At 36.1% G+C, this 67,624-nt stretch overlaps 1 protein-coding gene across 1 annotated transcript; it reads right to left on the reverse strand.

The window, feature by feature from the left end:
* Positions 1-11,820: 11,820 nt before the first annotated feature.
* LOC134758403 (titin-like) lies at positions 11,821-48,016 on the reverse strand. The gene is made up of 2 exons (XM_063705705.1): positions 47,910-48,016; positions 11,821-12,768 (listed from the first exon to the last, which is right to left on the reverse strand). The coding sequence occupies exons 1-2, from the start codon at positions 48,014-48,016 to the stop codon at positions 11,931-11,933; spliced, it is 945 nt and encodes a 314-aa protein (XP_063561775.1). The 3' UTR covers positions 11,821-11,930.
* Between the last annotated feature and the right edge of the window lie 19,608 nt (positions 48,017-67,624).

Raw genomic sequence — 67,624 nt, forward strand, 5'->3', positions numbered from 1 at the left:
CTCCATTGATCAAAGAACCAATGTGATAGTTATTTCAGTTGTGAAGTATATTATCACAATTATGTATTCAGGGATCAGACAGTGAGCACCAGGGACACATCAGATTCACTACATTATACACTTGGGTCCTTTATCACCTTGTCCCTAAATGCCACAACTCCAATTAGACACGGGACATGAGGTCATCTTAAGTCCACAGTATCAATGTCAGGTCAGATTCTGTATCAAATGCTCTTGAAAATCTGATTATTTCCTTTTCCCTAAGTTATAGTTATTCTAGTAAATGGCTACAGGTCTTTTTGAGGGAAAAATTTTGGGAAATAACTGCTGTATTGCTGTATATACTGTTGTGTTATTTCAAGGCCATTCCTCAAGATGACTTAATCTCTTCTTTAATTGAGCACTAGGCTTGAGAACTGGCTAGGAGCTGAAAGTGTTTGAAGAATTGCAATTGCACATTGTAGTGGAATATATATATATATTCCAATTATACAAGTCCAGCAGGTGCCCTAAGAGAAAATGTTATATTAGTTATTGTCACAAATTCTTGCTAGTCAAAGAACTCTGGTAATAGTACCACAGTGGCAAACAGGGTTCTTTGACCAGCAAAGCAGCGTTCTTTGACTAACAATTATAATCAGCAATTATGCCCCCATAATTGCCAGTTCTAGCAATTATGTCTACTGTGCTCCTAATAATTAAGTGCTACCACTTGAGCTCTGCTATTTCCGTATCTTATTTTCTCCATTGACATGAGAGCATACAGTTAGTTACACAGTACAGATGATAGCAATTTCTGAACTTCTCAGAGGTGCTAGTGCACCCTGACTATATAGAGTATCCCTATTGCCTTAATATAAATAATGTCCCCTGCGTCTTCTAGGGAGCATAGGCAAGTAGTAGTTTTTCTGTTTGCATGCAATAAATCCATTTTAACATTCTACCGACCCTTTATTCTAACAGTCTATCTTTTTCCATCTTCTGACCCTTCCCACAATACTTTGCCAAAGGATCTCCAACATTTCTACCTTATTTCCTTTAGGCCTTTTAAAAAAATAGAATTTGTACACACAAAGATAAATTATACTCTTTAATCATACAAGTGTCACTACTTGTATCATTGCCCTTGGGCATATATCTCAATCTTTTGTGCTTTTCCTGTAAAATTTAGATAATAATTGCACCTACTATGATGTTTGTTAAGGTTCAAAACATGCAAAGCATTTAGAACAATGACTGAAACATAATATGTATTCAAATAATATGCTCTGCAATTATTATTATTAAAAATAATTATAACACTGACAGACTCTTGATCTAAATATTTCTTAGTAGCTTACAGCCTCACACCTCATTATTATTTCACTGCCCCTTATTTTTCAGTAATAAAATATGTCAACATGAAGCGTCTTTCTAACTCCATGTTTCCACACTCATGGCATTTTATTTATGTGGCCTGTTCAGTTCACCTGTTCAAACTCTACCACCACCTCTTCTCTTCAGTTACTACTTCAGGATAATGGCAATAGTGCAAAAGCAGTGGTGCTTACACTAAAATTAAACATTCTACTTTTAAGTGACCTGAAAATGAGCTGGTATCAATAAAGGTTTATCTTAAGCTACAAACACTTACCAATGACTAAATCAAATCTTTCTTTAATGGCATACATAGAACCAAAAATTTCTTGATTAAAATATTTGTAAGTTTTATCCATGCCTCAAAATATTGATTCACTAATATTGATCATACAAGGTATCTACTGTATTATTTATTCTATAAGCTACAATGGTAGTTAAGATTCAAAACTTGCAAAGCACTTAAAACAGTGCCTGGAATAGAATATATATTCAAGTAATGTGAACTGCTATTATTAACATTATTATTAAAAATAACTATAATACCGATGAACTCTTGATCTAAATATTTCTTATATAAATTGTTCATAGTTTATAGAGTAGGTCAATAATACAACAGATATTTTCCTTAACTCTTTCCAAGGTAATAGTCATGCTTCTGAGTTTAAGTTGCTCATGGCTAAAGATGAAAAATGCTTTAAAAATATTTCATAGGCTTCAAAGATAAGTGCTTTGAAGAAGAAAGTACCAACTTGACTGTGTAAATACTAATATAACTGTTTGAAGATAGTTTGTTAATTGCCTAATAGCCAAACACCTTGAAAAAAATCAATTTTACCTTTAAATCATTTGCCACTTTTAAAGCATGCACACAAACACACCTGTACAAAGACATTCACCAGTATAAACACCATAGACAACAATAAAATTATAAACTTCTTGAGAGTATTTGTTCATCTTCTATCACTCTTGCCTAGTGGTAGGCTTGTAGCTACTTGTAATTACCCAAGAAATGTGAAAGTTACTCAGCAAATATTCACCAAATAATGAATGGTCAGGAGATTGAAAGAAGAAAGAATGAGGGTACATTACTAAAAAGGATAATAAATTTGTGTTTTGGATCTCTGTTTTTATTCCACTGAAGTTATAGTACTGTTTTTCACTTGCTAATTCATTTCCTTCTTCTAAACGATGTCAAGACTTGGAATTTGCTAATGTTTTTAGGTAAAAAAGAGACTTTAAGACTATGTAGGAGATACCAGAGAGGTAAAATCACTTGCTCACATTCACACAACAAATAAGTATTCTTTAAGCAAGGAGTAGAATCCTAGATTTCTTCTCCTTCATTTCTCCATTTTTAAAGGAGTTTCTTATATATTTGGGGACATGAGAACAAATATTTAAACATATTAGGGAACACTATAAAGCCATAGATAATAAAATATCAAGGAATAGATTACAATGTATATGCATAAAAAGATCTCAAAAAAGGGATACGAAATCAGAGTAAGGGGACTGGAAGAGGGCTCCATGGAAGAGGTGATAATTAGAATGGACCTGTTAGGAAGGTTTAGAGGAATGATAACAAATGTTTAGAGAATGGATTGACCTTGGAAAAAAATGCAAGGTCTGAAATTGCAAGGACATATTAAAGACATAGTTAAGAGACTAACCTTGGATAAAGAAGAAGGATGTCAACTTTTGATAATAGCCTAGTCCTAGAAAGACAAGCAAATACTAATTAGTTTATTCTTTTTTTATTTTAATTTTCTGCAGAATGGTATATTCAAATGTTTATATGTGTATATATATATATATGTATATATATATATATATGTATGTATGTATAAATTTTCCTCCCACATATGTCTCAATCTGCCTGGTACTTCCTTCTTCACCAGGAACAAAATCTTTTTGTTTCTGATATATTCCTCCAGAATGTTCTCATGTAAATAAAGAAAGCACAAATAATTGTTCTTGTTTCTCCTTCCTTTTATACACAAAAGATGAATATTATATATAATTCTGCACCTTCCTATTGATGGTGACAGGAAGCAGCCAAATGCTTAGGCAGATAGGGACTAGTCCCCAGTGAAACCCCACCTCCAAGCCAAAGATAGCTTCAAGCCTGAAAGCCAAGCTACAAGTTAGATCCTCGGCCTGGATTGAGAACTTGTCTTCCTGTTTGGCACACTTTACCCACCCTTCATCTGTTTTACATATACCTACCCTTTCCTAATTGGTGTACTACACCGTCATGCCCGCCTTTTGAGTGGTGTCTTTGCTTTAACCTTTTTTTGCATGCTCACAAACCAATCAGCACACACTCCCCACTCTTGAGTCCATAAAAGACTTCAGATCCAGCCACACGACGGAACTTTTCTGCCTTCGGGTAGGGGGACCACCCCGCATTCCCTCTCCACTGAAAGCTGTTTCATCGCTCAATAAAATTATTTTCCGCCTTCCTCACCTTTCGATGTCCAGCATATCCTTATTCTTTTTGGGCTCAGTACAAGAGCTCGGGAACTGCCAAATGTGGGTACAAGCTATAACACAGGCGAGCTGGGGCACGGTAGCATGGCCAAGTCGGATCCGGGTGGGGTGTTATTGGCTGGAAGTGCCCGACTTGGAAAGGGATGGAGAAAAGAAATCCCACATCACTGTCATTTACTTAATAGTACTTTGGAGAACTTTCCATATCCTTTCCTTCTATTTCTTCTATATAGTCAACGGTGTTTTCATTCTTAGTGTTTACCTTTGTGGTATAAAATGTCTTTACATTTCTTTTACATGATTTATTAGCTTTAAATGATATCATTTGGATCCTGGAAATTCAACAAATTTATCTTGCCTACCACCTTGATCTTCCCTCTCCCAATTCTTGCTACTTTTATTCTTTGCATAGTGTCTTTGTATAAAACATGTATATCATACTAATACCTTAGCTTTTAGTTGTATGGTCAAATATATTAAATGCTCATTCCAGTCCTTTGGTTTATTTCTGCAATTATTTGTTGGTAAGCTGAAATTTACTCTCTAGAATTTTCCTCAGAAGAGATCAGGAAAAAAATCTTTTCTGCATTCTTGCATGTTCAAAGTCTTTGAAATCTTTTTGCTTAAAAGCTACCTGACTAGATATAAATCCCTAGATCATAATTTCTTTACTTGTTTATTTTATATATGTTGCTCTAATATAATCTCCACATTTCTCCCTAACTTCTTAGATAATCTTACTGCTTGGCTGCTAAGTGCTTTTGATTATTATGCTCTTGGTCTATTTCCTTTGATACACAGTATGCCTTTTCAATTTGTAAATTCAAGCTGTTCTTTTATTTTAGTAGAGTTTCCAAATATGGGCCTTTAAATATGTCTTGTTCAGGAAATCAGATAGTATCTTCTTAATCTTCTTTGCTTATCATCTATATCTATTTCCCCTTTAGTCCTTTATTTTCAGTTTTTTAAAATTCATTTACTCATTTCCATTCTCTACAGCCTATGCAGTATTTCAACTGTGTCAGTGCTTCCTCACGCTCTTTTGAATATTATTATTTCTGCTACCATTGCATATTCTTCTACTTCTTTCATGAGTTCTGCCTGCCCACCTGCTCGTATTTTGACTAATCCTGTTTTCACATCTCTTTCCTGAATTCTCCCTATTTTAAATTTCTTTTTAGAGGAAATGGCATAATTTTAATTTTGAAACAAATAATGCTTTTCATCTCCTCCCTAGCTGTATTTTTCTGGTAAGTATTCATCTGTTGGTACATTTGAGGTACATTAAACGTCTCTGAGATTCTTCTCTATAATTCCTCTTGCATTTTTTTTGCCTGAACTCAGTTGTTTCGGTAGCCCCCATATGTAATTTGCAGTTTGTAGGCTACATATATATGTTTAGTTTTCTTTAAAATGTAGTTTTCTGATTTTCTTTCTTTCTTCTAGTTGATTATTTTTATGAATTCCAGAAGGAGAAGAGGAAAGAAACTGTCTCATACAGTCATGTTCTTGCTTGTTGTCTCAAATTTTGATTTCTCTCTTATTATTTCTGAGTTCTGACATGAAAATGAAATGGCTGTCCAGTTGAGCTTATTAGAATGGAAAGTAAATTATAATAGAAGTATAAATTCAGTATTATGAAAAACTATGGGAATAATGTATTCATTATGCTATATAATCTTAGAGTAGGAGACTGTCTATGTAGAGGATATTTTAAGTGCTGTTTTTCATATTGTAAGCAGAACAGTTAGGCTAGAGAATAACGGAACAATGTAGATATCTCAGAAGTTCAAATTTTTAGTAAATTTTTCTTAGTAAGAATGGTGAAAATGATTAATTGCTAGTTCCGATTCACAAAGCAGCCCAGAGGACCAAAATAGCCAATTTTATTATTTCGATGATTGTTTACACGGATGAAACCTCTGTGTGAATTCCAGTTGTTGACCATATGTGCAGTGATCTTTATAAACAAAATACTTTTCTTCATGGCTACTTAAAAATATGTAAAACATACGCAACCAAGATCTTTTTTGTCAGTGGGAAGGACTATCAACACCAGTTATCTTTCAGTGTTTTTCTTTTAAAAAGTGAGATTATGGCATTAAGTACAGGAGGGGCAAAAGCCATGAAATTTGCTACTCCATGAAGCTCCTGACTTGTTTGTGCACAATAGACATCTGCTACATGGTTGGAATACCAGTCAACCACAGAGTCACTATTTTTTAATTAGCAAGAGATCCAACTACTGGAGTTGGAAAATATTTGGTAGATCCAAATATAAGAATGCTCAAAGTTCAACCAGAAAAAGAAAAGGACTCTGTAATTTCATACGGCATCACTTTCTCTCTTTCTTTTACATTTTATTATACCTGCCTTGATGTTGAGATCCTTCTTACACATGGTTTTAATTTAAATTAAATAGATTAACCCAAATAGCCAAGTAGTTACATTCCTTTGTTTCCTTAGCCTGTCTCTATTTAGTGAGAAAATAAAGCTTAAAAAGGATGGTTAAAGAGAACTTCGGAGGAAAAAGGATACCAGATATCATAGTTTTTTCAAAAGCCATACTGTTTGTTTCAATTGGCTTCAATTAATTAATGTAACTTTCCTAAGAGAAAATCTGCTAAATATCCTGAAATCAAGTGAAAACCACATGTGTGAAAGAGGTAAATCACACTAAATGACACTGGAATGTGGGAGAGTGGGAAGTTCTCATTTAGAAAGCCTGAAAGATCATGAAAAAACATGGAGAAATTATTACAAAATTGCATGTTTACGAAGGGAGTTTTCCTGGAGAAAGAGGAAGAGTATTAAATAGTCTTATTTATAGGAGACATATGCCTAGGACAGTTTGTGGTTATTTTTCTTAATGTAATTCATCTGATATGACAGTTGCAAACAGCACTTTTGTATTAAGCCACGGTTATTTATTTCGTTACTATTAAGTTTGGGGGAACAAGCATGAAAAGGAGACCTTTTCTCCTTATCAACTTAACACATACATCATACATAAACATCTAATTATTACCTGTTTTAAAGAACTGATACTGGGCAGTACATTGGAGGGAGAAAAATATTTCTTATTTTTATACGGAAGGCTGAAGCTGAAAATCTTGTATATAGTAGTCTGTTACACTAAAAATATACAAAGTTTGCAATTATCTGCCTTATAGCCCCAGCATCCCGCAAGCTTCTCTTTAAATATGTATAATATCACCAAGAAAAAAGTATAAATTTTAAAAAATAATAAACACCAATTAAGATGATAAATGCTTGGACCTAGCTGAGGTCTTCACTAACTACTGGGCAGATGGAACCAGGATAAGAATGTATATATGTATGCACATATGTGTCTTGATCTCATGGCACCTCTGGATATTGTCACATGTAGTAGAGAATTAGAGAAGATAGAAAGACTCTGTATCTCTAGCACAGCCTACTCCCAATTGGATAAAAGGCCTAGGGTAACCTTTCCTTACTAAGTAGGTGCTACTTACTGAGGAGGTCAGAATCCCAGTTTCTGCAGTCAACTATCCCTATCTCCAGCCTCTTCTGTAATGATTTTACATTCATACAGAAGTAGTAACCCCAAGCAAACAATTGGACAGAAAGGAAATGACATAGCAATGGGGTTGTGTAAACTTGACAGTCTTATAGTGAGAAGGTAAGAAGATTATTAGTTGTCAAATTGCTGGGAATATTATTTTTTTCATTTTTCCAAAAATCAGAATAGCAGAGAAACAGTTTGTGAGAAGACAGCATGTCTATATGGCAGACTTCTTTTCCCTAAACTAGAGATTACATTAGAATTCTGAACGTTGATCTGTTCTTTTGTTGTTGATCTGAGAAGGTTGCCTTTCAACTAAGTGAAAACAGGATTTAGTACATTCCAGGTATCATCCTAAGCTCTTTATATAAATTAACTCATTTAATTTTTCTAGAAAATGTATGAAGGAGGTACTGTTATAACCTAAACTTTACAAATGAGGAAAATGGAACATAGAAAAGTCAAGTTCACAGTGTTAGTATATGATAAAATTGGGATTTGAACCCAGGCAGTCTGGCTCCAGTGTCTGAACTCCCAATTATCACTCGGTAGAGAAAGACAGCAGAGCCCAGTGTGTCCTGCCCCAGACCCTACCTCAGATATTCACCACTTCAAACTTTGTACAGATAAAAATATCATCAGAATCAATTTTAAAATATGACAGAACACTAGAAAAAATGTTTTGATGAACTGGGGAAATAAGCTACCTCTAAAAACTGTCTCCAGTGAAATCCAGAAATAATGTCAAGAAATTATAGAATCTTTAATATTGTGTCAGAAGAGACCAGAAAACCTAAAACATAGTAGTAGAAGAGACAAAAAAGAGAAAAGATAGTAGAGTTGGGTGAAAGGGTGGTAGGAGATTAAAAAGAAGTTCAAGAAAAACTAACAATGCCAGATTGAAAATTCACCATGTACTACTGTATATTGAAAGTATATACATTTTAACCAATAATTAGTAGGAAAAATTTGAGTGAGTTTGCAAAGAAGGGAGTTGAAAGTCAATACTTCTGGAGAAAATATTTAGACCAAATGAAAAAAAAAAGCAATAGATCAAAGATACATATTAGAGATTGTTTTCTAGGACATAAAAATATGAATACTAAAATGGCTCTATAAGTTCCCAACAAAATAAATTAAAAGAGATTTATGTTACCTTCTTAAAATAAAGGTAAAATGTATCTGTCTTTTCTGTGATCTGAAATAAGTACTCAGTGGAATTATCAGTTTCTCATAGGTTTGATAGAGCTCATCCATAAAACATCTGGGCCCTGAACCTATATGATGGTAGTTTTTTTGACAGTATTTTCCATTTATTTTAATGGTTTGGGAAGCCTACCCATATTCAATGTTGGTCATTTACATACTCTAGAGAAACATTAAAGTAGTCTAAATTTTCAAATTTTATAGCTTAGTTATATATTTTAATATCTTTTTGAAGTAGTTTCTCCATATATGTGGTTATATAGCCTGTATTTGCATTTGCTAGCTATTCCAGAGTCTTGTTTATGTCATATAACTTTTCACAAAAACAGCTCAAATATAAGGAGCAATTCCACTGTATTTCTGTTTTCTTGTCAGTTAGCTTCTCCTCTTATTTTTATTGTTTTCTTATGTGCTTCTTAAGCTTGGCTTTTGTTGGGTGTGGTGCATTTACTAATTTCTTTAGCTGAATATTCAATTTGTTTTCATTCTTTCTTTGTTAATACAAAGAGCATTTAAGGCTACAGTGTTTTTTCCTTTTGGCTGCATTCCATAACTTGCAGGGCAGTTACAGTATCTAAATAGTCTATAATTGCACTTTACATTTTTTCAGTGATACAAGAGTCACTTAAGAGAGTACTATTAAATTTCTGAATGAATAAGTATTACAGTTGCTTGTTTTTCTTTTTATTCTTGCTAGTATTACCTGATTTTATTTCATTTCAAAGGGGAATATAACTTGTACAATTGATATTTCCAGATTTTTGAAAGATATTCTTTCTGGCCGAATGTATCATCAATTCTAGGAGTACCGTAAGAATTGAAGAAAGTGTTTTCTTTGTGGGTGTCAGTGTATAATATATGAGGCAATTAAATAAATTTTATTTATTGTATTATTAATTTTCCATGTATCCTGTGTATCAAATATCCTTGGCTACAGCTGAACAAAATTAGTTTCATTTTCTGATTTCTCTAATCTTTTGCAACCTGGTTGAGAATGAACAAAGTGAGCATTCTGGACATGCAGCTTCATAAATTAAAAATCAATTTGTTGGGAGAATGTATACAAGAATATGTAATCTATAAATGTTTATATTCAAACACATATATACATGCGTGTATATGTCTATGAACATGTATATATATGTTCATGTTTTGAACAATCATATCATAGGCTTATTAAAATTTTCTTTAATCTAATTGGATAGAATCAAATATATATTGAAAAATGTATCAACATCCTGTCATATTAGGGCTTTCAATGCAAATTTTACTCTGATATTAGTATTGCATCCTGTGATTTACTTTTTTCTGTTTTCTTAATATATTTATTACTATTAATATATTAATATATCAATTTATTTTTAACTGTTTAGGTTACGTTATCTGTTTGAAAGTACATTTGAATAAATTTTCTCATTTATTTTTCTCTCTTAATAAGGGATTTTGTTCCATTTATATTTCTTTCTAAGACTATTTCCAAAAAACATTTTTAATAAATAATAATGTTAATAGTGATGACAAATTAAAATGTTTCCCATGGACAAATAACTAAATACATACTACATACTACAGTAAATTCTTAGAAATTCAAATTTTATGTTAAAATATTAAAAGATCTAATGAATTTTGAATAAAGAAATATGTTTAAATCTTACCAATTCAGCTGACAATCTGAGTTTTTATGATGAGGTACTTTGGGATAGAAAGTTACTTGTAATTAATTATGCTTTAAAATAATACTCAGCTGATACCAACTAAATTTTTTTAACTCTGAATTTTTGCATCACGTTAAACTTACAAATCTTGCTATAATACTTATTGATTTTATTAAACAATAAGTCACAATCATTTTTTAAAAACTTAATATTATACTAAATCAAATTGAACAGAATAAACTCTTAAATCATCAGTTACAAACTTAATTAAACTCCATATACATTTTAAACTGCATTTAAAAATTTTATTATATTCAAAATTATTTTAAATTTTCTAGATATTTCAAACAATGAATTTATAGTACCAACATAGTCATAATTTTAAAGGTAAACTAAACATAAATTAAAAATAAATTAACCAAGTTAATTTATCTTAATTATTCTAATATAGTTTGCAAATAGTCAACATTTTGTGTATTTTTGCTCAAAAATCACAAGATAAATATGCCAGATTTTCAAATATTAAAATGATGGTAAATAAACAAAATTATTCTTTTTTTTTTTTTTTTAATTGATACCCTTGGTTTTAATGCCACGTCCTCTTCAACAGTTGTTGGTTGAAATGACACGTGATTCCAAGTGAGCTTTTCCAGATAAATTGTGAGTTATTTCACTTAGGATATTGACCTGCAGCTCCATTTATGTTGCTGCAAAAGATATAGTTTCATTCTTTTTTATAGATGCATAGTATTCCTTGGTGTGTGTATACCACATTTTCTTCATCCAGTGAACACTCAGGTTCATTCCATGATTTTGCTATTGTGAATTGTGCTGTAATAAAAATATAAGTGTAGGTGTCTATTCTGATAATTTCTTTCCTTTGGGTAGATAACCATTACTGGAGTTGCTGGGTCAAAGGGTAGATCTATTTTTAGTTCTCTGAGAAATCTACATACTGTTTTCTATAGAGATTGTACAATTTTACATTCTCACCAACAGTGTATAAGCAAGCGTTCCCTTCTTTGCATTCTCGCCAAGAGGTCAACGTTTTTCTGCAGGCCACCGCGTGCTGACTCTCTCACCAAGCAGGAGCGGGCCCCTCCCTCACGCGGAGCCGCTGGCATGGACAGCCCCGGGAAGGTCAGGCTGAGCGTCCTTTCCTCTGCGCACCCCCGGAGGGTGCTCCCATTGGCTTTCTCAGACAGCACCATCTCAGGGTCCAGCTGGCCATGGCCTGGATTAAGTTTAAAATGCTGGGCCAGTCCCCACTTCCCTATATATGACTTTTTACAAGTCTGACACTTGAAGCTTTTGGGCCTCAGGGAGCAGCTTGATAAGTCAAAGAGCACCTGCCTCTCCCTCTGATCTTCTTCCACACTGAGTTCTGAATAATCATCAGAATCTGGCAGATGGCCGTCGGCCAAATCATCCCTTTTTATGAACTTAGCTTTAGCTTTATACTTGGCAGGTCGAGATACCTGTCTCAACGTGTCTTCACTTTTAACGATGGTTTTAGTTTCTCTGTATGTTTTGTATGCAAGTTGGAAATAAATAAACGTCCTGAACTGGATGAAACATGTTACAGTCGGCGAACTGGAGGCCGACAAAGGGGTCAACATGGTGCCCTGTCCATTTGGAGCCTTGGGGGCTGGGACTCTCTTTGCAGGGACCACCTAGAGGGCTGGCAGTGGTCTCTGTACAAACCCCTGAGCAGGAGGCCGATGTAGGAAACATGACTGTGGCTCGGTTCTCACGAGGGGCTGTACCCTGAGCAGCTGGGGGCTGGTGACGTGGAGTCCCACCAGGCGGGAATTCCCCCGGGGCGGCTGGCTCTGTCTTGCAGATTGGGGCTGGACTGTGGCCAGTAGGGACGTTGGCCGTTCCTGACCTTTTGTTTCTCCAGGCGTTACCTTGACACAAATGGCTTCTAGCTGCTTTCCCACGGTGACCAGCGTGTCGAAGTCCTGAAGGCGGTTGGCAGGCGGCTCCGGCGACCGCGCCTCGGAGCTGGGGCAGAGCTCGGGCGCCCAGTCCGGGGTCTCCTCTGCCACGGCCGCCTGGGCCAGCCCGGGCGCCTCCATGGGGACGCACTCAGGTCCGGGGCGCCGGGCCGGGCCGGAGCGCTCGGGGAGCCGGGCTTCCGGGGACGCAGCCTCGGAGGGCGGCGCGGCGGCATCGACGGAGGCTCCCCATGCGCGCCATGCGGCTTGTGGAGGCCATCCTGCCCACCCGGCCCGGAGCCCGCAAGACGCCAATGAGCCTTCCGGTGCGCGCGCGGCCCGGCGCGGCTGACGGAGCGGCGGGGACAATGGCTGGGCGTCGCTCACGGCACGAGCAGCAACGGCCCCAGGTAGCAGCAGCCGCCGGCCTCGGGGGTCGGGCACGGAGCGCCGGGAGGCGGCGGGGAAGGCGGGGGCCGCGGCCCGGGCTTGTAGAGCCAAGCGGGGGCCCTGCGTATTCCCAGTCTCGCGCCCGCTGCCTCCTGCAGCTCGGTAGCAGCGTAAAATTATTCTTAAACATATAGCAAAAGTAAGAACATTATGACTTTAACTTCATCAACCCTATGGTTACTTTTTAAAAAATAATTAATAGACTTCATTTCATAGAGCAGTTTTATGTTTACAGAATAATTGATAAGAAGCTAAGAGAGCTCCCCACACCCCCTCTCTTCCTGCCAGCCCACCAGCACATAGTTTTCCCTATTATTAATAATATATTGTATTGAAGTGACATAGTTGTTACACTTGATGAATGTATACTGATACATTAATAATAACTAAAGTCCATAGTTTACATTAGGATTCGCTCTTTGTTTCGTACAGTTTTAATAAACACAGACTCTCATGTATCCACCGTTATAGTATTGTACAGAATATTTTCACTCCCCTAAAAATCCTCCTTTCTCCATTTATCCCTCGCCCAACCTCTCACCAATTCCTGACAAACACTGATCTTTTTACTTTCTCAATAGTATCCTTTTGCCCATTTTTAAAATTTGTCTAAATTTAAGGGGTACAGATGCAATTTTGTTACATAGATATATTGTAGAATGGTGAAGTCTGGGCTTTTAATGTAACCATCTCCCAAATAATGTACATTGTTCCCGGTAGGTAATATCTCATCCCTCACCCTCCTCTTACCTTCCCACCCTTCCTTGTCTTTGCCCATTTTTATTTGGTTTGTTCATTATCTTACTGTTGAGTTGTATGAGTTCTTTGTGTATTTTGTATACAAGTTTCTTAATTATATATGTGTTTTGTAAATATCTTCTCCCAGTCTGTGGCTCATCTTTTCCTTCTCTTAACACTTTTTAAAAATTTTGCTAAGATTGGCAGTCACTTAACTACCAAGAGGTGCTGATTTATCATCTCAAGTTAGTTGGCATTACTAAATTGAAAAATCAAGACACTGTTTTTATATGGAAAGGTAATGGTTGTGGTGTTATGTTAGTGTTCATAATAGTGGTGACAATAGTAACAATAATAAAAGTAATTAACAATTTTTGTGTTGTTCTAGGTCCTGTGTTAAGTGCTTCACATGTATCCTCTCATTGACTTCTTACAGAAATTTTCTCTAGTGGTAACTACTATTATTCTTAGTTAACAAGTGGCAGCATTACAGCATGGGAAGATTCTGCAACTTTTTCTAGGAATATAAAGCTTTTGGATTCTGTAGTATTAATTATCTAGGGAAGAGCTGAGTACCTCGCACCCAAATGGGAGCCAAGCCAAAGGCCCTCAATAGAAAGAAAAGGCAATTTTTTTTCCTTTGTATGAACTTTAAATAAAAAGTCAAGGTGTTTATTCCTGACTGGGGGGTGTTTAAGTGATGGCTATTAGAGAGAAGGAGAACAGAAAGTGAGGCAGTGAAGCTAGATGTACTAAAGAACATAGCTTGGAATTCTCAGAGATATAGCTATGGAAGACGCCAAACCTCTTTGTGTGTGGTGTGTGTTTATTCAGCTTTTTAAAATTCTCTTTGAAGTTTCTTTGAAAGTCTGCCTGTTTCAACTGTACCAAGAGAATCAAGGCACTTTTATTAAAGTATTTAAAGGAAAGAGCAATGATTTCTCAATTCAAAGCACATTTTGGAAATCAGTATGTATCTTACAATGGGAATTAAGTTATAAAATAGTTGGCATTTTATCTAACAGCTTAACCCTACAATAGATGGTATCTGTTCATATAATTTATGTGACAATCACCTCTGTGGATTTAGTTGTAATTGGCAGCATCCAACAGGATTGAGTGTTAATTTAGTATATGTTCTCAATTCAAAATCACCACTGATGGTGAAGATAGCCATGAAGAGTGGTCAGGGCCTTGCATAAAAAGAAATAAATCCTTTTCCCTACTCCCACCAGCAAGGACAGAACCATGAGGAATACTCATACTAGATTTAAAAAGGTGCTCCAGCTGCCTTCCAGAACTTCAGTCAAAGTTATTTGGTTTACTGCTCCATTCCCGATAACTTTAATTTTGAAATATACCATTGATTTAATAGCTCCCCAAAGAAGAAGAAGAAGAAGAAGGAGAAGGGGAAGGGGAAGGGGAAGAGGAAGGGGAAGAAGAAGAAGAAGAAGAGGAAGAGGAAGAAGAAGAAGAAGAAGAAGAGGAAGAGGAAGAGGAAGAGGAGGAGGAGGAGGAAGAAGAAGAAGAAAAAGAAGGAGAAGAAAAAAGAAGAAGGAGGAAGAGGAGGAGGAAGGGGAAAGGTAAGGGGATGGGGGAGGGGAGGGAAGGGGGAGGGTGAAGGGGGAGGAGGAGGGGGAAGAGGAGGAGGAGGAGCAGAAAGGGAAGAAAGAGAAGAAAGAAGAGGACAGATGTTGTTCTAGGATCCTGGCTTGGACTTAAGATATACAAAGCTGAAAAGACCATTGGACCCACCCTTATAGCAAAAAATAAACCAAAAAGCCACACAGATAATCTGCAAATAACAACTTTTCTTAAAAGTTGAGGTTACAGCATAATCATATTGCTCAGCATCTGTGGAAGGGCAGGTGCTTCCAAAGACAAATTGGACCCTATCACTTGCTTCACTTGAGCAAGTACTGAAAGCCACATAGATCAGAAGAATGAAGCAATTTTAAAAGATTGCAAAACACCAAGTGTAGTCTGTATTGAGAATACACTCATTGCAAGCTAAACACAGTAAGGCAATTTGTATACACTTAGAGTCTTTTTCACAGAATTCACATGATGTTTACAACAAAGACTTAATGCATGTCAAGGGAGGGAAAGAAGCCTCCCTAGTGATCTTGGGAGGAAAATAGCCTTTCCAGAAAAACCACAAAGATATTTCTACGCCATATTTTCTTGGAACAAAAGCCTTAAACCTTAGGGACAAGAGCAACCAAACTGTCTAACATTAGGTCACAAGTGAAGACCGATTGCAGTTGAAGGAGGGGAATGATAAGACTTGTGGTGGAGGAACATGGATAGGTCTTGGGCCGCCAAAACTAGAAATTTCCTGCTGCTAGAAGAGAGGCAGTATCATTGACAAGGCCCTAATCCCAAGGATACAGTGCTTACCTAACATAGAAAATGATCCGGAATAACAGAGAGGGACCCCACCACTACTGCATACCATAAGGCTAGCAGTCTAGTAACAAGTAACAGTGTTCTGGATGAGGATAAGAGCATGGAGAGAGATCCTTGCTGAAGCACAGGGCCAGAGGGAAGATTTAAAGCTGGTGATTAAACAGACACTGAGGAAAACACTCTGGCAAGCCTGCTCCCATCTTATACACAAGTTAATTTGAAGTCTATTGTAAACTGAGAATAACCATAGCAACAACAGACCCCAAACATACCTCATGTTTTGACTAGATTGATTCAACTCTGACACTAAAGGTCTAATAAAAGCAGAAACATGCCATTTCCAGGCATAAATACTATTTTCCTTATTTTGTATTCTACAAAAGATAACCAGATTTTACCAAAAATTAATGTGATGCATAAAACACAAGAAAAATAGAACATTATCAAGAGATAAATCAACTACAGAACCAGACTTATATCACCCATACGTTGGAATTATCAAATAAGGAATCTAAAATAAATATGACTAATATGTTAAAATCGCTAGTGGAAAAAGTAGACATACATGAATGAATGAAAAATTTTATCAGAGAGACAGAAACTCTGAGTAAGAATCAAACGGAAATGCTAGAAATAGAAATCAAACTTAACAGTGAAAAAGAATGCATTACCCAGAGGAATACAAAGAAAAATATTTGCAGACTTTCAATCTGAAACTATGTTAGCCAAAAGACAATAGAGTAACATCTATAAAGAAATGGAAGGAAGAAAAGCCCTACCAATGCAGAATTCTATACCCAGTGAAAATGTCTGTGAGACATTAGGAGATTAAAGAATTTTCCATGTAAACAAAAGTAAGAGAATTCACGAAGAACAGACCCAGACTATTAAAAAAAGTTTAAAAGTTCTTATGCAGAATGAATATTATTCCAGATTAAAACATGGAACAATAAAAAGAAATGTAAAACATTGGAAAAGGAATAAATAAATGTAAATGTGTTTTTCGTTGCTCTAAAAATAACTGTCTAAAGCAAAAATAGTACCAATGTATTATTTGTTTATAGAATATGTAAATTTATAATAATAAAAACAAAAGATATGAAGGAAGAATTGGAAATATACTGTTGTTAGCTTCTTATACTACACATGAAAATATATACTACTATTTGAAAGCAGACCATATTTTATTAAAGAAAGATGCTTATTGAAAACCTTAGAACGCCCTGAAAAACTAAAATACTGAAGATAAAATAGAATATAGATATTACTTCATTAACTTAATAAAAGGCAACAAAAATATCCCTAAATAACAGAAACACCAAATAGGAAATATCTATCAAGATGACACATTCTAACTTAACCATATCAATAATTAAATGTAAATGGTCACATCAATTAAGGTATATTACTACTGATCCTAAAGATATTAAAATAATAATATTGTTAAAAATAATAATATAACCGACTTTCAACAATTTAGCTGTTTTGATGAAATGGACAATTCCTTTAAGGACACAAATTGCCAAGCTCATTCAAGAATGGATTAAGGAATATCTACACAATGGAATACCACTTGAGGATTAAAAAAAATAAATTATTTGATACATTTTTAACATCACTATTTATATTTTCCTGAATGTAAACATCAGATTTCTAGATTAAGAAAAGATTACTATTAATTATAACAATAACTGCATTGGTTTCCAACATCCTAATTCTTCCTCTTCCTGGGGCATTGTGATGAGAGACATATGGACCCTGCATGTAACTAAAGAGGATTTCTTGCACCGTGAGAGAAGAATTGGAGATTATGAATCTGGGAGGTTATATAAGTTGTGGCCGCCACAGTCCACCTTTCCCGAGAGAGATAGAGAAATACTTGCTCCCTGGTTATTTAAAATCTTTTGAAATTTAAGTCACCAGTTTTATTGTTCGAGGTTTTATTGCTCTTTGAAAAGTAAAGAAGGGCTATCTGGAAATAAAGAGAAAAGTTTCTACCCCAGAAAGCTAGCATTTTGCTCCAGAAGTTTTTAAATTGTATTACTCTTTAAATGTGAATACAGAGCTCTGGGTCTAATACCCTTTGACCTCTAAGACTGTCCTTTAATTTAGGTTTCTGTAAAATTTGCTCAGAAAGTTTTTATCATGAAGATACATGGAAATATTCACTTGTTGACACTATTTCTAGATACAATAACATGGATAAATATCAGATGCATTAGGTTAAATGAAAGAACCTGAACTCATTTTTGTGACGTTGTGGAAATGGTAAAACTAGAGGAACAGAAAGTCAGGTTTCCAGCCACTGGGGTTTTAGGAGTAGTTGACTAACAAAGGTCACAAGGTTATTTGGGGGGGTGTTTTAACTTTTCTACATCTTGATTGTGGTGATGGTTTCAAAACTGTGTGTATGTGTCAAACTCATAGAGCTGTGCACTAAAGAGGAAAAGTTTTACCATACATAAATATTATGTTAATAACAAAAAGAAGCTCTGGAGCGAATATTATACATTTTCTTGAAAATCATTTAATTTTGGAACTGTGAAACTACATTTTATTTAGTAAACAGAGAAAATATGTTTTTAGTTGTCTTTTAAAATGCTGTTACAAAGTTTACATTCTCATTAGGTTTCGAATAAAAAGCTTTTGAGTAAATAGAAGACTATCCAATAAGATGTTGAAATTAAAGACAATACATAGTCCTAAGTCTAAATAGACTGAAGTATTATCAAAGGCAGAGGATTTGGGAGGAGCTAACTTCAAATAACTTATTTTCAAAAGACTTTCAAATGAGCCAACTCCAAATGACAGATCATCTGGCTCAAAATCTTTTTGGCTGATTTTTAAGAGAGGCTATTTTGCTTCCTTCACTTAATTTTATTAAGAAGAAAGTAGATAATTTGAATTGGCTCAAAATTACTCTATGATCAACAGCAAAATTGAAAAAAGGGTCCACAATTGCAACCACAGTTAGTTTTGATAGTGTGCATAACCGTTAGTGGCCAAAGTGATTTAGAGTGGGGTTAGCCTCTGAATTTGAATATTTAATCTCCAAAATTGATTATATAGAAGACAGCATTGTAAGATTGTATGAGTAAATGTAAAATATTGTCATTAAAAAATATGAGTTTATTTAGTATACATTTTCCTTCCCATGAACAGCTATCAGGGGACAGATTAAGGGCACTACTACTCTGGAGGTAGACAGACTTTGGGTTTAAGCATTTGTTTTTTCATTTATAATCTGTTAGGTTGGTGCAAAAGTTGGCAAAAACTGCAATTACTTTTGCACGAACTTAGTATGTGTCTTGGACAAGTCATTTAATTATCCTAACCTCTTTCCTGACCACCAAAATGGAAATAAAACCAATATATATTAATGTAGTTCTAAATACTAAATGGTGTAGGAACATAGAGAACACATTTAAAATGGTTCTACTCACAGGGTAAATACCTCAAACAGTAGCTGTCATTATGAGGTTCATGTACTTCCTGTATCATTCCTTGGAGTTTCTGGATCTTGTCTTATAAAGGAGATGGTATGTCCTTACAAAGTAGCAAGTAGCTAAAATATAAGAAATACGTTTTGTGTATATATATGCAAATATATAACTGCAATATGTATTACAGTTCCAATATTAAAAATAAATCTATGTGAACTTTAGGTAGTTTTAAGAATCTTCTTCAACTTTCTTGCTTTGTTAAATAATTGACTAGTTAAAAAAATGGGGTGGTTTCCATTCTTCATACTGGAGTAACAAATATAAATAAGATACTGTCCTTACGAACCTCTTAAATGTTTTCTGTAACATGTTCTGGAAACTAAGTTAAAATCCATTTAATTTTGAGAGTTTTATCATTCCTCTTGAGATAATAAATTTTTTGGCAGAGCCAATGGGGGTTGGTGTTGACAGGGATGGGGCTTACAAAATTAAGGAAGAGATTTAGCTATTTTAGAAATATTATGTTTGTTTATATTACTTTGTTTCTCAAAATGTTTCTAAAGTGGTTTTTAGGACTTTCCTATTGTTCTTGTTTAGAAAATGATAATCTAAGGTATCACTCTTTTTTGTAAATTGAAAAAAATGTCATTTACTGCCTTTAAACTTCCATTCCTTTTTCCAAGAGAGAACACTTACTTTCAGAGTATAATTTTGGAGAGACCATTAAAAGGTTCCCTGACAACTGGATTCTTAAGGCTTCTTCCTCCCTTTTCCTCTATTGTCTTTGTTCAAGAATGCAGAAGTTAAGACAAATGCCAAAGGAGTATGCCCTTTCTGGGAGAAATATGGCATAACATTACTTAAATGTTATAACTATAGGCATAGTTGGACAGTTGTATCTGTCCAACTCTGAACTTTGACTTCACTATTTTATTGTAATCTATTATCGGGAACCAGAGGCCTGGCTTTGAAAACTTAAGAGTATTTTATTTTAATTCTGGACCTTGATATTTTAAAAGCTGAAAATGCCACAGAGTTTCAAGTTGTTTTCTCAGTGCTTAAGAGTCTTGGTATGAAGCATAACTTCCTCACAGAGAGTGTCAACATGCCAAATGACTCTCAGCTACCCTGGTATTTGTACAATTCTCAGTCCTTAAGATCTAGCCACAAAGCATATGTGAAAGGAATCTTTCAAAACTACCCAATGTTAAAAAGAAAAGTGACTTAATTCAGAGAATACATGCCAAAAGTAATTAGCATCTCTAAGGAAATTTGATCAACAAGTTAGAGGAGAATGAAAACCTTTTCAAAAACAGGATCACTATAATGATGTTCTCATAAAGTGACACTAAACATATGCCATAGTGTGTTTTGCTTCAAATAAATTATAATAGAAAAGGGTAACTTAGCAATAAAGACTCAAGAGGCAGCTAGGGAACAGACAATGTGAGTGCCACAAGTCTGAGTTTCTCAGTGACCCCAAAGCAGCAATGATCCATCTGGTGATGTTGGGAAGAAAGGGTAGCCCCTCAGGTAGTTACGGTATGGAATTGCTCAACTCTTTCATATATATATATATATATATATATATATATATATATATATATATATATGTATGTATTGTATAAAATATATATATATGTATATAAATTTTACTTGAAGTTCTGGCATAAATGTGCAGAATGTTCAAGTTTGTTACATAGGTATACATGTGCCATGGTGGTTTGCTGCACCTATCAACCCGTCATCTAGGTTTTAAGCCCCCCATGCACTAGACATTTGTCCTAATGCTCTCCCTCCCCATGCCCCCTACCCACCAACAGGTCCGGTGTATGATGTTCCCCTCCCTGTGTCCATGTGTTCTCATTGTTCAACTCCCACTTATGAGTGAGAACATGTGGTATTTGGTTTTCTGTTCCTGTGTTAGCTTGCTGAGGATAATGGTTTCCAGCTTCATCCATGTCCCTGCAAAGGACATGATCTCATTCCTTTTTATGGCTGCATAGTATTCCATGGTGTGTATGTGCCACATTTTCTTTATCCAATCCCTCATTGATGGGCATTTTGATTGGTTCCAAGTCTTTGCTATTGTAAATAGTGCTGCAGGAATTGTTCAACTCTTTCAGTTCTGCAAGGTAGCCAGAAAGTCATATTAGGAGCATTATCTGGAAGTTCTCCACCAATCATACTCCCGAACATCACTGCATGTGTTTTTACAGCTATTGCCAAATGGTTTGTCTAATTAAAAAAATAAGAATGTGTGAACCAGCTTTCAAGTCATGGTTTCTGCATTTATTAAATATGTCTCTTTTTCAAGTCACATACTCTCTCTCTGAAGTCCACTCTCCCAATCTGTAAAATGGGCATTATGGTTTACCTCGTGGGGTTTTAGGATGATGTTGTGAGGCTGTAAAGTTTTTGAGGACAGGGACCTGTGCCCTTGTTTGTTGCTCTTTTTCTAGTGCTATTCCAGTGCTTGTCACAGAGTAGATGCTCAATCAATATTTGTTGAATTAGTGAAATGAAAAGACAACAAATAAAGTATTTGGGCATGACTTACAAGAACTTAATATACAAGTACAAATTATCATTATAAAGTATTCAACCAAAATGAACATGCAAAATCACATCATTAATTTTGCCAGGTTTAAATTGATTTGCTTTAATTTTTTATATGAAAGGATTATTTTGAAAAGTGTGAAATATTTTAATGTAAATTTTAGTCATCTCTTTACAAAGGAAAATATGATGACCGTCAACACTTCTAATTTGAGTGATGATGTTGGTCAGTCAAGGACAGGGAGATATTTTCTCTTGCAGGTTATTATATGACCGAATGTGCTATAATGACTATTGGGTTTCCTCAGAACAATATAGCATTGGTATGACTCCAAATCCTGAGTGAACCTAGCACAGTAAATCTTGCAAGACTAGAAATATTCTTTGTTAATGACAGATTTTTTGTTCTTAAATGCATCATAGTAAAAGCTACCTAAAGAGATCATCTGCTGGTCACAGCAATATTTTGTCAAAAGGAGCCATTAACCAAAGTGTCTGCTTCTTTAGTATAAAACCAAGGCTAAGAAAATCTTGGGTCCTTTAATTAATGATGGTCTCTCAAATTGGGTATCGTTTTACTTTTTTCCAGTATATATCAGGAATTTTGTATATCCAAAGTCTTTTCAGCATGAACATTAATACTTATGTCCTGTTGGAAAAAAATTTAGAAATTGTTAAACATGCTTTTCTCCAATTTAATGTTTTTCTTACCCTGTACATTACTTTTTCGTTCATTCAACAATGTGGATATCATCTGGTAGCCCAAATCATTCTTTCTAACTTCCTACCTTTTAACATGATATGTTCTGTGTCCTCACTTTATTTTGTAAGAGTTCAGGTGCCCATTCTGTTTACAAATAACTTCACATTATTTGATGTTTATTTGTATCTGAAAAACTGCTCATTTACTTTCCATTCACAAGTAACAAAATATTTTTCCTGTAAGAGACATCAAAAGGCACATAAGGAAAGAATACTCATATATTTTTAAGTCTAAAATGTATTTCTAGAAGATAAATTTAAGAAAATATCATGGCCAATGTAAAGCATTTCAAATATGGAATCAAAAAAGCTTTTTGAATATGGACATGCATGTGATTCTGTTTGATATCTTCTTTTTTGTATACAGTGCATTTTATTGTAATAGAGAATTTAAAAATACAATCAGAATAGTGTTTTATAACTTACTGTACATAAGGAAAATGTAATTTCTTCTATTTGATTAATGATTAATCCTCAGTGTTTATTCTCAGATTTAATCCTCTCTGTTCATTCAATGGTACATAAACTCTAAAATGTCCTCATTTTGGGCAAAGTATTAAGAAGATAATATGTATCATTTATTTATCATAGAATTTTACCCTACCACATTTTGTGATTGTATTCCCATTGTCAAATATATCATACAAATGGTACATAAATTAACAGTTTAAATGTAATAAAAATTATATTTTTTGTCAGCTCACTTTTTTTCTGATTGCAGAAAACATAATTGGCTTTTTAAACTTATTGATATGAAGTCAATTATTTGATATCCAATGTTTTAAAATGTAAATTCTAATTATTTATATGTCATTTATTAAAGTGTCTATTTCTCTCATGACAAATTGAGGAAAGATTTTATTTCACCCTATCCAAGAGTATATTCAAATTGAATATTTTCTAAATTTTATGAAATGATTTTGCTGGTTTAAATATGGTACTTAAAAATAATTCTATATTCTTATAAGCAATGATGACTTTTTTATTTTGATTTTTTGTTCTTCTGGAAATATAGAAAGTATGTATAGATCTTCCTCATAGCTTGAGAAGTATACCTAGGTAATACACTAATCACGTGACAATTTTTTTGTTATGTGAGAAAGATTTTGTTGAGTACTTACTGTCAAGAAAATACAAATTAGCTTTAATTTTTTTAATTTTATGAAATATTCTTTTTTGTGTAAATCAAAAGGAAAAGTAAAAGTTTGACATATAACACAAGCTATTTCTTATACAAAATAGGGGTTATCTGAGAAAGTCTTCTAAAGAAAGGAAAGAAAAAAATGTTAAGAAGGAAAACAGTAAAGAATAGAGTTAGGTGATCCTAGAAAAGCTAAAACAAGATAAAAGAGAGTAATCAAATCATCAGAGGAATAGCTGAGAGGAGTAGGAAAAAGACAAATATGGATTATTGAAGAATGAAGGGGCAGCAGCTTTATAGTATAAGTCTTGGCAGAAAAGCTATTGCTGGTTACCCGTATTCTATTTAGATTCAGCATATGTTGTGATATTCCCAGAAATTAAGAGTTAGTGAGATCGGGGTTATCTTTCCCCAGAGAGAAAAAAACCCAAGACTGGAGAAATTAAAGATAGAAAGCCTGCCTAGGGACTGGGCTTCCAAGAGGCACTGCATACCTGCAGATGAGTTTAACAGTAGGGCTCCTCAAGAACAAGGACCTTGTATTTATAGAGATGCAGCTGGAGCCACAAGTGCCTGGGGATTGAGCGGGTTTTAGGAATAGAAGCTCACACTGACAATAAATTGGCTTGGAACTGCACTTATCTTACAGTCAATCCAAACTGTCATGGACCTATCCTGTTGGAATGAAAACGGCAGAATCAGCTGATATGAGGGAGGACTTACGGTGTACTTTAAGCTTCAAATACTCCATGGCCCAAGAATTCAATTCCACTGGTCTCTCCATATGTCCTAAAGCCACTTTGTGGTAATTCAGCATGCCAGAAGTCTCCAGATCCACTTGAGCTTTTCTAAACTTAATAGCCAGAAATGAGCTATTAACTTAGGACCATAACTAAAATTAATATGGGGTATGGATAAGCAAGACTCTGGGGGAGTCATTATCTGTCTTCCAGATGCAGGGGTGGGGGAAGTATGGGAGTAACTGTGCATCTTAAAATATTCATATTCTTTTGGCCCCAGTCCAGATCCTGACTAATAATTTTGAAATGCTGAGGACAGAAGTTAAACAGGCATCTAGATCCATGTTCACTAGGGAGCTCTTGATCAGCTAGCAGCAGGCCAGGAGTGAGAAAAGTGTATGAATCTTGAAGCCATGCCAAGAAAACAAAACCCAGTGGTTCAGGGCCTATTGTAGGTACGAATGGAGAGAGAGAGTTCAGATGAGGGTAAAGGTCAAAGTCTGAGAAGGAAGGATTGATTGAGCAGGAGACAACTGTGTAAGTGCAAATTGCACAAACTTAAGGAAGCTCCTTCTTGTTAATGGCTCAGGAACAATAAAGACCAAAGAACACAACCAGAGCCTCACGTGTGTTTCCGATTCTCCTGCCTAAATACTGATGAGAGAATGATGGTGAAATGAAAGAGGATATAAAAGCAATGGGTCAGGATTATAGTCTATTTGGAGTCAACTCTTACAATGCTCAGGCATTTAGAAAAGGAAATCAATGTTATTTAATTAGAATTAATTAGCATGTCATTTGCTACATAAACTAAGGTGACTTTCTTGTTTTCCTTTTAATATTTCCTGAAAAGTTTCTGTGATTATTATCTGTAGCTTAGTTTCCCAAAGGACTTTTTGTTTAATTTTAGCCTCCCAAAAGTCATCAAGAAAAATGTCGATGTGTTGCTCACTGTAAATAATTTGCCATTTTTCTTTTCCAGATATTGTTTTGGGAAGATTAGGCCATAAAAACTAGAGCCAGCTCTAATAGCTAAACTTAATATTAAGTAAAGCTTTTTACATATTATTTAAATTATATTTATAACTAATATGGATATTAAATACAAATAATAAAAACAAATACTATGTTGTTGACTGCATGCTTCACATGTAGCAACTGCTTCACACATATTAACCCATTTAGTCATCACCACTTTTGAAGTAGGTATTACTCTTACTCATTGCTTACAGAGAGGACACTGAAGCAAAAAGTGATGAAATAACTTCTTCAGGGTCACAGTTTGTAAACTTCTAAGCCAGGATTCAGACTTAAGCAATATACCCCCCGTGCTTATCCAATGTATTCCCCTACCTCTATTGGAGAAGAAACATGCACACATACACATACATGTTCACACACATAGAGACACATTTGAAAAAAAAAAGCTTTACCTCAGATCAAAATGAGATGAAATCAATGAAATAAATTTGTGCTAGGAAGCATGTTTGGAATAATATTGCCAGAGAAGAAAAGGCTTTAATATCAATAGATCCCTGAAAGCCAAATGCCCGCTCTCGAGGATCATGGCCACAAAAAAAAAAAAAAAAAAAAAAGAAATCAAGAAACTGCAGGATCAAGTAAAAACCAATTAAGGTAGTTCATCATCATTCACCAACTAGGTCTGTTACCAATGACTTATATCTAAACAGAACCCTTCCTATGGCCTCAGAAATAAATGAGGCTCTAATTTTTTTCTTTCTTGTCTCATAAATATCATTATGTAAAAGTATCTCCTTGATTTGCTTGTTCATTCAAGGGAAACTTAAAGGAAGGAAATTTATCTTTATGTAGTCATTGGTCCATTTTGTTCTGTGACTCCTCATGGCCTTCAGGTACACTAACCAGGTCTACTAACAAACTTCTACCTGAGGCAAATTGAAACTTAAGAGATAATTTCAAAGAAAGTGGTTTAAGAATCTTTGTCTCTGAACCCTGAACCAAGTTATGACATATTAATAATTAAAAAAATAATTTGGGCAAGCATTTTGCCCATTACCTGCATGATTATTGCTATCCTTAGTTTCACATTATTATGGGCAGTCCTGATGCCCACCTTCCCACAGCAAGGAGAGTGAGGATGATAAAGGAAAATTAAGCAGAAATGACTTGACAGAAAGAGAACAGAGGCTGAAAATAGAAATGAAAGAGGAAAATGAGTTTTGGAGACATGGAAAAATAAAAATAAAAGAGAATACTTGAGAATAAATTAGAAGAGTTTTTTTATATATATACTTTAAGTTCTAGGGTACATGTGCGCAACGTGCAGGCTTATTATATAGGTATACATGTGCCATGTTGGTTTGCTGCACCCATCAACTCGTCATTTACGTTAGGTATTTCTCCTAATGCTATCCCTCCCCAGCCCCTGACCCCCGACAGGGCCCAGTGTGTGATGTTCCCTGCCCTGTGTCCATGTGATCCCATTGTCAACTCCCACCTATGTGTGAGAACATGCGGTGTTTGGTTTTCTGTCCTTGCGATAGTTTGCTTAGGATGATGGTTTCCAGCTTCATCCATGTCCCTGCAAAGGACATGAACTCATCCTTTTTTATGGCTGCATAGTATTCCATGGTGTATATGTGCCACATTTTCTTAATCCAGTCTATCATTGGTGGGCATTTGGGTTGGTTACAAGTCTTTGCTATTGTGAATAGTGCCGAAATAAACATACATGTGCATGTGTCTTTATAGTAGCATGATTCATCATTCCATGAATACCTAGTTTATTGAGATTTTTTAGCATGAAGAGCTGTTGAATTTTATCGAAGACCTTTTCTGCATCTATTGAGATAATCGTGTGGTTTTTGTCATTGGTTCTGTTCATATGATGGATTACATTTATTGATTTGTATATGTTGAACCAGCTTTGCATCCCAGGGATGAACCCGACTTGATTGTGGTGGATAAGCTTTTGAATAGGCTTTGGTATCAGGATGATGCTAGCTTCATAAAATGAGTTAGAGAGGATTCCCTCTTTTTCTGTTGATTAAAATAGTTTCAGAAGGAATGGTACCAGCTTCTCTTTGTACCTCTGGTAGAATTCGGCTGTGAATCCGTTTGGTCCCGGACTTTTTTTGGTTGGTAGGCCATTAATTATTGCCTCAATTTCAGAACCTGCTATTGGTCTATTCAGACATTCAACTTCTTCCTGGTTTAGTCTTGGGAGGCTGTATGTGTCCAGAAATTTATCCGTTTCTTCTAGATTTTCTAGTTTATTTGTGTAGAGATGTTTATAGTATTCTCTGATGGTAGTTTGTATTTCTGTGGGATTGGTGGTGATATACCCTTTATCATTTTTTATTGTGTCTATTTGATTCTTCTCCTGTTTTAAAAAATTAGTCTTTCTAGCAGTCTATTTTGTTGATCTTTTCAAAAAACCAGCTCCTGCATTCATTGATTTTTTGAAGGGTTTTTTTTGTGTGTGTGTCTCTATCTCCTTCAGTTCTGCTGTGATCTTAGTTATTTCTTGCCTTCTGCTAGCTTTTGAATTTGTTTGCTCTTGTTTTTCTAGTTCTTTTAATGCTGATGTTAGGGTGTTGATTTTAGATCTTTCCTGCTTTCTCTTGTGGGCATTTAGTGCCATAAATTTCCCTCTACACACTGCTTTAATTGTGTCCCAGAGATTCTGGTACATTGTGTCTTTGTTCTCACTAGTTTCAAATAAGTTATTTATTTCTGTCTTAATTTTGTTATTTACCCAGTAGTCATTCAGGAGCAGGTTTTTCAGTTTCCGTGTAGTTGTGTGGTTTTGAGTGAGTTTATTAATCCTGAGTTCTAATTTGATTGCACTGTGGTCTGAGAGACAGTTTGTTGGGATTTCCGTTCTTTTACATTGCTGAGGAGTGTTTTACTATCAATTATGTCATTAATTTTAGAGTAAGTGCGGTGCTGAGAAGAATGTATGTTCTGTTGATTTGGGGTGTAGAGTTCTGTAGATATCTATTAGTTCTGCTTGGTCCAGAGCTGAGTTCAAGTCCTAGATATCCTTGTTAACCTTCTGTCTAGTTGATCTGTCTAATATTGACAGTGGGGTGTTAAAGTCTCCCACTATTATTTGTGTGGGAGTCTAAGTCTCTTTGCAGGTCTCTAAGGACTTGCTTTATGAATATGGGTGCTCCTGTATTGGGTGTATATATATTTAGAACAGTTAACTCTTCCTGGTGAATTGATCCCTTTACCATTATGTAGTGGCCTTCTTTGTCTCTTTTGATCTTTGTTGGTTTAAAGTCTGTTTTATCAGAGACTACAATTGCAATGCCTGCTATTTTTTTTTCTTTCTATTTGCTTGGTAGATCTTCCCCCATCCCTTTATTTTAAGCTTATGTGTGTCTTTGCAAGTGAGTTGGGTCTCCTGAATACAGCACACTGACAGGTCTTGACTCTTTATCCAATTTGCCACTCTGTGTCTTTTAATTGGAGCATTTAGCCCATTTACATTTAAGGTTAATATTGTTACGTTTGAATTTGATCCTGTCATTATGATGTTAGCTGGTTATTTTGCCCATTAATTGATGCAGTTTCTTCATAGTGTTGATGGTCTTTACCATTTGGCATGTTTTTGCAGTGGCTGGTACCAGTTGTTCCTTTCCATGTTTAATGCTTCCTTCAGGAGCTCTTGTAAGGCAGGCCTGGTGGTGACAAAATCTCTCAGCATTTGCTTGTCTGTAAGGGATTTTATTTCTCCTTCACTTATGAAGCTTGGTTTGGCTGGATATGAGATTCTGGGTTGAAAATTCTTTTCTTTAACAATGTTCAATATTGGCACCCACTCTCTTCTGGCTTGTAGGGTTTCTGCAGAGAGATCCACTGTTAGTCTGATGGGCTTCCCTTTGTGGGTAACCCGACCTTTCTCTCTGGCTGCCCTTAACATTTTTTCGTTCATTTCAACCTTGGTGAATCTGACAATTATGTGTCTTGGGGTTGCTCTTCTAGAAGAGTATCTTTGTGGTTCTCTATAGTTCCTGAATTTGAATGTTGGCCAGCCTTGCTAGGTTAGGGAAGTTCTCCTGAATAATATCCTGAAGAGTGTTTTCTAACTTGGTTCCATTCTCTCTGTCACTTTCTGGTACACCAGTCAAATGTAGGTTTGCTCTTTTCACATAATCCCATATTTATTGAAGGATTTGTTCATTTCTTTTCACTGATTTTTCTCTAATCTTGTCTTCTTGCTTTGTTTCATTAATTTGATCTTCAATCACTTATACCCTTTCTTCCACTTGATCGAATTGGCTATTGAAGCTTTTGAATGCATTACAAAATTCTCATGCTGTGGTTTTCAGCTCCTAAGGTCTTCTCTACACTGTTTATTCTAGATAGCCATTCGTCTAACCTTTTTTCAAGATTTTAAGCTTCCTTGCAGTGGGTTAGAACATACTCCTTTAGCTCGGAGAAGTTTGTTATTACCAACCTTCTGAAGCCTACTTCTGTCAACTCATCAAACTCATTCTCCATCTAGTTTTGTTCCCTTGCTGGTGAGGAGCTGTGATCCTTTGGAGGAGAAGAGGCACTCTGTTTTTTTGAATTTTCAGCTTTTCTGCTCTGGTTTCTCCCCATCTTTGTGGTCTTATCTACCTTTGGTCTTCGATGTTGGTGACCTACAGATGGGGTTTTGGTGTGGATGTCCTTTTTGTTGATGTTGATGCTATTCCTTTCAGGTTGTTAGTTTTCCTTGTAACAGTCAGGTCCCTCAGCTGCAGGTCTGTTGGAGTTTGCTGGAGGTCCACTCCAGACCCTATTTCCTGAGTATCACCAGTGGAGGCTGCAGAACAGCAAATATTGCTGCCTGATCCTTCCTCTGGAAGCTTCATCCTAGAGGGCCACCCGCCTGTTTGAGGTGTCTGTTGGCCCCTACGGGGTGGTGTTTCCCAGTCAGGCTACACGGGGGTCACGGACCCGCTTGAGGAGGCAGTCTGTCCGTTCTCAGAGCTCGAACGCCATGCTGAGAGAATCACTGCCCACTTCAGAGTTGTCAGACAGGGACCTTTAATTGTGCAGATGCTGTCTGCTGCCTTTTGTTCTACTATGCCTTGCCCCCATAGAGAAGAGTTTTTAAGTATAGAGGAACAAAAGGGAAACAAATTATTTTACTTCATAAGGAAATTCCAGGCACTGGATTTCTGACCCCATTAAGATAATTTAGGTGAATTGAATACAAAGTTAATAAATATATAATTTGGTGAGAGGAAAAGGAACAGAAGTAATTGAATTTGTGAAGTAGAGAAAGTAAGAATTTAATGCAATATGCACATTTAAACATTGTTGTGGATATAGTTCATGAATGTTTCTTACCTACATTGTGTCAAACTGGGTAAATGTTTGGGGAATATTCCTAATTCCTGAACATTTATAAAAGGATAAAGTGCACTGTAACTGATTCAAAATGTTATTCATGTCAATAAGTTAGGATTAATTTTTGTTGTGTAAATGTTCTCTCTCATTAGCTAAATTTGTTATCCTTTGATGAATTAATCATTTTTACATTATTGTAGATGTTGAATTTTTAAACTTTAAATTTTAATTTTTTAAATGCTAAAATTAAACTATGCTTTTTTAATATCAGAAAATATATATAAAAGAAAAGAATAAAAATAAAGCAAAAATAAATGACTTTTTAATATCCTGGAGTATATATTTCTCAGTTTGCCATCTATGCATGTGGATGTGGTATAGGTTTCACAAAAATCTGAGTACCATAAATACTGTATAGTAACATAGTTTTTAAAACAGTATTTTGCACATTTAGCTATATAAACACAAATGCTTCTGATATGCTTTGGCTGTGTGTGCCCACCCAAATCTCATGTTTAATTGTAATCCCCAGTGTTGGGGGAGGGACCTGGTGGGAGTTGATTGGATCATGGGGGCCGCTTTCCCCTTGCTGTTCTCATGATAGTGAGTGAGTTCTCATGAAATATGATGGTTTATAATTGTGGCACTTCCCCACTTTGCACGCTCTCTCTCTCTCTCTCTCCACCCCTCTCCCTCTCCTGCTCCACTGTGGTAGACATGCTTGCTTCTCCTTCACCTTCTGCTATGATTGTAAATTTCCTGAGGCCTCCCCAGCCATGCTTCCTGTTAACCCTGTGGAACTGTGAGTCAATTAAACCTCTTTTCTTCATAAATTACCCAGTCTCAGGTAATTCTTTATCGCCGTGTGAGAACAGACTAACACTACTTCTATGATATTTTTGAGGGCTTTGTGGCAATTCATTTAAAAACTAAACATTTCTCCCAACCTGTGTGGAAGTTTAATTTTCCAATTTTTTGCTATTATACAAAACAGAGATCATCCATCATAGCTAAATTTTTCTGCATATCCCTAATTGTTGCCTTAATCTAAGTTTCCCTGAAGAAAAAGTAATGTAAAATGGGTCTACAGTCAAATTTTCCTCTAGAGAGTATTTAATGATTTATAATTCTGCTAATAATATATGAAAATGCCCATTTGCATATGAAAGGAATGCAAATCACTGGGAGTTAGAGGGCAAACTGTAGTGGTAAACCCTAATGGGACCTCAAGAATCCCCTCCTTCCCGAATTTAGAGCGTGTATAATCTCACCTTGAAAATAGGAAGGATGTATGACTTGCTTTTTTCTCACCAAAAGAATATAGCAAAGGTGATGAACATTACTTTATAATTGATTATGTAACTTTATAAGGCAAAAGTGATAGGATGTCATTCTTGTAAGTATTACATTATGTTATATAAGACTCCTTCTTCCAGCAGGAAGGGTCTCTGTTTCTGGCTTTGAAGAAGAAAGCTGATATGAAATAAGTGGCAATGTTTGTAAAGCTCCCACAGAAAGAACTAGAGATAGCCTCTATGAGTTGAGGGTAACTTTTAGCTGGAAACCAAAACCCTCAGCCCTTCTGCTGCAAGGAAATAAATTCTGCCAACAACCTGAGGGAGCTTGGAAGCAGATCTTCCCACAGGCGAGCCTCTGATGAGACCACTGTTCTGCTGACAGCTGGACAGCAGGCTGGCAAGGCCCTAAATTGGAGAAATTGTGATACAACAATAGAAAACTGATATGCTAATCAAGCTGTCCATTTATTTACTATTTATATTTATTTATTTACATTAATATTGACTCATGGTTTCCTATTCTTTACTGTTAATGTGTGCTTTCATATTGTTCTAGATTTGGCTAGTGTGAGCCCCTTCAATCAGGTTTCTGTGTCTTTTAGACACATGCCCACCATTTTTTGTTTATCTCCTTCCTTTTTGGCATAATGAGATGTTCAAGGCTCATATTATACTTTCTCTTATCTAACTATGGAATCTGCTGTTTTCTTCAAAGACCCTTGATTCTTCAGAGTGGAAAATGGTTTTTAGAAACCAAAATGGGTGCTCACTTTTAGAATGCCACTATTCCCAGGCCCTTTCTATGGACAAGGATAAGAAAAAATATATATATGTATATATATATATATGCCACTTGTACATACTCATATTTATTTTTGGTTATACTTCTGCATCCATCAATGTATGTTGGAGACTGTGAGTTTACACTGATACCGCCAGTTCCAGTCTAACATAGCAAGAATCATTCTGGCTTTATCATTTTACAGTGAAAATACCAGATATCATTATCCAACAGTGAAAATACAAGATTTCGTTATCCATAAGATATTTACATATTTGATCAATACTTATGTATGTAACTAATCTCCCACTGCCACTGCTCCTTCCCCTTTGCAGACAGTGTCCTAATGTCACTCAGGTTCCGATATTCTTCCAAAATCTCTATGCTGCCTCCCCCACATCATCCTTCTTTGCCTCCCCACCACCCTTTTACCAGCATAGACATTTGCTTTACCTGCTTGAAATTTAAATCCTTAAGTTAGGATGCTCACCCCTCTTCCCCCACATGGATGCCCTCTTAACCACAGTTGGACTCTGGCACTTCTCATCAGGTCATTTTTCACAGGGATGTTCTCCTTATCCTGCTTGTTTCCAGGCATGCTATGCCAGGTGGCTGATGTGCATGGGCAGCTTTTTATCACACTCAAGCTCCAACAATCCATGCTAGGCCCTCTTGTTTGCTCTTTTCCCAGTAGTGAGCTTTTCCTTTGGATAGATGATATCCTCACACACTTTTGACTTTGACACCCAGCTCTGGAAAGCTTTTCTATCCACATTTAGACTCTGACACTCTTCATTAGGCCATATCACCCTATTAATCCTGCCTAGATTCATATCCTACAATGGGGTGCTCCAATGCATGGATATCCTCTTTACCCTTCTTGGGCTTGAGAGCCCTTCTGTGCCGAAGCCCTTCTCACCCTGCTTGAGCACCAATCTAGGTCCCCATGACTCACTCCATTTTCCCAGTGCCAACACCTACCTTGGTCAGCCTCACCTAATGGCTGTAGACTTAATTATTTAGAAGGAGAAAGGGAAAATGGGGAAGGGCAAAGTAAGAGAAGGGAAACAGAATGGGAAGGGGAATGAGAAAAGGAAGGGAAAGAGCCATAAATATTTTTTATTCTATTTCAGAATGAGCACCATTGATATCCGTATATGTAATGATTCTACATATTTTCAGGTCTTATAAACTTGCTAAATTTAAATATGTTTATACGATTTTAAAATTTATTTTATTATTACCAAATGAGAAATTTGGTTATAATTGAACTTTTTATTTAAAAAGAAAATGCCCCATCCAATCATCCGTGCCTGGCACATATAAGAGATGTAAGAAAGTACAAAAAGTTAATTTCTGTTTTTTTGAAAGAAATGTTTATAAATTTGGTATTCAATTTTTTACATAAAATATCAACCAACATATGTTCATTCTCTGTGAGATATCTTCAAGTAGTGAATATTCTTTACCTGTCAAAATACAAAAACTATAATTGAACACTAAATCGGGTTATAATTTTTATAATCTCTCTATTTAATGTTATTACTTTGCATATACACATATAAAATTTAACCAAAATGATAGATTTTATCACCTACACAACATGAGAAAGTATTTTATCTTCTTTTCTCACTAAATTTTTAAATATTGCCCATCTTCTAAAGTCAGTACAAATTTCATGTAATTGTTAAATGGTCAAAAATGGTGATAGTTAAGTCCATGGTGAATTACAACTATTGAAAATGGTAATATGGAAAAATAAGTCTTCCTTTCACTCCTTACCCTCAAATCATAATAGAAAATCACAGATACTGGTTTCTTGGGTAATTACCCATAAATATTAAATATGTATAGAACTGATGAAATACATCAATCCAGATTCAAGAACTTCCATGAGCCTGAACACTTTTCAAGTATTTGCCTGCAACTGGAAAAGAATACTCAAGTATCGGGTGGTAATGGCATTAAAGGGCAGGAATTTGGGCAAGAAAGAATATCTGCCACAGAGACAAATGGAATTCTAGTCTCCTTTCTATCACCTCAGAAGACTAGATCTTGGGATGGTCAACTTAGAGGGGAGCGAATATGGACACTTCCTGGGTCAATTTTCACTTTCTAAAATAAAATGTTTTATACTCAAATGACAGAACAAACACGTCTTGCAGACTAAAACCAGTGACGTGTTGGTTTGTCACTTATTGAGCAGATTAAAAAATAAAAACAATTGAATTTTTAAAACTACAAAAATGATCACAGAGAGATTATATGTGCTCTATATTAATAAAGCAGTAGTTGTATTTGAGAACATTTTAAACTACCTATGTTTTAGCATGTATCGTACTAATTGTTAAAATGTATATTAAAATGAAAGTTGGAATTCTTTCTGCAAATAGAGCCAGCAAATTCCCTAGAATAGCTTGCCTACCTCACTTCATGACCAATGAAAATGTACCATGCTTAGTCCACAATTAAACTCTACCATGCTTAGTCTACAATTAAAATCTACCCTGCTTAGTCCACAAAAGTATAATGTATCAATTAAAATGTAATATATGGATTCTCCACATTTTTGAGAAATGCTTTGAAATTAACTCAAATCTGTACTTTAAGAGAAGATTGTATTCAATAAAATCTTTGTCCTTGAAGTGAAAGTATAGCAAGAATAAAATGATGAGAAAATAATAAAGGAAGAAATGAACTGATTGTTCAATGGCTAGAGCATAACCAAGTTTTTACTGGAATATAGAGGTATTGACTGTAAATTGCGTCTTGGTGGTCAAACCACAAAGGCATGATGTAATCAATGATAAAACTATATATAGTACTACATAATTACTTACATAACACTTTTTAATCCTGTTTTCTTCTTTTTCTAGAGTCCTTGTAAGATGTATTAAATAGTGTAACTCACGGTAACTTTTATAATGATAACATTTACTGAAATATAGCTTATGGAACATGTCAGTAATGACAAATGCATCCTAAAAATATTCATTTTGTAATCGGTTTTTATTTTCAGACTGTTTATTACATCTGTAAATTTTGTATTATACTATAAGTTTTATATTGTAAGATTTTGGTTGATTTTAATTTCTTATGTGTTTAACGTAATATTTAACTTTTATAAAAAGTAAAACTTATTTTGAGGTAACAATTATTTTTTCTCCATGGCCATATTATAAATAATAATATTTGTTATTTATTCAGTAAATGCCAGGCACTTGATTTTTTTAATTTCTTTCTACAATCTTTTGAGGTAGATACCATTTTTATCCTCCACATTTTGCCAGAGAGAAAACTGTATTTTAGAGAAGTAATAAATCCATGATTACATAGACAATGTGGTAAAAGAATGATTGAAATTCAGGATTGTCTAATTCCAAGCCTCATAATCAGCTACTACATTATACTGTCACAGATAATAACTAATTTTGTTTTTAATCTCCATAATTGTGATTTTCCACAGGAAAAATGGCAATTAAAGACTGCTTCAATTGTAAGAGCTATGACTATAGATGTTAGAAATAAGTGCTATGATCAGTGGCCTACATTCACTCTGCAGAACATGCCAAAGTGTGCATTCCTCACATGCTCCTCAGGTTGCTTACTCAAGAGCCCAGCAGTGCGGGTGAGGGCTGATGTACCTGGCTTACACCATGGTTGTGCTGGGTGAAATTAATAGGATGTCGCAAAGCTGGAGAACATTCAGCGACAAGAAACTTTTAATTGGCTCATTTCCATTTCTCTCCCATGTTAGCACCGTTTCCCATCTGAAGTTTCAGAAAACATTCTTTAAATGAGAAGGAATGACTGACTTGTGCCTTAAACTTTTCTAGTATATTTATTATGTTTCTTTTACCAGTGTTAGTGAAATGATTGCAAATAACAGTTATTACTACTTTTCTGGTGCAGGGGAGAAAATACTTCTCATTCATCACAAGGTGTTTTATGGCTGAGACACCTATAAAATAAGACAGATTAACAAAATAAAAGCATTCAAATTTACTTACTGTAAGTTTTATGTGACATAGGGGTCTTCAGAAGCAAGGACAGTTGTGCAGAAGTATATTTGGAGGACAAAGGGGAATAACCTAATGGTAACAAACTGGGTGGAGCAAAGCAAGATCTGTTTGTTCAGATTCTTTTCTGTGCTCTGTGTCTTCAGGAATAAGGACATTTATTTCTTCCAGGTATAGGGAGTATAGCTCTGAAATGAAGATTTTATGACTTACTTTAGAGAAAGGTCAGAGAATTATTTAATGGCCTCTTCATGAAAAAAGGCAAGGGGAAGATAGAAGTGACCTTCCTGCTTCTGACGTTTTCTCAAATGCTAAGTTGCCATATTTTGGGGAAGAATGTGCTAAAGACTGTCACTGACAAATAGATTGAAGCACATGTCATTCTCAAAGTTAGAAACAATGTTGTTGGTCAAATACTACATATCTCCTCCCCTATTGCCCTATGCCTACTATTTTTTAATATTCATCATTTAGAATTGAAGTCTTAAACAATTCTATTGAACTCTTTAAGTGCATTGCAGGTTAGAAATATGAATTTTACGTTCCATCAATAACTAATTTATTGAGAGTTTTTAGCATGAAAGGCTGTTGAATTTGTTGAAGGCCTTTTCTGCATCTATTGAGATGATCGTGTGGTTTTTGTCATTGGTTCTGTTTATGTGATGGATTATATTTCTTGATTTGCTTATGTTGAACCAGCCTTGCATCCCAGGGGTGAAGCCGACTTGATCATGGTGGATAAGCTTTTTGATGTGCTGCTGGATTTGTTTTGCCAGTATTTTATTGAGGGTTTTTGCATCAGTGTTCAATAGGGATATTGGCCTGAAATTTTCTTTTTTTGATGTATCTCTGCCAGGTTTCGGTATCAGGATAATGCTGGCCTCATAAAATGAGTTAGGGGAGATTCCATCTTTTTCTATTGTTGGAATAGTTTCAGAATGAATGGTACCAGATCCTCTTTGTACCTCTGGTAGAATTTGGCTGTGAATCCGCGTGGTCCTGGGTTTCTTTTGGTTGGTAGGCTATTAATCACTGCCTCAATTTCAGAACTTTTTTCGGTCTATTCAGGGATTCCACTTCTTCCTGGTTTAGTCTTGGGAGGGTGTATGTGCCCAGAATGTATCCATTTCTTCTAGATTTTCTAGTTTATTTGTGTAGAGGTGTTTATAGTATTTTCTGAGGGTAGTTTGTATTTCTGTGGGATCGGCGGTGATATCTCCTTTATCATTTTTATTGCATCTATTTGATTCTTCTCTCTTTTCTTCTTTATTAGTCTTTCTAGTGGTCTATCTATTTTGTTGATCTTTTCAAAAAATCAGGTCCTGGATTCATTGATTTTTTGAAGGATTTTTCATGTGTCTATCTCCTTCAGTACTGCTCTGATCTTAGTTATTTCTTGTCTTCTGCTAGCTTTTGAATATGACAAACTCATAGCCAATATCATACTGAATGGGCAAAAATGGAAGCATTCCCTTTGAAAACCAGCACAAGACAAGGATGCCCTCTCTCACCACTCCTATTCAACATAGCATTGGAAGTTCTGGCCAGGGCAATCAGGCAAGAGAAAGAAATAAAAGGTATTCAAGTAGGAAGACAGGAAGTCAAATTTTCTCTGTTCGCAGATGACATGATTTTATATTTAGAAAACCCCATCATCTCAGCTCAAAATATCCTTAAGCTGGTAAACAACTTCAGCAAAGTCTCAGGATACAAAATCAATATGCAAAAATCACAAGCATTCCTATACACCGATAACAAACAAACAGAGAGCCAAATAATGAGTGAACTCCCATTCACAATTGCTACTAAGAGAATAAAATACCTAGGAATACGACTTACAAGGGATGTGAAGGAACTCTTCAAGGAGAACTACAAATCACTTCTCAATGAAATAAGAGAGGACACAAACAAATGGAAAAACATTCCACGCTCATGGATAGGAAGAACGAATATCATGAAAAGTAATTTAGAGATTCAATGCTATCCCCATCTAGCTACGACTTACTTTCTTCATAGAATTGGAAAAAACTACTTTAAATTTCATATGGACCCAAAAAAGAACCCACATAGCCAAGACAATCCTATGCCAAAAGAACAAAGCTAAAGGCATCATGCTACCTGGCTTCGAACTATACTACAAGGCTTCAGTGACCAAAACAGCATGGTACTGGTAGCAAAACAGATATATAGACCGAAGAGAACAGAGACCTGAGAAATAACATCACACATCTACAACCATCTGATCTTTGACAAAGGATCCCTTCCTTACACCATGTACAAAAATTAACTCAAGATGGATTAAAGACTTAAACCTAAGACCTAACACCATAAAAACCCTGGAAGAAAACCTAGACAATACTATTTGGGACACAGGCATGGACAAAGAGTTCATGACTAAAACACCAAAAGCAATGGCAACAAAAGCCAAAATTGGCAAATGGGATCTAATTAAACTAAAGAGCTTTTGCACAGCAAAATAAACTATCATCAGAGTGAACAGGCAACCTGCAGAACAGGAGAAAATGTTTGCAATCTATCCATCTGACAAAGGGCTAATATCCAGATCTACAAAGAACATAAACAAATTTACAAGAAAAAAAACAACCCCATCAAAAAATGGGCAAAGGATATGAATAGACACTTCTCAAAAGAAGACATTCTTGCAGCCAGCAAACACATGAAAAAAAGCTAATCATTGCTGGTCATGAGAGAAATGCAAATAAAAACCACAGTGAGATACCATGTCATGCCAGTTAGAATGACAATCATTAAAAAGTCAGGAAACAACAGATGCTGGAGAAGATGTAGAGAAATAGGAACACTTTTACACTGTTGGGAGTGCAAATTAGTTTAACCATTGTGGAAGACAGTGTGGCAACTCCTCAAGGATCTAGAACTAGAAATACCATCTGACCCAGCAATCCCATTACTGGGTATGTACCCAGAGGATTAGAAATCATTCTACTATAAAGACACATGCAGATGTATGTTTATTGAGGCACTGTTCCCAATAGCAAAGACTTGGAACCAACCCAAATGCCCATCAGTGATAGACTGGATAAATAATATGTGGCACATATACACCATGAAATACTATGCAGCCACAAAAAAGGATGAGTTCATGTCCTTTGCAGGGACATAGATGAAGCTGGAAACCATCATTCTCAGCAAACTAACACAAGAAAAGAAAACCAAATACCACATGTTCTCAGTCATAAGTGGGAGTTGAACAATGAGAACACATGGACACAGGGCTAGGGGGGATCACACACTAGGACCTGTCAGGGGGTGTGGGTCTGGGGGAGGTGTAGCATTAGGATAAATACCTAATGTAGATTACTGGTTGATGGGTGCAACAAACCATTATGGTACATGTATACCTATGTAATAAACCTGCACGTTCTGCACACGTACCCCAGAACTTGAAGTAAAATAATAATAAAAAAAAGAAATACGGATTTTACAAATTATATATTTAGAGACATATCTTAAGTAATCATCTAGCATCATTGTCAATAAAAATATAGTGTAAGCTACATATACAATTTTGAATATTCTCATAGCCACTTTAATTATTTTAAAAAGATATAATTCATTTTAATATTTTATATTTAATATATCAAAACATAATTTTAATGTGTAATCATTTAAAATGTATTAATAAGATATTTTATGTTATATTTTTCATACTAAGTCTTCAAAGTCCAATGTGTATTTCACAGTTACAAAACATTTCAATGTGTCCCAGCCACATTTAAAGTGCTCAGTAGCCATATTTTTAGTTAGGATTCTGGCTGGCAAGTGACATAACTTAGGCAAAATAGGAATTTATTGGACCAGTAAAACCAGGGAAAGTCCAAGCAATAAAGAACCAAAGATGTAACTAGAGACTTAAGAGCCAATAGAACATGGAACTTCATGAATTTCTGGACCTTTGTTAGCTTCATTCTCTCACAATGCCCAATGGCTTTCTCGACAAGTCTAATAACATGGCCCCCAGCATCTCCTAGGGTTCATATTTTATAGAAGGTTGTTTCTAAGACTCATACATGCAGGAATCATTCTCTTCTTCAGTTTTATCTCAGTAGTTCCAGGGAATAGCTCTATGTGACTTATCTATTGTTTTACTTACCTAGCAGATTTTGTTAATAGGACAACCTTGTTTTATTTGAGAACTGCTCTTTCCCAACTATGAAATTCTAGGAGGGGTGGGGAATTTCTGGCAATACTTTCTCACCACAGGTATAGATGTGCAATCAAGGTTAACCCATCAGTCATTCCTGTAGAAATAATAAGTATTTCTAGGTAAGCATAAAACCACAGCAGTACAAATTAGAATTATTTGAGACTAGGATTAATATGGATGCTGTATATAAGAATTTTATGCCATCTCCAACTGGGAATATGAGTTAAAAGTATTATTATAATCTTGTGGATGCTGGAAGTCATCCTTGCTGCCATAGGAAAATGCCTGCCTGAAAATAAAGTCAACATATAGGAAAAGATGACAAGAAAATGAAGAGAAGCATTGTTTTGATGACATCGTGTATACCTCTGGATGTCCATGTTAGAGTCCATTTACAGCATTTGATAAATGCTCTATTAATGGTAGCAAGCAAGGTGGGGGTGGTGGCATGAGAATATAATTGGTCCAGCTTTGATCAGGGTTCCAGGATATGATGTGGTTATGTATAAATTAAAATAAAAACATATGCAGACCAGTTCTGGCCATAATCCAATGGCTTATATTATGTTGAGCTAAGCCTCCTGCAGATTACTATAAATGCTGAACATAGTACATAAAACAACCATTTAAAGACATTTGAGAGCAATCAACTCAGGAGGACTCGAGAGATGACAGTACTTGAGAAAAGAGAAACATACAGGTAAGTTACACATTAACCTCACTTATACTCTGAAGGAAATTTCTGCATTGTGGGGTAGAAGAATATAACCCAAGAGGAGGGAAGTGATCTCAATAGCTCAAGAGACAGAAGTTGAAGTTTTGTACAGCCAAAGTGACTGAGACTTGAGGAAGAGAATTCAGGAATGGCGAAAACAACAGAGAAAGACACTAAAATTCTTTATAGACATTATCCAGGTCTTTTGCCATTTACTAAGATGTATGTGTGCATGGCAAAACTTCAAAAAAATGCAGTAGGGAATAACTATAAGGATATTAAGCTGATGAGAGAGTTTACCTGTGTGCTGTTAGTACAAAAGATTATAGTTCAAATCCTACCTTTGTTTGTGAGTGTTATGAGCCTTCTGCCTACTACTTATATTTCAATTAAGACATCATAAATGCTACACCTTAGGAGTAAGGGCTAAAGCCTAAGAGTTGGAATCATTCCATGGGAGTAAGGGCTATGTCTTCAAGTAGAGGCATAATTAGACATATGATACTAAAATTATAAAAAGGAGCATTTTAAATAATTTCAAAGAGTAAAAGCAGATGACTCAAAAAGAGCAAGAATCAAATTGCCTTGCAAAAAGTGACATAAGATGCACTAAAAGTATTAAGTAAAAAGTTTAAATTATTACAGTGAAAGAATATCTAATCTAGAATTTTGTAGTTGGCTGTTATCCTTTAAATATGAGATCAGTGGAATAAGATACCAGAAATGTAACCATGCAAAGACCCATTTTGAAAACCCTTGGTGTGGGCACGCTCCATGAAGAGAAATGAACCCAGGAGGTCAGTATGACATGAGTGAGAAGTAGTGGCAAGCAATAACTACACAGACACACACATATACACACACACACATGCACATACACACACACACGCACACACACACAGTATAAAAATGCAAGAAAGATAACCCATATAACACAGAAACAGTTTTAAAAAGGTAATAACTAAATGACTGGTGAACGGGGTATTGATATAAAGAGGGAAATAGAATTTGTTTCAGTGGAATACATAGATCATAACAAGTTTTAACAATTAATTTAAAAACTCGATTTTAAATTATGTGTAACTAATAGCAAAGTAAAACATATATAGCTTTTAAATCAGCAGAAAAAAGGAAATATAATCTGTACAATTGGAACAGGAAACAAACAAACAAAAAAAAGAAATGAAAGAAAGTATTATGCTATAGATAAGTCCTAACATAATACTTTAGGAAATCTAAATGTAATATACTCACAAATCAAAACAAAAACTAAAGGTTCTCCAATGGATGGAAAACAAGTTTACCAATATATTATCAGTAAGACATAGTTATATCAAAGGAAACTATAAATTAAATAGAAGGAAAAATAGATACCAAACACAAAGAAATATGTAGTACCAATCATATCATCAGACAAATTGAATTTGAAATGAAAACTAGTTTTAAGGAAAAATGTGATTATTGTTATAAAATGACAATAATGCTCATGATGCATATAAACACATACAAAATGATGAGTATACTGCTTGCAGGTGCTGTTCTATACTCTTTACATATTATAACACAATCCATCCTCATAACAACCTAAAGATACAGGTACTTCTATCATCCACATTTAGTAGATGAGAAAACTGAGCCATAGATTTGTTTGGTAACTTGTCCATAGCAAGAAAGGGTTAAATCCAGAATCAAAACCCTGTTACTATGATTTTAGGGTTCATGCTATTATCTAATAACTATACTAATTATGAACATATACGAAAGGAAAGACAGACAATTTAAACAGCAATACCATGTAATAAATAGATATGTGGAGAACCTTACTTTCAACGTATAAAAATTATACATTTTTCACCTCATCCAATCTTATAAGTTTTTCCCACATTTATTTATATCTCTAGCCTACACATTTCTCCTGACCTGTATATCTAGTTTATCAGTCAATGTCTTAAACTTACCTTGTTGAAACTTATAATTACCCTTACACCTACTTTACCCACAGCCTGGAAGTGGATTGTGCTCCTTTCCTTTCTTCTCTCGTTTCCTACATCAGCTCTATCAGAAAATTCTGTTTTCACTGTCTTAAAAATATGTTCACAATCCAACCGTATTTTACCACCTCTACTGTAACAAACGTGATACGATTCATCATCTCTGATTATCTTGATTATTGCTACAGTTTCCTAAATCCCCTCCTTGCTTCTATTCTTGACCCACAGTCTGTCCTCACTCAAGAGCCAGTGTTTAAAATGTAAGTGAGAATCACATAACTCTTCTCTTCAAAAACATCAACGGTTCCCATCTTAGTCAAAGTAAAAGTCAAACTCCTTACAATCGTCTACAAGACTCTCCATAATTTGGTTGCCATTGCCACACAATCCATGAAGAGTGAATACATTTCTACCAGAGGACATTGCATGGGCTGGCCCTTCTCCTTGGAATCATATCCCTTCAGATATCCCAATGATTAATTCCTTCACTTCCTGTTTACTCAGATGGCATCTTTTCTATAAAGCCTACCTTGATCACTCTATTTAAAATTGAAATACTACCCCAATTATCAATCCCAATCCAGTTTATGTTAACTCTACTTTTTCACATGTATTTATATCTATCTAACTTTCCATTTATCTGTTATGGCTATTTTAAATTATCTTATTCTTTCTAGTAGAAAGTCCATGAGGAAAATTATTTTGTCTGTTTAATTTATCCCAAGTATTTAAGAGAGTACCAGACACAGAATAAGTATTTATTAAATATTTCTTGAGTAACTAAATGAGAAACAGTCAAAAATTAAATATTGACAAGGCCATATGGAAGCTTTAATATATTCAGAAGAATTAATATTTTACAGAATGTGTTCTCTGATCACAAAGCAATAATATTAGAAATAATTGAAATAAACTTTAAAAAATACCTAATGTTTGAAAAAAACTGAATAGTGCACTATAAAAAGGCCCTTAAGTAAAAGAGCAAATCTTTAGGGAAAGTACAAAACATTAAGAACTGAACAAAAATGAAAATATTGCAGTTAAAGTTTATTAGAGCTAAAGCACAATTGTCAAAGTTATAGCTTTATATGAATTAGCCATAAAGCAAAAAATGTTGAAGTAATGAAAATTTAATTTTTGGAAAAGAACCACAGAGCAAACCCTATGAAATAAGAATAATGCAATAAACATAAAAGCAAAAATTATTAAAATAACAAAGTAATAAGAGAGAAGAATGACATCAAAGCAAAAAGATTGACAAAAAAATCAAAACTTTGGCAAAACTCACAGTAAAAAGAAAATGTGCAAAGCAAAAACATACAGTAAAAGGGGAAAGTAACCTCAAATACCAGAGATTTAAGAAATGACATAAGAAGACTTTGAACAATATATGCTAAGAAGTTTCATAATCTATAACCATCGTTTTCAACCAGAGTGAATATCAATCTCTATCTGGCATTTGAATATCAGTGCAAGTGTTTGTGATTATCACAGTGGCTGGGGATGTAATTGGTGTATTTAGCGTCCAGAGTCCAGGATAGAAAACTCGAATGATTAAAGAAAATTGAAATGATAAATTAAAAATACACCTGTTTTCTCCTTTACTGTCCTTGCTGTCCAGTCAAAAGCTTTTATGCATGAACTGTGAAGCTTTATACTAAGTGAAAGAGGCCAGACACAAGAACTCATATATTCTATTTATATGAACTATTCAGAATAGGTAAATCCATAGAGACAGAAAGCAGACTGATGGTTATCAGAACTAGCCCAGGTGGGGAAGGGGACTGACTGCTTACTGAGTACAGGGTTTTATTTTGGAATGATGAAAATGTTTTGGAACTTAATAAAGGTGACAGTTGCACACATTGCGAAGGTACTAAACTCCACTAAATTGTACCCTTTAATATGACTAACTTTATGTCATGAATTGCACATCAGTAGAAATAAATAAATAAACATATATTAAAGGACATAAAATCTTCTGAATATGTGCATATTATATTTATATATTATATGGTATGTGTGTATATGTATATATGTATATTTATATAAATCATGTTTATGGATGGGAAACTTAGAAAATATGTCAATTATCTCCAAGTCATTCATAAATTCTATTCTACAGTATAACCAATTAATATACCAACAAACTTTTATATAAAACGAATTTATATGGAAGAATGAAGTTCACAAATATCAGAGAGGAGACTTAATATCAGATATTAAAACATTTTATAAAGCTATAGTAATAACTCCTGGCTTCCACCCAGGATGTAGAAAGATGGAATACATATCACTTCCACCCTGACAAGAAAGACCCAGAATATCTACAAAATCATTGTTGTCCTCAATTTCTTAATAACTGAGGTTGCAGAGTGATCTATTCTCCTATTCTCCCCTAATCTAAAGAAAAGCAGGTGCCCCAAATTCATGTCTGAGCATGAGAGGCAGACAATACTGCCATAAAAATGGATGGGAAGAATTTAGCAAAAACGGTTAACAAATTGCTAAATCCCTGGTGACTATGCAGGTGTGAAATCCCTGGGCAAGGATGAACGATGCATATGATGCTGCAGATTAAAGGAGAGTTGGCATGAATTTGTAGGTTCTCCTCCACAGACTTCAAGTGGTCACTCACAAGAAAAATTATAGGCAGAAATGCAAGAAAACTCCTCTCAGCATTGTAGGCTTGAAAGAGGGTCATGGATGCTGCTTGTGGAAAAGGCACTATGTTCATTTGGACCTTTCTTACCCACAGAGTAAAAGACATGATATTTCTAAACACTGATATGCCCTAATTTGATCTATACATTCACTGTCATCCCAATAAAAATCCCAGAAATTTTAGAAACCTAAAGGCTTATTCTAAAATACACATGGAAAGGCAAAGGGCCTAGAATACCTGAAAACATTATGAAAAAGGGGAACAAAGAGGAGACACAATATCTGACTTAAAGACCACCATAAAGCTACAATAATCAAGGCAGTGAGGTATTGGCAAAAGGATAGTCAGATAGAATAGTTGAATCAAATAGAGTTCAGAAATAGACCCCATATATGATCAATTATTTTCAATAATGTGCCAAGGAAAGTGAAAGGACCAAGCATAATCTCTCCAACGAATGGCCCCGAGAAAATTGGATATTCATATTAAGAAAGTAGCCTTGACCCATAACTCACAACATATACAAAAATTATGTCAAAATAGATGCTAGTCCTTATCATAAAGGTAAAATTATAAAAATTGTAAAAGAAAACATGATAAAAAGATACTTGTGACTAGGATTTAGGCAAATATTTCTTAGATACCTCTTCAAAAGCACCATCTTTAAAGGCAAAGTTAACATATTGGACTTCTTCAAAATTAAATATTTCTGCTCTTCTAAAGACACGTTTCTTAAAAAAAAAAGTCAAGCCACAGAGTAAAAGAAAATATTTGCAAAACATGTATCTGAGAAAAAGACCTGTATCCAGACTACACAAAAAACTCTTGAAACTCAGTAGTAAGTAAACAACCCAATAAAAAATGGGCCAGTTTTAATAGACATTTCACAATAGAATATACAGCTGTCAAGAAAACATGAGAAGTGCCAAAATGGCTAACGAGAAGCAGCGAGTGTGCAGCGCTCTCATGGAGAGGAGATAGAATGGCTAGGAAACACCAGCTCTACAACTGGATCATCCAGGTGGACATGTTGGGATTCATCAAGGAAACAATGCAACCCAAAAGAACAGAGAAGAGTGAAGCATGACAGCTGTCCACCCAGGACTGGCATGCAGCAAGGAGAGGCTCCACACTATGGGAAAATGGTAGTGAGTGAGAGGCCCCAGGGACACATACTTATGCTAGAAACCTTTGCAACCCTGGGCTCAGGAGATTCCTCTTATCCCCTCCCACCCCGCAACCGGGGCCTCCACACAGAAATGGAGAGCTTCCTGGAGTCTGGACAGAGCTGCTACTCAGGCATATATGGAGTCTTGGGGGCCTTGGACTTCTGGGCACCCTGGCACCAGTGGCTGTAGCTCCAGCAATGGGGGAGGCCAGGCTTCCTCGCACACCTCCAGGACAGGGGCCAAATCCATGGGGCTGAGGAGCAGATGGACTACAGGCCTGACATCTATTGCATCTCACCAGACAAGGCTTACTGACCTGGGACCCTTTCTCGGCCACTTCAGCCTTGGCTGAGCTCTTGGGCCAGTAATGTCTTCGTATTTCACTGGAATGGAGCTCCCAGAGGTAGCACACAGGTTCGCCATTTTTACTGCTCTGCAGTGCCGGCTTCTGATGCCCGTAAGCCCGGGAAGGAGCGAAGAGCTTAAGTTTTAACACAGGCACCCAGCACAGAGCAGTGGCCTCACGGAAAAGTGGCCAGACTGTTTTCCATGTGAGTCCCTGCCTCTGTTATTCCTCACTGGGCAGGGCCTCTAGACTCAGGCCCCCCTGCCTCTGCCTGAACACTTCAGTTGGTAGCAGATCTGTGTTTTTCTGGGGAAGAAACAACCGACAGCCGCTCTGCCATTGCAGCTGCAGTGGTACGCTCTTACTGCCCTTGGGCTGGATAAGGAAAAAGGGGCCTGGTTGCTTCACTGACACCTCCAGCGCACCATAGCTACCATAAAAAAAGGAGCCCAGTTGCTCTTCCCTGTAAGCCCTCAGCCCCAGCCAGGGCGCCCAGCTCAGGACTGCAGCACAGCTGTCCCATCCCCAGCTGAGCATTCCCACTGGCAGCAGCTCTGTGTTTCTCCAGGAAGGAATTCCCAGAGGCAACTGACAGCCCTCTGTCATTGCCACTGCAGTGGTACTGCCCTTGCTGCGATTGGACTAGGGAAGAAACAAAGACCCTGAGTGCTTTGCCCACTCCTTCAGCACACCGTGGCCACCCACAGGAAAAAAGGCCAATCTATTTCCCCTGCAAACTCTCTGCCACTCCTGCTTTTCACCAGGAGGGGCCGCCCAGCTTGGACCCACAATGCAGCCACACCACCCTGCATTGATTGCTTTGACTGGTAGCAGCTCTGCATATCTCTGGGGTGGAGCCCAAAGAGACAAGTGAAAGGTCCTTTGTCACAGCCACTGCCAAGTTTCCTTCCCCTGTTGCCTACAAGCTAAGGAGGGAACATAAAACTTGAGCTTGCCTCGGGGCTGCAGTGCACAGCTTGGGAGTGCCAAGCCGAGATCTGCAGCCAGCACTCCAGTGGGAGAGGAGCCCAGACTCTCAGAGCACTGAGGGTGAGCATGGTTGCAAATGCAAGGAAATACAGAGGAGCCACATGGCTGAGCAAAAGCCTAAAATATACCCCGTGTGAAACCAAGGACAAGAATTAAGCCACAAATAAAGCCCCAGCACAAACCCTTGTCCCTCTGAAAACATCCAGAAACGAAGTCAACTGACTATACTCAAATTATACCACAGATAAAAGAACATCAACCCACACAGATGAGAAAGAACTAGCAGAAGAACTCTGGCAACTCAAAAAACCAGAGTGACTTATTTCCTCCAAACAGCTGCACTAGGTTCCCAGCAATGGTTCTTAACCAGGCTGAAATCACTGAAATGGCAGACACAGAATTCAAAATATGAATAGGAATGAAGATCATTGAGATTCAGGAGAAAGCTGAAATTCAATCAAAGGAATCTAAGAAATACAATAAAACAATACAGGAGCTAAAAGACAAAATGGTCATTTTAAGAAAGAACCAAAATGATCTAATAGAGCTGAAACACATACTACAAGAATTTCATAAAACAATTGCAATTATTAACAGCAGAGTAGACCAAACTGAGGAAAGAACCTCAGAGCTTGAAGACTGGTTCTCCAGACTAACTCAGACAAAAAATAAAAATAAAAAATAAAAAAGAATGAACAAAACCTCCAAGAAATATGAGATTATGTGAAAAGAGCAAATCAACAACTCATTGGCATCCCTGAAGGAGAAGGAGAGAAAGCAAGCAACTTGGGAAACATATTTGAGGATATCATCCATGAAAATTTCCCCAACCTCGCTAGAGAAGCCAACATCCAAATTCAGGAAATGCAGAGAACCCCTATGAGTTACTATATAAGATGATCGTCCCCTAGACACATAGTCATGAGATTCTTCGACGATGACATGAAAGAAAAAATATTAAAGGCACCTAGAGAGAAGGGGTGGGTCAACTGCAAAGGAAACCCCAGCAGGCTAACAGTGAACCTTTCAGCAGAAACTTTATGAGCCAGAAGAGATTGGAGGCCCATATTCAGCATTCTTAATGAAAAGAAACTTCAACCAAGAATTTTATACCTAAGCTTCATGAGTGAAGGAGAAATAAGATCCTTTTCAGACAAACAAATGCCAAGAGAATATGTTACCACCAGACCTGCCTTACAAGAGGTCCTTAAGGGAGTACTAAATATGGAAACAAAAGACTGTTACCAGCCACCACAAACACACACTTAAGTATTTAGACCATTGGCACTATAAAGCAAATATGCAATTAAGTCAGCATAATAACCAGCTAACAACACAATGATAGGATCAAATCTGCACATATCAATATTAACTTTGAATTTAAACAATCCAAATGTCCCAATTAGAAGGCACAGAGTGGCAAATTAGATAAAGCAGCAACACCCAACTGTATGTTGTCTTCAAGAGACTCATTTCCCATGCAACAACATCTGTAGGCTCAAAGTAAAGGAATGGAGAAAAATCTACCAAGCAAGTGGAAAACAGAAAGAGCAGGAGTTGCTCTTCCAATTTCAGACAAAACAGACTTTGAACCTGCAACAATCTAAAAATACAAAAAAGGACATTACATAATGGTAAAGGGCTCAACTCAATAAAAAGAACTATCCTAAATATATATGCATCCAACATAGCAGCACCCAGATTCATAAAGCAAGTTATTAGAGACTTATGAAGAGACTTATATAACCACACAATAATTGTGGGAGACTTCAACACCCCAGAGACAGTATTAGACAGATTGTTGAGGCAGAAAACTAACAAAGATATCTGAGACAAGAATGTAAAACTTGACCAAATGGTCAAGACATCTACAGAACTCTGACAGACATCTACAGAACTCTTCACCTAAAACCAACAGGACATACATTCTTCTCATCTGCACATGGCACATACTCTAAAACTGACCACACAGTTGGCCATAAAACAGTTCCTGGCAAATAAAAAACAAAATAAAAAAAGAAATCACACCAACACATTCTCAGACTATGGTGCAATAAATATAGAAATTAATATCAAGAAGATTGCTCAAAACCTTACAATTACATGGAAATTAAACAAACTGCTCCTGAATGAATTCTGAGAAAGCAATTAAATTAAGGAAATCAACAAATTTTATGAAACTAATGAGAACAAAGACATACCATATCAGAATCTTTGGGACATAGCAAAGGCAATGTTAAGAGGAAAGTTTACAGTGCTAAACGCCTGCATCAAAAAGTTAGAAAAATCTCATGTTAACAACTTAGTATTGCACCTTGGGGAACAGGAAAAACAGGAGCAAACCAACCCTAAAGCTTTCAGAAGACAAGAAATAACCAAAATCAGAGCTGAACTGAATGACATTGAGATGTAGAAACCCATACAAAAGATTAATGAAACTAGAAATTGTTTTTTTAAGACTAAATAACTTATTAAGACCACTAGCTAGATTAATGACAAAGAACAGAGAGAAGATCCATATAAACATAATAAGAAATGACAAAAGGGACATCACCACTGACTCCACGGAAATGCAAAAACCATCAGAGACTATCGCAAACACCTCTGTGCATACAAACTAGAAAATCTACAAGAAGTGAATAAATTTACCTCCCAAGACTGAGTCAGGAAGAAATTCAAACCATTGACACACTGATAAAAGTACTGAAATTGAATTAGTAATAAGAAGCTTACCAACCAAAAAAAAGCCCGGGATTAGATGGATTTACAGCAGAATTCTAGCAGATGTACAAAGAAGAGCTAGTACCATTCCTACTGAAACTATTCCAAAAAATTGAGGAGAAGAGGCTTCTCCTCAATGGATTCTATGAGAACAGCATCATTCTGATACCAAAACCTGGCAGAAAAAAAAAAAATAAAAAGCAACTTCAAGCCAATATTCTTGATGAACATAGATGCAAAAACTTCTTAATAAAATACCAACAAACTGAATTCAGCAGGACATAAAAGAGCTTATCCACCATGATCAAGATCAAGTAGGCTTTATCCCTGGGATATAAGTTTGGTTCAACATATATGAATCAATAAGTGTGATTCATCACATAAACAGGACTAAAAACAAAAATTATACGATCATCTCAATAGATGCAGAAAAGGCTTCCTATAAAATTCAATGTCCTTTATGCTAAAAACCCTCAATAAACTAAGCATTGAAAGAATATGCCAAAAAATAATAAAAGCCATCTATGACAAACCCACAGCCATCATCACACTGAATGGGCAAAAGCAGGAAACACTACCCTTGAGAACTGAAACAAGACAAGGATGCACACTCTCACCACTCTTCTTCAACATAGTACTAGAAGTCCTAGCCAAAGCAATCAGGCAAGAGAAAGAAAAGGCATCCAAATTGGAACAGAAGAAGTCAAATATCTCTGTTTGCAGATGATATGATATTATACCTAGAAAAGTTCATAGTCTCTACCCAAAAGCTCCTTGATCTGATAAAAAAAAAAAAACTTCAGCAGAGCTTCAGGCCACAAAATCAATGTAGGAAAATCCGTAACATTTCTATTCACCAATAATGTTCAAACTGAGAGCAAAACAAAGACCGCAATCCCATTTACAATAGCCACAGAAAAATAAAATACTTAGGAATACAGCTAACTAGGAAGGTGAAAGATCTCTACAATGAGAATTACCAAACACTGCTCAAAGAAATCAAAGATGAAACAAACAAATGGAAAAACATGTCATGCTCATGGTTGGGAAGAATTAATATTGTCAAAATGGCCATACTGCCCAAAACAATCTACTGATTCAATGCTATTTTTACCAAAATACCAATGACATTCTTCACAAAATTAGGAAAAACTATTCTTAAATTTATATGGAACCACAAAAGAGCCCGAATAGCCAAAGCAATTCTAAGCAAAAAGAACAAAGCTGGAAGCATCACACTATCCAACTTCAAACTATACTACAAGGCTACAGTATCCAAAACAGCATGGAAATGGTACAAAAACAGACACATAGACCAATGGAATAGAATACAGAGCCCAGAAACAATGCTGCACACCAAAAACAATCTGATTTTTGACAAGGTCAACAAAAACAAGCAATGGGGAAAGGACTCCCTATTCAATAAATCATGCTGGGTAACTGGCTAGCCATATGCAGAAGATTGAAACTGGACTCCTTTCTTACATCATATACAAAAATCAACTCAGGATGGATTAAAGACTTAAATGTAAAGCCTAAAATTATTAAAACTCTTGAAGAAAATCTAGGAAATACCATTCTGGACATAAGCCCTGGCAAAGATTTCATGGTGAAGAAGCCAAAAGCAATTGCCACAAAAACAAGAATAGACTAATGGGACCTAATTAAACTTAAGAGTTTCTACACAGCAAAAGAAAATGTCAACAGAGTAAGTAGACAACCCATAGAATGGGAAAAAGATTTTCAAACTGTGCATCTGACAAAGGTCTAATATCCAGAATCTATGAGAAATTTAAGTAAACAAACAGGCAAAAAACAACACCATTAAAAAGTGGGCAAGGGACATCAATAGACACTTTTCAAAAGAAGACCTATGCATGGTCAACAAACACATGAAAAAATGCTCAACATCATTAACCATTAGAGAAATGCAAATCAAAACCACAATGTGATACTATCTCACTCCAGGCAGAATGGCTATTATAAAAAGTCAAAAAATAACAGACTGGCAAGGTTGCAGAGAAAAGGGAATGCTTATACACTGCTGGTGGGAATGTATATTAGTTTAGCCACTGTGGAAAGCAGTTTGCCAATTTCTCAAAGAACTTAAAACTGAACTACCATTCAGCTCAGCCATCCCATTATTGGATCCCAAAGGAATATAACTCATTCTACTATAATGGCGCATGTATGCATAGCATTATTCACAATAATAGCAAAGACATGGAATCAACTTAAATGCCTATCAACAGTAGACTAGATAAAGAAAATGTACTATATATTTGCCATGGAATACTATGCAGCCATAAAAAATAATGAGATCGTGTATTTTGCAGGAACATGGATGGATCCGGAGGCCATTATCTAAATAAGTTAACACAGGAACAGAAAACCAAATACCATATGTTCTCACTCACATGTGGGAGCTAAACATTGAGTACACATGGACGTAAAGACGGGAACAATAGATACTAGAGCCTACTTGAGGATGGCGGGTGGGAGGAGGGTGATGGTCCGAAAACTACATGTCAGGTACTATGCTTATTACCTGGGTGATGAAATAATCTTTACACCAAATCTCCATGACACACAATTTATCTATATAACAAATTTGCACATGTAACCACTTAAACTAAAATCAAAGTTAAATAAAACATGAAAAGATGCTTGATATCATTAGCCAGTTTGAAAAAGCAAATTAAAATTACAATCGTATACAAGAACGTATATCTTTCAATGATCAATAAGAGAAAGAAAAAGAAAAAAGCTATGGTTATTAGAGAGGGTGCAGAGCACCTGAAAATCTCATATATTGCTGATAAGAATGCACAATATTATCACCACTTTGGAAAACAGTATGACGGTTTCTTCTACATATTTAAATATGTAGCTTAGCAACCTCATTCCTTGCTATTTACCCAAATTAAATAAAAACTTATTTTCTTATAAAAACTTGTATGTCATTATTTATAGTAGTTTTATTCATAATCACCCAAAGTGGAAAACAGGTCAAATATTCTTGAAGTCGTGAGTGTGTAAACAAACTGTGGTATATCCAAAGGATGGCTTCCTACTTGGCAATAATAAAGAACACAGTACTCTTTCATGCAACAACGTGGATTGTCTAAGTGAAATATGCTAAGTGAAAGAAGCCCTTCTCGTCATGATACAGGCTACATGCTATGTAATTCCATTTGTATGACATCCTGGAAAAGGCAGATCTAAAGGGACAACAAACAAATGATGACTGCCAGAATCTGGGTTGGAGCCAAGTGATGACTACAAAGGACCATGAGGGAATTTTAAGTGGGGATAGAATTTTTTCTGTATCTTGATTACAGATACAGTACCAAGTGGTGGTTACATTAACTGTATGTGTTTCTCAAAAATCATAGAACTGTACCTTAAAATGGCGAGTTCAGTGTTTGTAAATTACAAGCTAGTACACCTTACAAAAAGTAGAATATAATAAAGCTTTAGTATGAAAAATGTTATGAAACTAACAGAAAACAGAAAACTATACTGTTAGTATGCCACTGAGAGTATGTAAGAAGTTAGTTGATGAATAGTCACTACTAAATGACTGGGAAAAAATTGTGTTGGGAAAACTTCACTATATGCGGAAAAGCATAGCTCAATTTCGACTTTATGCTACATATGAAAGTGGGTTTATGTGGTTTAAAACCTAGATGCAAAAGGTAAAATGAAAAGATAATGGAAGAAAAGCAATATCTTTGTGACCCAAGGTCAGAGAAGTCTTAAATAAGACCCCCCCAAAAATAAAACTTAAAGTGAAAACTAGACTTTCCCACATCAAAATTAATTATTTTGAAATGGCACTTGGGAAATTCTCAAATGGGTAACAAATTTATTTAGAGAAATGATACAGCTTATTAGCAATGAGAAAAATTAAAAGATCCCACATGAAAATATTAATTAGTGAGAATGTGAGAAGACAAGAATTCTCTGTGTAACCTGGTATAGCCATTCTGGAAACAAACTGGCAGTTCTTAGTGAAACTAAGTATTGATATACCTTTCAACCAAATGATTACACAGATGAACACATATTTCATAGTTATGGACAGGAGAAAAATTTGAACGTGTTCACTGCAATTCAGTTTGCATAATGGCGCGTTGGAGGCAATCTATGCCTTTGCAGTACAATAACATACAATAGAATATGGTGGAGGAAATAATTTAAAATATGGTTAGCCTGTGAGAAGCAGTAATTGAGATGTACAAAAGTTACTTAACCTCAGTTTCTTCATCTTTAGAAAGGAAATATAATAGTACACATGCAATACAATTATTGAGATCAATGAACTAAATTAAAAATACTCAATAAATATTAGTTACCACTACTTTTATTGTTGCATACAACGGTAAAACAAAATAATTTTAATAGTGTTAAGTTTAAAAATTAGAAATGGAGTTAAAATTTTTTTACAAAGTGAAAAGTCATATAATTCCCACTAATGTTAACTCAGCTGAATCTGTCATTTGAAGCTAGAGTATCTCAAAAGCTTATTTTCTTCCCTTCTAGGCTGTTTGTACCAATATTTCGACAAATCTTTAAGATTTGAAATGGCTTATCTCCCACTATTATCAAATCTTGAAAATGTTTGCAATAATTTCTAACATGTTGTACTTTGCATGTTTACTTCTCTACACTTTCTTTCTTTCCAATGGATTATTTACCAAGTTGACTGCTTCTGCACTGTTCCGAGCTGAGCTGTAAGCATACACCATCGCCCTCTGCTGGGTGAACATTTAGCATCCTATGAAGAGTAAGGTCTGAATTCTCTGAGTTCTAAAGTTAAACTTTATGTTATGATTAACTCATAAAATATCAGTGTTACTTATTCTAACTATTTAAGTAGAATTTGCATTCTAGCTTACATGGATTATATAGTAAAATCATTTTTCATTTTAGGTCAGAAAATGTTAAAGTATTTCCATAAGATGTCAATGATATTTCAATGGAATTTAATTTCATGGCAGTTAGTCTAGTTTCTCTCTCTTTCAGATACCCATTCATATAGGTAGTATTTCACTTTCTTTGGTGACTTCTTGAAGTGTTGACTTTTTTTCTTAGATTTAGTATAAAGGTTTGAAATTTCACCTTCCAAACTAATAATAATACCTGCATTAATTCCGACTTTGTAATTTGAATTTATCCTTCTCATCTCACTCACATGCATCAATATGTTTAAAGCTTTATGCTCTTTATCTTTTTTCTTCTTTTTTTGAGATAGATTTTCAGTCACCAAAGCTGCAGTACAGTAATGCAATCATAGCTCATTGTAACATTGAACTCCTTGGCTGAAGTGATTGTCCCACCTCAGCCTCCTGAGTAGCTAGGACTATGAGCAAGCGTGCACCATCAGGCCTGGCTATTAAAAAAAAAACGTGTAGAGACAGGGTCTCACTATGTTGCCCAGGCTGGTCTTGAAATCCTGGACTCAAGAGATCATTCTATTTCACCTTCCCAAAGTGCTGGTATTACATGCATGAGTCACCGCACCTGGCCTTTTCTTCTTAAATCAGTTTTCTGGTATTGAGAAGTGTTCAAATATGGAAATTGTTTTCCTGGGAAAAGGTGATTTTAAAGTTTAAGTTTTTAAATGTTGTTTGACAATGAATTTTTTTCTTGACTAACATGAAAGGAAATAGAAAGCCTGGAAATAACTTTTAGAATTTAACTCCTTAAAAATGGTGGCTTTGAATTAAGCATACAATTTTTATAAAAGTTACTTATTAGTTTGTTGCTTCATTTTGTCGTGTCTTTAATCAGAATTTTAAGATCTATATGGTAAGCTTCTCTAGAGTCTGCCTTGTATAAAAGGCAAACATCCCTCCCCTTCCCATACTTAATCTGAACTGTCGCTGTCAATGACATTTCTCCACACAGTTGTTTCAGTTCTACAAAAAATCAATTATAATTAAATAGACAGTTCTAAGCCTCCAGTCTTGTTGCTTAGCCTGATTATTAATGATCTGTTGTAGGAGGAAATACTCGTCCTCTGTAGAATCTTCTTCTCTGACTCGGAATTTGTGCCAGATAGAAAATGTCCTTAACTAAGAAAAAAGCAGATTCCATGTAATTGAGCAGTTTTGAGTGAGTTTCTTAATCCTGAGTTCTAGTTTGATTGCACTGTGGTCTGAGACTCCTGAATGACTACTGGGTACATAACGAAATGAAGGCAGAAATAAAGATGTTCTTTGAAACCAACGAGAACAAAGACACAACATACCAGAATCTCTGGGACACATTCAAAGCAGTGTGTAGAGGGAAATTTATAGCACTAAATGCCCGCAAGAGAAAGCAGGAAAGATTTAAAATGGACACGCTAACACCACAATTAAAAGAACTAGAGAAGCAAGAGCAAACACATTCAAAAGCTAGCAGAAGGCAAGAAATAACTAAGATCAAAGCAGAACTGAAGGAAATAGAGACACAAAAAACCCTTCAAAAAAATCAATGAATCCAGGAACTGGTTTTTTGAAAAGATCAACAAAATTGATAGACCACTAGCTAGACTAATAAAGAAGAAAAGAGCGAAGAATCAAATAGACACAATAAAAAATGATAAAGGGGATATCACCACCAATCCCACAGAAATACAAACTACCATCAAAGAATACTATAAACACCTCTACGCAAATAATCTAGAAAATCAAGAAGAAATGGATAAATTCCTAGACACATACACCCTCCCAAGACTAAACCAGGAAGAAGTTGGATCTCTGAATAGACCAATAACAGGCTCTGAAATTGAGGCAATAATTAATAGCTTACCAACCAAAAAAAAGTCCAGGACCAGAAGGATTCACAGCCGAATTCTACCAGAGGTACAAGGAGGAGCTGGTACCATTCCTTCTGAAACTATTCCAGAAAAAGAGGGAATCCTCCCTAACTCATTTTATGAGGCCAGCATCATCCTGATACCAAAGCCTGGCAGAGACACAACAAAAAAAGAGAATTTTAGACCAATATCCCTGACGAACATCGATGCAAAAATCCTCAATAAAATACTGGCAAACCAAATTCAGCAGCACATCAAAAAGCTTATCCACCATGATCAAGTGGGCTTCATCCCTGGGATGCAAGGCTGGTTCAACATACACAAATCAATAAACATAATCCAGCATATAAACAGAACCAAAGACAAAAACCATATGATTATCTCAATAGATGCACAAAAGGCCTTTGACAAAATTCAACAGCCCTTCATGCTAAAAACTCTCAATAAACCAGGTATTCATGGAACGTATCTTAAAATAATAAGAGCTATCTATGACAAACCAACAGCCAACATCATACTGAATGGGCACAAACTGGAAGCATTCCCTTTGAAAACTGGCACAAGACAGGGATGCCCTCTCTCACTACTCCTATACAACATAGTGTTGGAAATTCTGGCCAGGGCCATCAGGCAGGAGAAAGAAATAAAGGGTATTCAATTAGGAAAAGAGGAAGTCAAATTGTCCCTGTTTGCAGATGACACGATTATATATCTAGAAAACCCCATTGTCTTAGCCCAAAATCTCCTTAAGCTGATAGGCAACTTCAGCAAAGTCTCAGGATACAAAATCAATGTGCAAAAATCACAAGCATTCCTATACACCAATAACAGACAAACAGAGAGCCAAATCATGAGTGAACTCCCATTCACAATTACTACAAAGAGATTAAAATACCTAGGAATCCAACTTACAAGGGATGTGAAGGACCTCTTCAAGGAGAACTACAAACCACTGCTTAATGAAATAAAAGAGGATAGAAACAAATGGAAGAACATTCCATGCTCATGGGTAGGAAGAATCAATATCGTGAAAATGGCCATACTGCCCAAGATAATTTATAGATTCAATGCCATCCCCATCAAGCTACCAATGACTTTCTTCACAGAATTGGAAAAAACTACTTTCAAGTTCATATGGAACCAAAAAAGAGCCCTCATCGCCAAGTCAATCCTAAGCCAAAAGAACAAAGCTGGAGGCATCACACTACCTGACTTCAAACTATACTACAAGACTACAGTAACCAAAACAACATGGTACCGGTACCAAAACAGAGATATAGACCCGTGGAACAGAACAGAGCCCTCAGAAATAATGCCGCATATCTACAACCATCTGATCTTTGACAAACCTGACAAAAACAAGAAATGGGGAAAGGATTCCCTATTTAATAAATGGTGCTGAGAAAACTGGCTAGCCATATGTAGAAAGCTGAAACTGGATCCCTTCCTTACACCTTATATAAAAATTAATTCAAGATGGATTGAAGACTTAAATGTTAGACCTAAAACCATAAAAACCCTAGAAGAAAACCTAGGCAATACCATTCAGGACATAGGCATGGGCAAGGACTTCATGTCTAAAACACCAAAAGCAATGGTAACAAAAGCCAAAATTGACAAATGGAATCTAATTAAACTAAAGAGCTTCTGCACAGCAAAAGAAACTACCATCAGAGTGAACAGGCAACCTACAGAATGGGAGAAAATTTTTGCAATCTACTCATCTGACAAAGGGCTAATATCCAGAATCTACAATGAACTCCAACAAATTTACAAGAAAAAAACAAGCCCATCAAAAAGTGGGTGAAGGATATGAACAGACACTTCTCAAAAGAAGACATTTATGCAGCCAAAAGACACATGGAAAAATGCTGATCATCACTGGCCATCAGAGAAATGCAAATCAAAACCACAATGAGATACCATCTCACACCAGTTAGAATGGTGATCACTAAAAAGTCAGGAAACAACAGGTGCTGGAGAGGATGTGGAGAAATAGGAACACTTTTACACTGTTGGTGGGACTGTAAACTAGTTCAACCATTGTGGAAGTCAGTGTGGCAATTCCTCAGGGATCTAGAACTAGAAATACCATTTGACCCAGCCATCCCATTACTGGGTATATACCCAAAGGATTATAAATCATGCTGCTGTAAAGACACAGGCACACATATGTTTATTGTGGCACTATTCACAATAGCAAAGACTTTGAACCAACCCAAATGTCCAACAATGATAGACTGGATTAAGAAAATGTGGCACATATACACCATGGAATACTACGCAGCCATAAAAAATGATGAGTTCATGTCGTTTGTGGGGACATGGATGAAGCTGGAAACCATCATTCTCAGTGAACTATCGCAAGGACAAAAAACCAAACACCACATGTTCTCACTCATGGGTTGGAATTGAACAATGAGAACACTGGGACACAGGAAGGGGAACGTCATACACAGGGCCTTTTGTGGGGTTGGGGGAGGGGGGAGGGATAGCATTAGGAGATATACCTAATGTAAATGATGAGTTACTGGGTGCAGCACACCAACATGGCACATGTATACATATGTAACTAATCTGCACGTTGTGCACATGTACCCTAAAACTTAAAGTATAAAAAAAAAAAACAAAAGAAAAAAGCAGAAAGGACAAAAATGTCTCTGAAAGTGAATTAAATGATAGTATTAGAGCAAGTTTACTTGAAAGCATATTTTATGGGCAAAGAGGGAGCCTCTTCTGGGGTGAGATGCCAGGGAAATGGTAGTGGGAGTAAATTGGGTAAAACATTAAATTTCCCACACTTGCTTTAAAAACAAGTGACAGATTTGGGCTTGAGATCTCCTTGATAGATACCTTTCTAGGATAGTCTACATGAAGTTCTATTTAGCAAAGGCAGATGATTTTAGAAAATCCATATTTAGCTTCACTATTGAGAAAAACATTTAAATTTTAGCATTTACCTATTACAGATTTCTGACTGTGCCTCAATATATCTGAAGCTTTACTGGCTGACTTTCAGGACAAGATCACTGTTCTAAAATTGCCAGAAATTGGCCTTGTGTAACTTTAAAGAGAGAGCAGTAGATATTATGGTTGATATGTTCTTTTTGTTGTTGTTTTGATGAGCCCCTTTGGCCGTTTTGATTGATATTGCTTGTGTTTTGGAGGCCAGGACTTTGGGAACAGTATCCAAGCACAAATCCTTCAGGCTGTCAGGTTAGGTATTCTATTTAATGATTTGACTGCATCACTGAAGAAGTCATCACCTTTGTGAAGAAAAGGATTTAAATGTCAAGGATTTTCCAAGGTTTCTCTCGCAAGAAGCTTCCTGAAGCTTGTGGGTATGGAGAGCTTGAGGGAATAGGAACTGAGATTTTTCTTAGAAGTCAAGCGAAGGGCTCAAAGAGGAAGGTGGCCACAGAGGATTCAATGCTTGAGTTCTCCTCAACATTGCAACAGAGATACCTAATATTAATTTACTAACTCTTGTAATCAGAACCACAATAACTGGTTTTGGAATGGGCACAGGACTTGACTGATTTAATGAAAATCAGTCAGAACTCCCAATAAAAATATGGGAAAAGAAACTCATTTTTCACTCAATTGCTAATCCAGAAAAATAGATATTCCTGAAGCTACCGGTGACCATTTTTGCCAGATTTGGGGAAAACTTCCTTTAGAGGAAATCAGATGTTAGAAATAAAGTCCTGATGGAGAGAAAAGTAATTCTTCTCCTGCTACCCTCTCTTTCCAGGTTAGTAGTAATTCTAGCATTCTGATAGAAAAATTTACGTTACATTTCAGTTCCCTTTTCTCTCACATGCTGCATTTGTTTTCTTGGCTCTACTTTTATAATACAGAGAATTTAATCACATTAAAAAAACTATTGTTCATCATTGGCCTCCCTACATACCTTTTGCATTGTGACTTTGCTGCATTTTCCATAAAGTGAGAGAACTATTCTTTACCCCTTGACTCTTGACTAGCTTTCGTGACTTGCTTTGGCCAACAAAATGTGGAAGAGGTGATTGTGACAGTTCTGTGGCCGAGCCACAAAGGCTGTGAGTGCTCCTGCTTTGTCTCTTGAAATCCTGCTACCACCATGTGAACAACCTTGGACCAGCCTGCGAGAATTAGGGCACATAAAGAGGAGATCCCAGTCATCCCAGCCCAGATCATACAAGTCTATCTGTGTCTAACTTACAGTTAATCAATCTTCCGAAATGGAGGAGGGCTAAGATTAACTGAGCTACCTTGAAGTCAATTACAGATGTACGAGTGGGCTCAACTGAGAACAGAGAAAGAAAATATCCAGATGACTAAAGATATATGAGTGAAAATTAATGTTTATAGTTTTACGTCGCTGAGTTTTAGGGTGATACACCCATCAACTGGTCTTTCTATTTCTAATTTTTCTGTTCCTATTATGGTCATCAGAATAATCTTATCAAATCATAAGTTAGATTATGGTACTCATCTCCTTAAAACACAGCAATGGTTCTAATTTCATTCAAAGTGAGAGCCAAGCTCCTTAAAAAGTCTCACAGGGCTATGTATGGTCTGGCCACTGGATACCTCTCTACATCCATGTCTTTCTGGCTCCTTTACTCACTTTTCTTCAATTACCCTGCATCCTTGCAAATCTCATACTCTCTAGACTTACACTATCTTAAGGCATTTGCACTTGCTGTTTCCTCTGCCTAGGATGCACTTTCTCCAATCATCCATGTGGCTCACTCCTTTAGCTCCTTTCTATCTTGACTCAATATCACTTTTTCAGTGACATTTTTCCCTGACTACTTAAAATAGCATCACCAATTTATCCCAGCTCTCCCTATGTGCTTTCCCTGCCTTATTTTTCTATCACTTACCAGCATCCAACATACAATATGTTTTAGTATACTTTAAAAATATTTGTGATGTATTTTTTTATTGTAAACTACATGATGTCAGAGATCGTTCTCAATTTAGTTCACTTTTCTATCTCCAATCTTTAGAATAGTGCTTGGCTCATAGTAGGTCCTCAATAAATATTGTTAAATGAAGGAACCTTTACATGATTATGCCTAGAGTTTTCAGTTAGGTGAGCCAATAAATACCTTTAAAAATTCCTTTGATTTAATTTGGATTTCTGCTACTAGCCTCTGACAGATCTGTGACCAAGTCAGAAGTTGTCATCAAGTAAATGGAATCTAAAGCCAAAGAAAAGGAGAAGATATTCCTGGGAGAGTCCGCAGAATGGGAAGAAAAGAGGATCTGGGTACCTGAAAGAATCAAATTTTCCAGGCAGAAAGCTAACAGAGTAGGAACACAGATAGGAAATTGCTATTGTGAAGGTCAAGAGAAGAGAAAATTCGAAGGCAGAGGGCATTGTAAAGTGTCAGATTTTGCCAAGAGCCCAAATAAGGTACAAGTTGGGGGGTGCTGACTAAATTTTCATCTTGCATCCTCTTGCTTAGCATGTGACTTTTTCTTTTGTGGAAATTGTATAGCAGCTCCTTGTCCTCTCTTTTATAGAATGAATTTTGTAATGTTTGTTTCTGATTGCCTGTATCCTTCTCACACTGGGATTGAACCTCACCAGGAAACTCCTGGGCTTTGCACCATTCTCTTTCAAAGAATCCATTTGGGTTGGAACACCAGTAGAATGGTACATTATAGAAACTAGAATCACTTCACCATAACCTTGCTTGCATTTTTTTCATATGTTTTTGGATCTTGATCCATGAACAAAAATCATTCACCACAGCCAATTACAGTGACTTTGGGGAAGCGTTTCTTTCTTTAGTAATTTTAGAAACCATAGGGACCATTTAAGGATTCTGTAGATGAATATTGTGAATTAAAAGAAAGAAGAAAACCAGTGAGGGGAGAAATCATATTGTAATGGAAAGTGTTAGCTTTTTAAAGATGAGCAGCTGGGATTTCTGTATCAGGCAATCAGAGCTAAACCCCTGTGTATTAATGCACTAATGCATTCTAAAGATTTCCATAAAGTGTTTTAGAGTTAGGTTATGCATGCTCTCTCACTCTGTCTGGGAGCCTTCATGTGCATAATTTCTAATAAAGATGACCATGGCTCACTCTTCCCCATACCCAAGGGAACAGTTCTGCTGAATAAAATTTCTCAGCTTATTCATCACTTCTCCTTGAGGATTCTGATCTGAAGGCAGCACATGAACTCATTCTATCTTTCCAAATGATAAATTTTATATTCTGTTATGTTCCCCAAAGATAGCATTAGCCCTTGAGAAGGACTCCTTCAAAACCCAAGTCCACTGAAACCACAGGTCAGAGTGCGAATAGGGTCCTGGACATCACTTCTCCAGGGTGACCACCAAAGTCCCTTCCACTCATTCAGAGATGAAGCCTGTCAGTAGGAAGAAAAAAATGTCCCTATAGCCCATTTCCACCCTGAGTCTTTTTTGACAGAACAAAGTCTGCAATTTGGACCAAAGTGGAGGTCCTTTAGTTATGTGGTGGGAACTCAAATTCTCTGGGAATAATGCCAAGACCACCAGACATATTGAACTCACAACTTTTTACCATCACATCATCAGAATGAGTTTCAGTCCCTCTGGTCAATATTGGATTCTGACCAATGTGAGTCAGGTGAAAGGTTACTAACTTAAAAATTACTTTGATTTTTTTTCTCTCCATCTGAACTCTTCCCATTGTCCTGCTAATTAACTCATGTTTGTCACTTCTTAATACAAGTTTATATGTCACTCTACATATAAACAACCAGTAGTCCAAGCTACTCGTTGGCAAATGTCTGACCTTCGCCCCACTTAGCCAAATACAGCTATTGTATTTAATTTGAAGATTTTATAACCTTATTTAAGAAGGTCTAGTTTATAGGAAACTTACAAATAAGAATTAAAAATTGCTCTAAAATCTGACTGTCATGTTGAATGTATACAAGGAAAAATTTCCGTCTCCTCCTTTAGGTCTTGCCTTTCTGAAAAATGAGACTTAAGTAGACATAGAGGTTTCATTGCTTTGGCCAATTAGAGTAATGCAAAGGGAATAATTACACAGTATGGTTAAAGAAAATCAAGTCTAATGACACATTTGATTCAGTAGTGACAACCCATGGCTGCATGAGTAATGATAGATCTCAAAATATTTTGCAGGAGATTTTTATTTTTATTTTTATTTTTGAGATGCAGTCTCGCTCTTGTCACCCAGGCTGGAGTGCAATGGCACGATCTCAGCTCACTGCAACTTCTGCCCCCGGTTCAAGTGAGTCTCCTACCTCAGCCTCCCAAATAGCTGGGATTATAGGCGCCCGCCACTATGCTCGGCTAATTTTTGTATTTTTAGTAGAGACAGAGTTTCACCATATTGGCCAGGCTGGTTTCAAACTCCTGACCTCAGGCGATCCACCCAACGGGGCCTCCCAAAGTGCTAGGATTACAGACATGAACCACCTCGCCTGGCCAGGAGATGTTATCGAATTATTCTTCAGGATCCCATGAGCTGCCCACCCCCAATAATGGTGCATTTTTTTCCCTATAGAAAAAACATAGGGAATGGTTATCCTTCACAGGCATGGGGGTTTTGACAGCAATTTTCATTATTATAGTCAAAAAATATTTGACAACCTGTTTTGAGCTGCAAATACAGATGGAAAGCAAACTATGTTTTTCTTTTAATGAAATGTTTTCCCCCAGTGCTGGTGAACTTAACCCTGCTGGTAAAGGATTGAAGGGCACAGCTGGACTGTACTGAAACTTTCAGATTCTGAGGCCTGAATAAGTTCAACATATTTAAGTTTTAATAATACCAAATAAAGTAGCTGCCGAAAATACTTAATGCGACTCATAGCAACAAAAACGTATTAATCCCTCAAATTAAAAGGCGAGCATATTTTTGCCTGCTGTTCATAGAGAAACACAATGGGTTTTTTGTTGGTTTGTTTGCTTGTTTTGATTTTTTTTCATAGGTCAAGGAGTGTGTTTGGGGTTTTTCCAGACAGAGCAGCCCTTCTCCTCCAGTGTTTGATACTCCTTTTGAAATAAGAAAAATTGCCTCCATATTACTACGAAACGTGGGTCTGAATTGTCTTCGCACAGATAGAAATAATTATTCAGCAAAGGCCACGCCCACATAAGAACCACTGTGAAGGTATCTAAAAGGGTGCTCATTTCAGAGCTTAAGGAGCCTTGACCTGCGCCCCATTTGCCAAATCCCTGAAGAAACAGGCCAAGTGTTCTCTAGTTGAAGAACCTCAGAAAGAGCTGGGGCTTCTGGCTTCTATTCCCAGCTACACCATCAGATCGTGGAGTGACCTGTAGGTCAGCTTCTCTGTGGCATTCCTGGAGATGGTTAACCACAGGCAGAGGAGAGGTAGGATGCATGTTTAATGTTTGCTTCGAGCATCTTGCTTGAAAGGTGTTGTATGCTCTTTGAGACAGGAAGTTTAGCACATGATGTCATTGCTTCCAACATATGCTCAAATACCAACAAAAAAAAGGGGAAGTAGCTAAAGCAATACTATTTTGTTGGAGGGTGTTGTCAGGAATTGAAGAAAGGGTGAATGGATAAATAGGTGGCAGGTTGTTTTTCTATGATAAAGCAAAACTTTTGCATCATGGCAATCTGACAAGTGGAATTTAAAAAATATTTCCAGCAAGGTGTGATGTACACTGGAAATGTTTGATGAAAGAACATGGGGAAGTGGTTGGGGACCTGGAAATATGGACTTGATTTGAGCCCTTGGATGGAAATCCCCTTTTCTGGGTTGTTTCCATGACTTATAATATTACACTGATGACATTTGCATTCTCCAGCCCAGGATTAGCTAGAAGAGAAGGAAGGGCTCAGTTCAATTGCTTTTAGTGAACACATAAACCACAACATCTATGAAAGATAATTCTAATTAAAGGATAGTAAACTCTAAGTCCATTTAACTCTCACATAGGTAACAGGATTATACACAATTCTGTTGTTGTGTATAACAAAATTATACGCAATATAAAGAGGAAATTTTTTTTCATGGTCATTTGCATCCTGGTTTTTAGTTGAAAAAAGTCATAATTTGCAGATGGTGATGTCAGATCCATTCCCACAACAGAGATTAGACAATACCACAAACACAGATTTATGGTTTCATGGGAGAAATCTCCTCTTTGCAAACATGTATCTTTAACAATGGACTACT

This window comes from Gorilla gorilla, chromosome 3 (assembly GCF_029281585.2).
Source record: "Gorilla gorilla gorilla isolate KB3781 chromosome 3, NHGRI_mGorGor1-v2.1_pri, whole genome shotgun sequence".
Taxonomy (NCBI): Eukaryota; Metazoa; Chordata; class Mammalia; order Primates; family Hominidae; genus Gorilla; species Gorilla gorilla.

Excerpts from the sequence above, each read along its gene's own strand:
- LOC134758403 (XM_063705705.1), bottom strand. The coding sequence starts at position 48,016 with ATGGCGAACCTGTGTGCTACCTCTGGGAGCTCCATTCCAGTGAAATAC. Across the intron at positions 12,769-47,909 it reads TGGCCGAGAAAGGGTCCCAG|AATAATTTTACGCTGCTACC; the intron begins GTCAGTAAGCCT and ends TATATGTTTAAG.